Source organism: Suncus etruscus, chromosome 3, assembly GCF_024139225.1.
Source record: "Suncus etruscus isolate mSunEtr1 chromosome 3, mSunEtr1.pri.cur, whole genome shotgun sequence".
Classification (NCBI taxonomy): Eukaryota; Metazoa; Chordata; class Mammalia; order Eulipotyphla; family Soricidae; genus Suncus; species Suncus etruscus.
Genome location: NC_064850.1, coordinates 108,845,685 through 108,917,773, shown reverse-complemented (window position 1 = coordinate 108,917,773; position 72,089 = coordinate 108,845,685). Strand labels below are relative to the sequence as shown.

Sequence of the window (72,089 nt, the reverse complement as noted above, 5' to 3'; positions counted from 1 at the left end):
CTGTGAGGTTAAGTTATATATGTAGGCTCTTTCTGAAGATGGTAGATACAATTTCTATTCTCTTTATTTTATGAAATTATGTTTTATGGCCCAGATGTGGGTATCTTGGAGAATGTTTCATGTATACTGGAGAAGGTGTATTCCACTTTTTGAGGATGAAAAGTCATATTTATATTCATATATATATGTATGTATATGAATATTTAATTTTAGCCTGGTTGATTTATCAAGAGGTGACAAAGTAGTGTCAAAAATTTTAGTTACGGGGCCGGAGAGATAGCATGGAGGTAAGGCAGTTTGCCTTTCATACAGAAGGTCATTGGTTTGAACCCTGGCATCCCATATGGTCCCCCAAGCCTGCCAGGAGCGATTCTGAGCAGAGAGAGCCAGGAGTAACCCCTGAGTGCTGCCGGGTGTGACCCCCCCAAAAAATGTAGTTACTATTGTGTTGATATTATTGTCTTTCTTTCAGTCTGTTAATAGCTGTTTTAAGTATTTTGCTGGCCCCTATTGGGTGCATATATGTTTAGGAGTGTTATTTCTTTATAATGTACATATCTCTTGATTATTAACAAATGATCCTCTTTGACTCTTATAATCTTTTTAAGCCTGAAGTCTATGCCATCTGAATTTGTATGGCCATCCAGCCTTTTTCTTTTCTTTTTTTTTATTTAAAGAAAATTCATCACATAGTTGACATAGTTGATTATAATATATTTGTTTCCAGATAAGTTAAAACAAAGTTATTGGAAAAAATGAAAGAGAAAAAATAGAAAGAAGGAAAAAAGAAAAAGTATAGTAGTAAACTAATTTGTGAAAATTATTATATCACCAATGAAGTTATTAATACAATGGCAGAAGGTTTAGTTTATAACAAAAGTTATATATCCAGTCTGTTAAATTGGGTTGTTCCTTTAGGGATGACAGCATCAAACAAATGAAGTTGTCCAGATATTCAAAGCTATGATACTATGAATTTTAGGGGCATTTACTCAGCTTTGGAGGACCCCCTGGAAGGCCAGGTTCGAACGTGGTGATTGCATTTGTGGGCATGGTTACAGCTGCCAGGCTTTCCAGAAAGAAGGAAGATTGGGGTGGAGGAGGGTAGCCACACTTGCTCCAAAAAAGCCCTGGTGATAACAGCCCAACAACTGATGTACATAAAGTGTAATCAGATCATCCTCCTCGCAGGGAATCAAAGGGTCAGTGATGAAGCAGGCATTTAGGGAAATGGTGTTTCTGAGTGATGGAGCCAGCAAGCATGACTATGGCAGGGTGGGTGGCTTAGCCCACCTTCTCCTCCTGAGATGGTAAGCTTTGTGTGTGGACTGGTGTACCTACAATCTTTCATGGTTCACTTTACATTTCACTCGAGAAAAGAGAGAGTCTATGGAGCTTTTCTGCTTTGCACATGGTGACTACGTTTTTCCCACCCCAGCTTTTTGAAAGGAGTTGTTTGCCTTAAAGATTGTTTTCCAACCTTTAACTTAGAGTCTGTGTTTCTTCTGACTATTCAAATATTTCTTGCAGGCAGTAGAATATTGGATTCAATTTTCTGATGCATTTTGTCACTTTATCTCTAAATTGGTGCATTTAGTCCATTGATATTAAGAGAGATTATTGTCATAAAATGTTGTGTAGAAGTTTGGTATGTTTGTCTTGCCTAAAAGTACCAGCTGCTTTAGTTCTTTTTTTTTTTTTTTTTTGGTTTTTCTGGCCACACCCGTTTGATGCTCAGGGGTTACTCCTGGCTAAGCACTCAGAAATTGCCCCTGGCTTGGGGGGACCATATGGGACTCCAGGGGATCGAACCGAGGTCCTTCCTTGGCTAGCGCTTGCAAGGCAGACACCTTACCTCTAGCGCCACCTCGCCGGCCCCATCTTTTTTTAAATTTCTCTGAGTTTGTAAAATTCCTGATCTGTTTATTCATGAAACTCTGTATTCTTTCTTCAAACCTGAATGAAAGTCTGGCTTGGTGAAGTATTCTTGGTGAGGATTTTATTTTGTTGATTTTCCTCCCCACTATATTCTACCACTGCCTTTGAGCCTTGAGGGTTGCTTGTGATAAATCTGTTGTAAATCATGAGGTGTTTTTATATGTAATTTTCCCTTTTAATCATGCTGCTTTCAGTATTCTGTCTCTACCTATGGTTGACATCATTGTGATTAGGAAGTTCCTTGGGGTGTTTCTATTTGGCTCTCCATTTAGCTAGTACTCTTCTGGCATCCAGGATATGGATGCATGTACTCTTTCACTCTGGGAACTTTAAGCAATGTCTTCAACTGTTGCTTATTCATAGGGACTTTGTTCCTGGCTTTTTGGAACCCTGATTATTCTTATGTTATTTCTGTTTAATTTATCTAAAAATTTCGATTATCTGTTCATTTATTTTGAGTTGTTTTTTTAAATCTTCTGTTGTTTTTTATTATCTTTATTTATTATCATCATCATTATTATTATTTTTTTTTTTGGTTTTTGGGTCACACCTAGAAGAACTCAGGGGGTTACTGCTGGCTCTATGCTCAGAAATCGCTCCTGGCATGCTCAGGGGACCATATGGGATGCTGGGATTCGAACCACCGACCTTCTGCATGCATTTGTAATAAGGAACTTAAACATTTCTTTGGTTCTGAAAAATTCTTTTTTTTTTTTTGGCCACACCCAGTAACGCTCAGGGGTTACTCATGATTATGTGCTCAGAAGTCACTCCTGGCTTGGGGGACCATATAGAGATCGAACCACAGTCCATCCTAGGTTAGCGCTGGCAAGGCAGACACCTTACCTCTAGCGCCACGGCGCCGGTCCCCTGAAAAATTCTTAATGTCTCAATATATGCTACAGATTGAGCTTTGCTCTTCTCTTTCCTTTCCCCTCCCCTTCCCTCCCCTCTCCTCTCCTCTTTCTCTCCTCTCCTCCCTTCTCTCCTCATCCCTTGTCCTCTTCTCACCTCTCTTATTTCCCCTCTCCTCTTCTTCCTCCCCTTTCCTCTCCTTTCTTCTCTATTCCATCCCATTCTTCTTTCCTCTCTTCCCTTCCCTTCTTCCTTCTCTTCCATTCCTCTCCCTCTCTTCTCCTCTCCTTTCCCCACACCTGTGCTCAGAGACTACTTTTGGTTCTGTGCTTAGGGATCTGGGAGGGTGTAGGTGTGAACTGAATCTGGGGAATGAACCTGGGGAATGTAAAACAGGGAATGAACCTGGCCCATGTTTTGCAAAGCGAGCATCTTACCATTGTATCACTTCTTACCCATTGCATCACTCCTTATCCTCTGTATCACTTCTATACTGTATCATTCCAGCCCCTTTGACCTCTTTCAAATTTCAACTGAACCACATTTTAGCTGGGTTGATGGGAAATGCTTTAGGTTTCAGTTCACATAGGTTGCTTTCTCACAAACTGTGGCCCGTAAAATGATTACTTCAGTTCTCTATGGGCATTGAACATATGATAGTTCCCCAATTCTGTTCAGCTATTCACCACCATCATACTAACCTTAACATTTCTATCTGGGTATGGTTTCACTATGAACCACAGGAATTTTTTGTTTTGTTTTGTTTTGGTTTGGTTTTTGGGCCACACCCGGCAATGCTCAGGGGCTACTCCTGGCTGTCTGCTCAGAAATAGCTCCTGGCAGGCATGGGGGACCATATGGGACACCGGGATTTGAACCAACCACCTTTAGTCCTGGATCGGCTGCTTGCAAGGCAAACGCCGCTGTGCTATCTCTCCGGGCCCCTGAACCACAGGATTTAAGCTATGCTGGGCCAGCAAAAGCTCAGGGAATGTCCCATAACACTAGGCTTACTTCTTTGAAGCCTGTCCTTTCTGTCTTACATCATAATTCATCTCTATTCTGTCAATGTTCTGAATTCTAAGCAGATGATTTTTTGCTTTGTCCAGACTCACAGCCTTCATTATCTAGGCCTCTATTTAGTCTGTCTTTAGTCACTGTCCTACCCTTTCTTGGTGTCTTTATTACGTTGGGTTATCTGTTTTGAAGTACTGGAGAAACAGAAAGATTATGTATTGTCATTAACTGTAATTTCAGTATCATCAACAATATTTTGTTGAACTTGCCACTTAATAGGTAAGATTTAGATGACAAATAGAAATAATAATCACCAAATTATTAACAATAAAATTTTAATTAATATAAATATTAATAATTACTAATAATATAATTACTAATATTACTAATAAATATTAGGTAATATTTGTATGAAATAGTTTTTTTAGATTTTACTTTTGTCCTAATTTTTGTCAAGATTAGGATATATTTATTGAGATTTGTGTTATTCAGTACAATATAAAAGTTAAATACATAAAAATATTGGGGGTTCAAATTATTCCCATTATTTGTGTGTGTGTGTGTGTGTGTGTGTGTTTTTTTTTTTTGGTTTTTGGGCCACATCCGGCGATGCTCAGGGGTTACTCCTGGCTGTCTGCTCAGAAATAGTTCCTGGCAGGCACGGGGAACCACATGGGACACCGGGATTCGAACCAACCACCTTTGGTCCTGGATCGACTGCTTGCAAGGCAAACACCGCTGTGCTATCTCTCCGGGCCCTATTCCCATTGTTTTTGAGGGAATAAGTAGAGATTGGTAGACTGTGGATTAGACTGTGGATTAAATATATAGTTTTATAGCCTGCTGTGTTTTTTTTTTTTTTTTTTTTTTTTGTTATTTTTGGTCATACCCAGCAGTGCTCAGGGTTTACTCCTAGCCTCTGTGCTCAGAAATTGCTCCTGGTAGGCTCGGGGGACCATATGGGAAGCTAGGATTTGAACCACCGTCCTTCTGCTTGCAAGGCAAACACCTTACCTCTATGCTCTCTCTCCAGCCCCCTGCTGTTTATTCTTTTCTCATATTTATTATCTTTGTTACTTTAGTTCCTAGTTGATTTTTTTTATTGTATACAGGACAATATATTTAAAAAGTTTTTGTTCCTTTTAAAAAGTTGTAGTTGGCGCGGGGGCTTACCCCCCCCCCCCGCGCGTACTTCATGTATTTCATGTATTCAGAATATTCCTTATTCTTATGTTATGTTTTCCGTATACAGAATGTTTATTTTGTATTCTCCCCTTTCCCACACCCCTACAAAGCTCTTTTTTACTCTTTAACTCTCTAACCCCTTCTCAAACATCACTAACCTAGTTTACTCTTTTTAACTTCAGTAGTGTAGAATCGTAATCACAGTCCAAAGCTGTGCATTGTGTGTGACAACCCCAAACTGTTTCAAGATACATAAAATGGACACGTATTTCTTTAGAATATTTTGTGTTTTTTCTCTGACAGCTATAATTCTTACTAAATGTTGTCTTATACAGTGATGATTCTAACCACTTTTTATCTTCTCTTTTTGAGCTGTTTAACAAGGAATTTTGGTGGAAGAGTCCCCCAGTTTAATGCTTATGATTGAATCATGTCAATGGAATCATTGTAATTGTTCTTATGGCCCCCATATGTGCCAATAACACCATGTGGCATTGCTTCTTATTGGCATAGGCACATTAAAATGGGAAAATAGTATAAATACAAATAAAATCCTATCTAATAGAGATTGGAACACACAAACCTTGTAGTGCAAAGGGACCTTACACCCTGAACATTGACATAACGACCTGGCACAGACCTCAGAAGAAAGGGCATATTCCATTCTCCCCTGAACCAGGAAAGCCATCCACGAAACATCCAGGCTGGTCTATAACATCACCTGGAAGCAATCCTCTACCACGGAAGACCTACACTGCTCAGACTTCGACCTGCTCAAAAGAGACTTCCCTTAACACTGAGAAGACTTAACAACAACAACGACCTGCTTACAGGACAGGGCTCCCTGCATTGCCCTTTGATTGTGAGGTGAAAGGAGAGGATGCTCCACGTCCTGACTTCAATGTAAGATATGCAGATTCCAGGATCTTTAATACAGAAACATGATACCAACAACAGAGACTGTGTGAAAAATAAAAGTGTGTTGGCACTACAGACAATGTATTGGATTGGACGATCTAGCTTGCTTGGAGCCTAGACTTGGTCTTGTGCCAGGAAACTTCAGGGGTCTGGTCTCTTTGTACTTAGGCCAAGGTTATTTCTTTCCATGTCCCTCATATTTTGGTGGGCCTATGCAAACAACAATTGCCACTCTAACACCATTCTTACTGTGCTCCTTTGACTCTAATCCTTAAAAAGAACTCACTTAAAATTTGAGGTTAACTTAAGCTAATATGCATGTATATGGAAATGTAAGAAAATACTATGCCTGTAATGTTTAAGGAGTTACATAAGTTTTATGGCTTTAGATTGCCTTGTGTACTGTTAAGAAATATTATAATGTGTTACAATCTGGGGACTTGAGGGACAAAGTAATTGTACATGGATTCTGTCTTATTTATCTTAATGTTCTTTGGCTGAAATTTCAAAGTTAATATATCAGCAAGGGGACTTCTGAGAATTATGTTATGGGGTGATTGTCCTTCCACTGTAACTTTACCTTGTCCTCTTACTTTGCACCCTTGTTCTCATAATTAAAAAAAAAAAGTTGTAGTTGGTACCAGAGAAACAGCAGTATGGGTAAAGTGCTTGCCTTGTTGTAGCTGACCCAGGCTTGTTGGTTTTTGTGACACAGTTGGTGGTGTGGTGTTTGGTTTACTCCTGGCTCAACACTCAGGAATCATTCCTCCTCTGAGGACCATATGGGATGCTGGGGATCAAACCCAGGTCAGCCACATGCAAGGCATGCGCCCTACACACTGTACTATTGCTCTGTCATGTTAATTCAAGTTTGATCTCCAGCACCATATATGATCCTTAAAGACTCTAAAAGAAAAAGATAGATTTTTTTTTGAAAAATACAACTTAAATATGAGAGAAAAAAACCTAAAGAGTTCCCTAGCTGTCAAAAAAATATAGCAAAATAAGTAATAGTAATAAAATGCTATATTTAAAAGGTGGTATTGGTTAATTTCTACCAAAGGAGTATAAATTTAGGGAATTTTTGTTTCATTTTGGGAGACACACCTGTGCTGAAACTTGGTGGTTCATCCTAGCTTGATGCTCAAGGGTCACTCCTGCTGGTGGCTAGGAACCATGTAGGGCTGAATATATAGCCTAGAATGTGCAGAGCAAGCATGAATGCTCTTAGTGCCTCTCTGGACCATACTGAGAAATTTTACTTATGAATATTAGGTACAAAATTCCAAATAAAGTATTCATTAATAAAATCTAGCATTATGTCAAAAGAAAAATACATCCAAACTAACTTGGCTTGGGGCTAGAGCAATCATACGATGGGTAGGACTCTTGCCTTGCATACAAGTCAACCTGGGTTGATCCTCAGTATCCCATATGGTCCCTCTGAACCCACCAGGAGGAATTCCTGAGTGTGGAGCTAGGAGTAACCTCTAAACACCATTGGGAGAGGCCCCCAAATAAACAAACAAATTAACAAACCAAAAAAAAAAAAAAACCCTAACAACAACCAACTAACTTGGCTTTATCCTAAAAATGCAATATTGTCTTAACACTAAAATTGATTTAATCACCAGTATATATTAACAGAGTAAAGGAGGATATTTGGGGGGCCACACTCAGCTGTGCTCAGGGGTTACTCCTGACTCTGTGCTCAGGAATCACTCCAAGAAGCCTTGGGGGACCATATGGGATGCTGAGGATTAAACCTGGGTTGGCTGTATGCAAGGCATATGCTTTACCTGCTGTGCTATATCGCTCCAGGCCTAAAGAAGAAAATTTACATTATTATTCCAACAGATTTTTAAAAGAGAACAATATAAAATTCAAAGGACAAGAAGATAAAGGTATATCTGTAAGGAATCCCTCCCCCAATGCCCTATGTTAATCTCACTTGATTAACTATCCAAACTTGAAAGAGTCTATGATTTTGAATAAAGAATAAAAAGTGTTGCCTGGGGGAACAGAGAAGGCAGCAAGAAAGCATGGAGAGCAGCAAAAAGGGAGACAGAGGTTCTCCTGAGAGAAAGAGATGAATTAGGCAGACATGGCGCAGAGTCTGCACCTGGCAGAGAAAAAGCCGTGAGGGACTAAAGCAAGTTGACTCTAATAAAACTTTAACTGACAGCCTATGGATCATTTCTCCACTGTTACCCTGCAACCTTCAGACCTTCTGGCCCAGGGGCTACAGGCACCGTGCCAGGCTGGGCTGGGCTAGGGAGGCCTCATCTCATCACGTGGACCCATTAAACTTTATAGGTTAAAACAACAACTGGCTCCCAAACAGGTACACAGGACTTGAGAACCTGAGAAGACTTTAGTGATGGTGAGAGCCTTGACCCTGTAGTTAGTCACAGCATTTTTGAGCTGGACTGAGAATGGAGAGCCCAGAATATTGGCCCATGTGGCATCTGTTCTGAACATGGTGGAGACCCCTTTAGGTGAAGGGGAGAGAGCTGAAAACTTGGAGCACTTCCCCCAAGGACTATGGCCTTCCAAACTGCAAAAACTTCCAGAGGTCACTAACTGAAAAAAAGCCAGAAAGAAAACTCCTTTGGAAAGGGACCAGCAGCAGACAGAGGAGCGGATTCCCTCAATCCAGATTCTGGCCTTGACAGCCTTACACAGAAGGTAAAGATGGAGAGAATTGAGGATCTAAGACCAGCTGAAGACCAATGGAGGAGAAGCTGTTTTCCAGAACGTCCTGTAGCTTAACTTTGGTTCAGGTTAAATCTCTTGACCCTAATTGCATCAGTCATTGTCTTCTTGGCTAAAATGTGTTTTATCTGTATAAATCTTACTGTTTTGTTCTAAGCCCCATTGCAAACAGAAAATTTTGTATCTAACTTTTGTGGTTTAATATATTAGTTTGCATAATTATGGGGAAATGCATAATGTTGTTAGTTTTAACAGTTCTCACCTATAGTGGTGAATGTCTTCCAATTGCTAGATGTTTTATTGTGTATCTTATGTAGCAACTTATTTTCAAACTATTATCAGCAGAAATGTTCTTGTGACTTGGTTTAGAGAAGTTTATGAAGGGAAACTTGGATATTCTCGACTTATTAACAGTGTTTAGTGTAATAGTGCTAGGAATTTTCTTTTTTTTTTTTTTTTTTTTTTTTTGTGGTTTTTGGGTCACACCCGGCAATGCTCAGGGGTTTTTCCTGGCTCTGTGCTCAGAAATTGCTCCTGGCATGCACGGGGGACCATATGGGACGCTGGGATTCGAACCGATGACCTTCTGCATGAAAGGTAAATGCCTTACCTCCACGCTATCTCTCCGGCCCCAAGTGCTAGGAATTTTCAAACGATAAGTATATCTGCAGAAAAGTTCTAATGTTAAAGCTCAAAGTAGTCTAGGAAAAATGTGATATGTATGGGATATAAAGGTGACTTTTTTGAGTAGAATTGTGTATAATTTAAACTTTGATACTTTAGTTTATGATATTAGAGTTCCAGTTTTTGGTGGACAACAGGAAAACAAAAGTTTTGTAACTTTTTCCTCATTTTTTTTGTTTTGTTTTCTAATACAAAGAAGGTGAAAAATGTAATGAACCCCTCCCCCAATGTCCTATGTTAATCTCACCTGAATAGTCAGACCCACCTGCAGTTTTGAATAAAGAATAAAAGGTGTTGCCTGGGGAGAAGGGGGAAGGCAGCTGAAAGGGAGACAGAGAGCTCCTGAGAGAAAGAGAAGAGCATGGAGAGCAGCTGAAAGGGAGACAGAGAGCTCCTGAGAGAAAGAGAAGAGTTAGGCAGACATGGAACAGAGTCTGCACATGGCAGATAGGGCCATAGAGTAGAGCAAGCTGACTCCAGAGAAACTCAAACTGACTGTGAATTAATCTTTCCACCCTTACCCTGAAATCTTCAGACCCACTGGCCAAAGGAGCTACAGGAACCTTGCCAAGGAAGGCCTCACCCAGACACATAAACTTTAGACACTATATTTATATTAAAACAACATATATCAATTTTAAAAAGAGGCCATAATGATAGTATAGCAGGTAGGGTACTTGCTTTGCACTCAGTCTACCCAGTTTCAATCCCTGGCACCCCATACAGAGCACTGTGAGGCATGACCCCTGAGAGCAGAACCAGAAGTAAGCTCTGAGTATAGCTGGGCATGACTCAAAGTCAAAAAGGAAAAAGGATAAAGAAATAAAGCCAGTTTATGAATGCTATGGTTACAAAAGAAATCTACAAAATTTGTGGGTATAGCAAGATAGCTTGATACATGGCAAATAAATAAAAATTGTTTTTCATCTGTAAATATTACACATGTATAAAATATATAGCATTTTCAAATTCTCAAAAGGCTCAAATTACTAGAAATAAATCTCACAAAATATTCTCAAGACCTTTATGTAGGAAACTGAAACTATTATTGTGATAAATTACAAAAGACCTAAATAAATAGAAATGTGTACATTTATGAATTGAAAGAACCAATACTGTGGGGCCGGGAAGGTGGCGCTAGAGGTAAGGTGTCTGCCTTGCAAGCGCTAGCCATGGAAGGACCGCGGTTCGATCCCCCGGCGTCCCATATAGTCCCCCCAAGCCAGGGGCGATTTCTGAGCGCATAGCCAGGAGTAACCCCTGAGCATCAAACGGGTGTGGCTCAAAAAACAAAAAACAAAAAAACAGAAAAACAAACAAAAAAGAACCAATACTGTAATGATTTAAGTAGTTCCCAGATTGATGTTTTGAATGATGACATTGTCTATAAGTGTACGAGTTTGTTTTTAAAACTTCTACATTACTGCAATTTGCCACATTGCAGAACTGAGATGAGCTAAGACTCATTTGAAGAAGAACAAGAAGGAAGAGTGTACCAAAGACGTGAAGGATCTAGACAAAGAAAACTATAAAACCCTGCTCTAAGAAATAAAAGAGGACACTAGGAAATAGAAACACATACCCTGCCCATGGATTGGCAGGATTGACATCATTAAAATGACAATACTCCCCAAAGCATTATACAGATTTAATGCAATCCCTCTAAAGATACCCATGACATTCTTCAAAGAAGTGGATCAAACACTTTTGAAATTCATTTGGAACAATAAACACCCACAAATAGCTAAAGCAATCCTTGGGAAAAGGAATATGGGAGGTATTACTTTCCCCAACTTTAAACTGTATTACAAAGCAATAGTTATCAAACAGCATGGTATTGGAATAAAGACAGACCTTCACATCAGTGGAATAGGCTTGAGTACTCAGAGAATGTTTCCCAAACATACAATCACCTAATTTTTGATAAAGGAGCAAGAAATCCTAAATGGAGCAGGGAAAGCCTCTTCAACAAGTGGTGTTGGCACAACTGGTTAGCCACTTGAAAAAAAGCGAACTCAGACCCCCAGCTAACACCATGTACCAAGGTAAAATCCAAATGAATTAAAGATCTTGATATCAGACCTGAAACCATAAGGTATATAGAACAACACTTAGGTAAAACACTCTATGACTTTGAGACTAAAGGCATCTTCAAGGAGGAAACTGCACTCTCCAAACAAGTGGAAGCAGAGATAAACAGATGGGAATACATTAAGCTGAGAAGCTTCTGCACTACAAAGGAAACAGTGCCCAGGTTACAAGAACCACCCACTGAGTGGAAGAAACTATTCACACAATACCCATCAGATAAGGAACTAATATCCAAAATATACAAGGCACTGACAGAACTTTACAAGAAAAAAAAATCTAATCCATCAAAAAATGAGAAGAAATGGACAGACAATTTGACAAAAAAATACAAATGGCCAATAAGCACATGAAAAAATGCTCCACATCCCATCATTAATCATCAGGGAGAAGCAAATCAAAACAACTATGAGGTACCATCTCACACCACAGAAATTGGCACACATCACAAAGAATGAGAACAAGCAGTGCTGTCAGGGATGTGGAGAAAAAGGAACTCTTATCCACTGCTGGTGGGAATGCCATCTCGTCCAACCTTTATGGAAAGCAATATGGAGATTCCTCCACAAACTAGAAACTGAGCTCCCATATGATCCAGCTATACCACTCCTAGGGATATAACCGAGGAACACAAAAATACAATACAAAAATCCCTTCCTCACACCTATATTCATTGCAGCACTATTTACAATAGCCAGACTCTGGAAACAACCAAGATGCCCTTCAACAGATGAATGGCTAAAGCACTGTGGTACATATACACGATGGAATATTATACAGCTGCCAGGAGAGATGAAGTCATGAAATTTTCCTATACATGGATGTACATGGAATATATTATGCTGAGTGAAATAAGTCAGAGGGAGAGAGATAGACGCAGAATAGTCTCACTCATCTATGGGTTTTAAGAAAAAGGAAAGACATTTTTGCAATAATTTTCAGAGATAAAAGAGAGGAGGGTTGGAAGTTCCAGCTCACTACATGAAGCTCACCACAAAGAGTGATGGGTGCAGTCAGAAGTAACTACATCGAGAATTATCATAATAATGTGAATGAATGAGGAAAGTAGAAAGCCTGTCTAGTGTACAGGCGGGGGTGGGGTGGGGAGGAGGGAGATTTGGGATATTGGTGACAGGAATGTTGCACTGGTAAAGGGGGAGTTCTTTACATGACTAAAACCCAACCACAATCATGTTTGTCATCAAGGTGTTTAAATAAAGATATTAATTTAAAAAAAAGAAGAGTGTGCTTTCTCGGATGCTAAAATAGGCTCTATATTTTATATACCATGCTGCTAATACAACATAGATCTCAAATCAGTATAGAGAGCAAGGGCACACATACCTGGTGTGGACATGATACTATTGTGTTTGATTCTCTCTACTTGCAATGTAAAAAATGGTGCTACTTAAATTTAGTGTGCATATTGGCAAAAAGAAATAAAGCAAAACAAAAACACAAATCCTGTCTGACACCATGTAGTAGACCTAAACATGAGAGGCAAATCAAGAAATGTTTTGGAAAATAATGAGAATATCTTTATGATAATATATGAAAGTATCTCCCCTCCAGTTATATCTGGCAATGCTCAGAGGTTACTACTGGCTCTACACTCAGGACTCAATTCTGGTGGTGGTCAGGGGAGTACATCTGGTGCCCGGGATCAAACCTGGGATGGTCACATGCAAGAAAAATGCACTACTTGCTGTACTATTGCGACACCCATGAGAGTAATTTTTTTAAACAGACCAAAAAATCACTTAAGAAACAGATCAGCAAATTTAAGAACATTATTAGAAGATTCCATTTTGAAAGTGAAGACACAAACCACAAAAGGGAAAGGTTTATGAAACACTTCTTCCACATCCAATTTATAATGAGCCCCTATTCTCTATTCTAATAATCATGCCAATAATCACAATCTGAAGAAAAGAAGGGCAGATGACCAAAGCAGACACGTTACCCATGGGGTTTTCCAAACGATAATATGCAAAGATGTTAAGCCTCCTTGTGTGTCTAGGAAGTGATATGCAGCTCAAGTGAGCTACCTACCACTCCCTTCATACCTGCCAGCAGAGCTGAAATTAGAGTGCTTGCTGATGCAAAGAAGTGACAAGAAAGAAACTCGATAGACAGAAAGAGCCTGCCAAGAATAATTTCTGAGCACAGAGTCATGAATAATCCCTGAGCACTACCGGGTGTGACCCAAACACAAACAAAAATGTTCTGAAGTTGGGGAGATAGCTTAAAGGGCCAGGGCATGTGCTTTGCATGCAGGAACTCTGGGTTCAATCCTCTGGATTTTATGGTCTTAAGCATATGGTCTTAAGCTTCTGAGCACTGTGGCCCCAAACCCAAACAAAACCACAACAAAATGTTGTTCTTGGGATTAAATGAAAGATAAGTTTGTGTACAGTTAACCCAGAAAGCAAATGGAGACAAGAGGTAGGGAATGAGAGTGGAAGTCTAGATTCTGAGCTGGATGGGAGGCTGCCATGACAGACTGTGGGGTAGCCAGCTCCTTCCACAGTCATCAGGACACTCGGCCAGACTTACCTCTGCTTTCTAGATTTACCTCTGCAGGAAAGAAGGTCTAGTTAGTCCTGCACATTTATTGTCTTGCTCACACTGGGGTCACCAGCATCTTTCTGCGTTTGAGAGTTGCAAATCAGAGATGCCAGACAAGATGGAGGAGTATAAATTCTGGATCGAGCTGCTTTCCATGGACAGCTGCTTAGTGCAGTTGGATGGGTTTTTGAGCATTCTAGGCACACCTGGTGTGCTTTGGGTCTTTAGTACTCAGTGGTGTTAAGGACATGCTTCTGGCTGTGTGCTCAGGGACCACTCCTGGTAATACTGAGTGACCCTATAGTGTTCTGGGGCTCGAACACAGTTCAGCCACTTGCAAAGCAAATGCCCTACCCTCTATACCCTCTGACTCTCCTTAAGTGGTATAAATGTGATATGAGTGTGATACTGGGGAATGTACACTTTGTTGTGGTACTCATATTTTGGTTTTGGTGTTTGCATGCTAAGCTGTGGTACTTTTTGGGGTGACACACTTTAGTTGTGGTGCTCACACACACAGTTGCAGAAGTCTATAGGTCCCAGGCTTTGCTATGAGACCAGGGATCATGAAAGGGTCACTAGAATTGCACTTGGCATGGGGGTGATGCTGGGAATTGAACTAGAGTAGGGGTTTCAAGTATGGCAGGCACGAGCTCTAGTGATTTCTAGTCTTAGAGAATTTGTGGATTTTTTGTTGTTTTGGCCTGGAGAGTTGATTTTTTTTAAAATGTATTAGTGACTGGGCCATGGAGGCTTCCATAGCAGAAAAATAGCCCCATGCATTTTTCTCTGGTCCTCATCCCCTGGGAGCTGCACCTGAATGAGTATCCAGTAACAAGAGGGCACTGGGGGAGTTTATGTGTTAAAGATGCGTGTGTTGAGCTGCATAGACATGGATGAGCACACACTTATTAAGGTTGGGAAAACATTTCACATGTTCTAGAAAACTGATGAATAACAGGTATAAAATGAACTATACGATCATAGCTTAAAAATTTCTTTTTGATTTAACAGCTAGATTTCTCAGTCAATGAGAATGCCCTCCTCCAAACCTCCCTTTTCTTTGTTGCTGCTGTTGTAATCAAAGGTCACACATCCAGTCGGGGTGTTTGTATACACCTGGTGTGTGACTGAGGTTACATGCTCAATGCAGACAGCTGAGCTCCAAGGGATCAGACCCAGGTTCTCAATGCAAAGTAGGTGCTTTCAGCACCTGAGCCATCACAAGCCTATGTTGGTTTTCTTCAGCAAATAGCAGTGTAAGTGACAGAAAAATAGTCTTCTGCTATGACTTGACACCCAGTCCTAGTAAAATGTCTTTCCCCAAAGTAGCCAAGCAAAATGAAATTTTAATCCATTTTTTTATTAAGTCTAGAAATAAATTCTGACCCCCTTCAATGGTACTATATTATATTTTTTTTTTAATTTTTTTTTTTTGGTTTTTTTTTTTTTTGGTTTTTTTTTTTTTTTTGGTTTTTGGGCCACACCCGGTGGTGCTCAGGGTTACTCCTGGCTGTCTGCTCAGAAATAGCTCCTGGCAGGCACGGGGGACCATATGGGACACCGGGATTCGAACCAACCACCTTTGGTCCTGGATCGGCTGCTTGCAAGGCAAACGCCGCTGTGCTATCTCTCCGGGCCCACTATATTATATTTTTTAAAAGCTCTAATTATATGTCACAGTATGTAACTTCAGCAGACTCTAGGGATACTGAAAAGTTCAAATTGTTTTATTTAAAAATTCTTATTTTAAATTAAAAATTCTTAAATGTTTTTTGGTTAAGAATTAACCACAAAATGGTTTGGACCAATAGCACAGGAGATATAGTGTTTGCCTTGCTTGTGGCCAATCTTGGTTAGATCCCTGGCATTCTGTATGGTCTCCTGAACCTGCCAGGAGAAATTTCTGAGTGTAGAGCCAGGAGTAATACCTGAGCACAGCTGGTTGTGGCCCAAAAACTTAAAAAAAAAAGAAGAAAAAAAAAAAAAAAAGAAAAAAAAGAAAAGGAAAGGAAAAAAAAGACTAACTGTAAATAAGTACTTTTTCCTTTATTTTGAAAAGTGTAAGTCACAGGATCAGATACTACAGGGATTAAGACACTTGTCTTGTATGCTGCTGGTCACAACTCAATCCTCCGAATGGAATATGGTTCTCTGAGCATTGCCAGCAATGATTCCTGAGCAGAGAGCCAAGAATAAGTCCTGAGCACAGCCAACTGTGACCCAAACACTCCAAATACAATACCATCAAGATATACAATACCATCACTATCATCAATACTGTAAGCTATGACTATACCAATAAATTAATAGGTTTCCCAATTGTAACAGACAATTCATTTTGTTATGTTGGGGTCATGTACTTGTTGATGTGGGGTGAATCAAACTTGGAACTCATCCAAGGTAGGAGCTGTGGCACCAAGCCAGATCTCCGGGCCTGGAGTTCTTTGTGGGACAGGGGCAGGATTTGGTTCACATCCCGTGGAGTTTAGAGTTTATTCCTAGTTCCTGGTGGAACTAGAGGGACCATATATGGTATCAAAGATTGTATCCCAGTCAGCCTTGACCCCCTGTACTATCTCTCAGGCCCTAACACTCTTTCTAAATCCCCATGCATGCATTTCTGTTGTCTTGTTGGTGATTCCTGGCAGCCGTATGTATGCCTGTGTGCATGGCTATGTTGGTATGACTGTGATTTCTGCCTTTGTTAAGTGGTTTCTTGAGGACAGGAATAACCACAGGCCAACAAACGCCATCACTCACATGTGCCTTTTCATTTGTAGGTTGACTTACTGGACAATGCCACATGCTTGGTGGACACTATGGACTTTGGGGGCCATCTTCAGCCTCTTCCAACAAGTGGTCTCTGATCAGACTACCCTGTCTTGTGACCCCAATGGCTTCTGTGACGGCCGCTCCAGAGATTTTCGCAACATTCCCTCAGGGCTCACAGCGGCTGTGAAAAGCCTGGACTTAACTGGCAATAAGATTTCCTCAGTGAGCAAGACTGACCTGCAGGGCTGTGTGAAACTCCAGATTCTGAGGTTGGGGTCTAATGGAATAATCAGCATAGAGGAAGATTCCTTCCATTTCCTGAAGCTTCTTGAACAGTTAGACTTATCCTATAACCAACTGTTGAATTTATCACTCTCCTGGTTTCAGCCCCTGTCTTCCTTGAGATTCCTAGACTTACGGGGAAATCCTTACCAGACACTCGGGCCAATGCCTCTTTTTTCTTCTCTCACTCACTTGCGAATCCTGAGGATTGGGCATCCCTCCACCTTCATCAAGATCCAGGAGAAGGACTTGGCTGGGCTGATGTTTCTTGAGCAACTTGAGATCGAGGCATCTAATCTCCAGGCATACGAGCCCAAGAGCTTGGCATCTGTGCAACAGATCCACCATGTGATCCTGCATCTGAGGCAGCCCTTTCTGCTTTTGGAGATGTTCAAGGACCTTTTGAGCTCAGTGGAATCTTTGGAACTGAGAGGAACAGACTTGAGCGCGTTTCACTGTCCCGACCTGCCTGTCCGGGAAGGTAGTACCGTGATGAAAAAGCTCACCTTTAGAAATGTAGAGGTCACTGATCAAAGTTTCGGTGGGCTGATGAGACTGTTGCATTACGCCTTGGGGGTGCGGGAACTGGAGTTTGACGACTGCACTCTGAATGGGAAGGGGGATTTTAACACCTCAACTCTGCAGGTGAAAGACATCAGGAACCTGGAGACACTGACCATCAGGACCCTCCGCATCCCCCAGTTCTTTTTGTTCTACGACTTGCAGAGTATCTATTCACTCACAGGCAGGGTGAGAAGAATCACCATCGGCAACAGTAAGGTGTTCCTGGTGCCCTGTTCACTTTCCCGGCACTTAACTTCCTTGGAGTACTTGGATCTCAGTGACAATTTAATGGTGGAAGAATATTTGGGCAACTCTGCCTGCGAGGGTGCCTGGCCCTTGCTGCAAACTTTGATTTTAAGGGGCAATCATTTGACTTCCCTAGGAAAGACCGCAGCCATCATGCTGACGCTGAAAAACCTGACCCAGTTGGATATCAGTAAAAATAATTTTCTTTCCATGCCAGAAACATGCCACTGGCCGGCAAAGGTAAATCACCTGAACTTATCCAGTACCAAGATCGGCAGTTTAACCTTCTGCCTCCCACGGACTTTGGAAGTTTTGGATGTCAGCAATAACAACCTCCTTGCCTTTTCTCTGATGCTACCACAGCTCAGAGAACTCTATATCTCCAGAAACAAGCTAAAGACACTCCCTGATGCCACATTTTTACCCGCCTTGCATGTCCTGTACATACGCAGAAATATGATCAGTACTTTCTCCAAGGAGCAGATTGACTCTTTTCCAAAGCTGACGGCCCTGGACGCTGCGGGCAGCAATTTTATTTGCTCCTGCGAGTTCCTGTCCTTCACTCGAGAGCAGCCACAGCTGGCCCGGCTCCTGGTCGACTGGCCTGACAGCTATCTGTGCGACTCTCCCTCCCACGTGCGGGGCCAGCGGGTTCGGGACACGCAGCTCACAGTGTCCGAATGTCATTGGGTGGCTCTGGTGTCCACCGCATGCTGCGTCCTTCTCCTTTTGGTCCTGCTCACCACCGTCCTCTGCCGCCGTCTCCACGGACTGTGGTACCTGAAAATGACCTGGGCCTGGCTGCAGGCCAAGAGGAAGCCCAGGAGGGCACCTCCGAGGGACATCTGCTACGACGCCTTTGTGTCCTACAGTGAGCATGACTCCTACTGGGTGGAGACTGTCATGGTCCAGGAGCTGGAGCATCTGGACCCGCCCTTGAAGCTGTGTCTGCACAAGCGGGACTTCATTCCCGGCAAGTGGATCATCGACAACATCATCGACTGCATCGAGAAGAGCCACAAAACCATCTTCGTGCTCTCGGAAAACTTTGTGAAAAGCGAGTGGTGCAAGTATGAGCTGGATTTCTCCCACTTTCGGCTCTTCGACGAGAACAACGATGCTGCCATCCTTGTGCTTCTGGAGCCCATCGAGAAGAGGGCCATCCCCAAGCGCTTCTGTAAACTGCGCAAGGTCATGAACACCAAGACCTACCTGGAGTGGCCCCAGGACGAAGCTCTGCACCCGGGCTTCTGGGTAAGCCTGAGAGCTGCGCTGAAGTCCTAGTTCCTCCGTGAAGGGCCAGCATTTGTCCGGGCTGGTCTCCTGAAACTCACTGTCCCTATGTCTGACCAACACAGTCACCTGTCAGTTGCACGGACAGTCTGAGGAAGACTCACTAACACCACTAACCATTCCAGCTACATAGAGAGTTCTGTTCTAGAAACACTGCTAGGTGACTGGGAGAAGATCTTTTGGAAGAAACTTTTCTTCAGCAATTAGGAACCAGCAGAAACCAACAGAAGGTTCCAATGGAGCTGTTGGTTAGCTCTCTGCGCATGAAGGAGGGGGAATTTTTGGCCCACTGAGCTATCCCCTCTCCTTGTCCCTGCTCTCCAATGCACCAGCAAAATGTTCGGGGTCACTGCCAGAAGTGTTGCTCTGCCTAGGATGAAAGTGTTCCATGTCCCCATTATACATTCCACACACAGAGAGCAAGTGAGTGTTTCCATGCTGACCAGGGGCCTTCCCAGGTCCGGACTGGTTTTTCCAGTCAGTTACTTGATACAGAGAGGAGGTCCCTAGCACTGGGAAAGCAGTGAGTGACATCCCATGATGAAACTTCTCATGAAACTACATGAGTGGACAGCTAGAAACACTGGGAAGAGTCCTGTCTCTCTACTTGCTTTAGCCTTTTCTTTTCTGGGAAGGGGGTTCTGGGTTCATTCAGGATTGCAGTCCAGGTTCTGGGAGAAGCTCATGTGTCCCTGTCTCTTTCTGTCTCTGTCTCACTTTCTCCCTCTCTCTTCACCGTTTTTCTTCTCCTAGCTCTTAGTTCTCTAAATAAAACATTATTTTTTGGGGGATTGGGCCACATCTAGTGGTGTGCTCAGGAGTTACTCCTGGCTCTACACTCAGAAATCACTTCTAGCAGGCTCGGGGGCCATATAGGATGCTAGGGATCGAACCCAGGTTAACCACATGCAAGACAAATGCCCTACCTGCTATGCTAGGTCTCTGGCCCCTAAATAAAATCATTTTACTTTAAAATAAGAATCTTATTTCTAATTTTAAAGCAATTGTCTCTGATTTCTTTCTCTCTAAAAATGTCAGCTAAATAAACATTTTAACAAGTACCTTTCAAATAAGTTTTGATTTTGGGATTATAGCTGGTGATGCTCAGGGGTTCTACACTCAGAAATCACTGTGACAGGTCTCAGGGGACCATAAAGGATGCCAGAGATTGATTGTGGGTTAACTGTGTAAAATAAGAGCCCTTCCCACTGTACTATCTCTCAGGCTTTCCTAGACATGGATCCTAATAACTTCAATAATATTTGACTTTGCTCTCTCTCTATATATATACATACATACATATAGACATATACATACATACATACATACACACACACACACACACACACACATATATATATATATATATATATATATATATATATATATATATATATATTTGGTTTTTGGGTTTGGGACCACATCAGGGGTTACTCCTAGCTCTGCACTCAGAAATCACCCCTGGCATGTTCAGGGACCATATGGGAATTGAACCTGGTCCATTAGGGTTGGCTGCATGCAAGACAAATGCCCTACTACTGTGCTATCTCTCCAGCCCCTGCAATAATATTTAAATATGGCAGCCTTTGTTGATGTTTACCATTTAAATCTTATGAGCTCTTTAGGGGTTTGGTGTGAAGCTGAAACCCATGTTCTGTGTCTGACTTTCTTCCATCCTCAGTCCCAGCTGGGTTGATGTGGTTATCTGGGTTCTGGGGGACAGAAGGACCTCACTTAGTAGCATTGTCATCTTGGGCCATTCAATCTGACTCCTGATCTTTTCTTGCCCTTAAATAGGGTCTAGACTGAAACTATTGGTACATAAAAAGGCAGATAGACCATTGAGTACCTGTCCTAGGTTAGCTTGTCCTCTGATGGGTGAAATGGGCAGAGAGACCGAGATGACATTCTGAGATGTCTTCATGGCTTGGCAGAGATACATATTCAATGTCAACTACTACAATTATTTTTCAGTAAGTTATTAATTTCCTTACATGGTTGGTTTGGAAAATAGATATTTTTCTATCATAAGTACTGGTAGGGTTATAAAGGAGCTTATATTTGTATAAGGGTCTCACCCAGCAATACTCAAGAGCCTGCAGGGTTCACTCTGGGTAAAGCTCAGGAGCACTGAACACTTCCTGGGCCTAAGAGTTTGAGGAATCAACAGGCTGCAACCTCTGGTGTTCAGAGGCCAGAGTGCCTCAAATTCAGGCCTTAAGCTTGAACTTGTTGTCAGGTACCTTACTTTTGACAGAGACATACCTCAAATAAGTTCATTAAATGCCTAATAGGTCTTAACCCTTGAGAAACTCATCATATTGTCCTTTTTCATATAAAGTGAAGAATGGTATAGAGAAAATAGCAGCCAGTCCAACAAACAGAATGACAGGTCAGAAAAAAGAAACTGGGGCCGGGCGGTGGCGCTAAAGGTAAGGTGTCTGCCTTGCCAGCGCTAGCCTAGGACGGACCGCGGTTCGATCCCCCGGTGTCCCATATGGTCCCCCAAGCCAGGAGCGACTTCTGAGCGCACAGCCAGGAGAGTAACCCCTAGCGTCAAACGGGTGTGGCCCAAAAACCAAAAACCAAAAAAAAAAAAAAAAAAAAAGAAAAAAGAAACTTGAGTAGGTGCCACAGCAACCAAGTAGAAGAATAGACTTTTGCTTTATTTCTTTTTTACATCAAGCACAATGCATTTTTTGTTTGTTTTGTTTTTGAGTCACATCCAGCAATACTAAGGGGTTACTTTTGGATCCACACTCAAGAATTACTCCCTGACAGTGCTTGGGAGCATATGGAATTCTAGGGATCAAATTCAGGTCAAGGCAAACGGCCGCTGTGCTATCTCTCCGGGCCCAAGATTTTTTACATTTTAATGAAAAAAATTTAGATTATCTCGCAGGTTTGAACTTGAGTGTCATTCAGAATTCCATGCAGATATCTATGGTGTATTTTGTTTGTTTTTTTGGGGCCACACCTGGTGATGTTCAGGGGTTACTCCTGGCTATGCACTCAAAAATTGCTCCTGCCTTGGGGGACCATATGGGACACTGGGGGATGGAACTGCGGTCTGTCCTAGGCTAGCGCCGGCAAGGCAGATGCCTTACCACTCTGTGCCACCACTCCGGTCGTCTATGGTATGTTTATTCCAGCGTTCTAAAGGGTTCTCAATGCTATGCTCATACAGCTGGCCTTAAGTTACCAATACATCAGAGATAATTCAAAGGTTCCTTTAACAAGAAGAAAGCTCTGTTTTCATGGGTACTTTAACTCTGATGTCTTTTATTACCCAGCAAATTCTAATATCAAAAACCTTATTTTAATCTAACTCTTATGGGTCTAGTACATTATTACATACTGAATTGCTGAGCTGTTTTATTAAAGGAAAAACATGTGAGAGTTAAATCTTGAGGTCTTTGGAGACAAGCAGCAAAGGGAGACATTACCATTCTCTGCCCCCTCCCCCCCCAGGATTACCCCACCTTTGAGAAGAGAATAAAAATTTGTGTGTGTGTGTGTGTGTGTGTTCAGTCCTCAAGACTATGGGACCCTGGACTCTATTTCTCTTTTTCTTAATCCTTGATGCGTCCCTGTTTTACACCTGTTCACTTGGCCTGACAAATGGCAACCGAATAGGGACATGGAGCAGTAGAAAGTATCTGATGTTGACTGAAATTGGTGAAGCCAAAAAAATTTCAAACCCTAGAACCCATGGAGGGGGATCCACTGCAGGTGAATGAAGTTCCAAAAGAAAAGATGCCAACTCAAAAGATTCAACACTGTGATGGAAAAGACTCATTGAGCATCGCTGCCCACAGGTGGAAAAAGAATTGGTCCAGTCTAGTTTCCTGGTACCATAAAAAGACCTGGGGGTGTGAAAAAGAGCATGAACAGAGCCTGTAGTTATTCCCATGACAGTATGCTTCAAGGGCAGAGAAGCCCTATATCTTTTAGGCTAAGGGAATTCCCTTTCTAATCTCCCCAATATTTACTGTGCCTATGCAAAAAAAAAAAAAAGCACAATTATTTTATTTTATTTTTTTTTGGTTTTTGGGCCACACCCGGCGTTGCTCAGGGGTTACTCCTGGCTGTCTGCTCAGAAATAGCTCCTGGCAGGCACGGGGACCATATGGGACACCAGGATTCGAACCAACCACCTTTGGTCCTGGATCGGCTGCTTGCAAGGCAAACGCCGCTGTGCTATCTCTCTGGGCCCTTTTTTTTTTACTTTTATTTCACGTTTGTGGTCATTGTTTGGTTGTTGTCTTTATTGCTGTGGTGCTCTTTTTGGTAGTCACTGTTTTTTTTTTTGTTTGTTTGTTTATTTCTGTTTTTTTGTATTTTTGTTGTTTTTCTTTTTTTTTTTTTTTTTTTTTTTTTGGTTTTGGGTCACACCCGGCTGCGCTCAGGGGTTACTCCTGGCTGTCTGCTCAGAAATAGCTCCTGGCAGGCACGGGGGACCATATGGGACACCGGGATTCGAACCAACCACCTTTGGTCCTGGATCGGCTGCTTGCAAGGCAAACACCTCTGTGCTATCTCTCCGGGCCCTGTTTTTCTTCTTTTTGTATTTTTGTTATGTTTTTCTTCTTTTTTCCCTTTATTCTTTTAAATGGATATTTATAACCTCAAGATGGACTCCTCCCAGTTTTTGTTTGTTTGTTTTGTGTTTTTTCCCTTTCTTTTCTTTTCTATTCCTTTTTTTTTCCCAAACAGATTCCACATTAACTTGACTTATCTCATTCTGCCTCATAAATTGAGGGAAAAAAATGGATGCTACCAAGACCAAATAGTCGTATGAAAATTGAGTAGAAATAAAAAAAATGATCAGACTTAAACACCAAAATCCAAAGTCAATGACACCAGAATCAATACCCAATCTACATCAAGCTATACACAGAGGGGACCAGTTATGCTAGCAGTAGGGGTGGAGCAAAGGAAGGGATATGGGATGCATGCTGGGAACAGGGGTGGAGGGAGGACAACACTGGTGGTGGGAGTGCCCCTGATTCAATGTCATTATATAACTTAAATATTACTGTGAAAGATTTTTAATTCACTTTGGTCACAATAAAAATCACTAAAAAAAAAGAATTGGTCTAGTCTAATAATCTATAAAACACCAACCACTATGTTTCTAGCTATGATTGCCATTGAACATATTAAGGATGAAACAAATACCCCTACAAACTAAAGCTAATTTTTTGTTTTGTTTTGCTTTTGGGCCACACTCAGTGATGTTCAAGGGTTACTCCTGGCTATGTGCTCAGAAATCACTCCTGGATTGTGGGACCATGTGGGATGTCGGGGGATTGAACTGTGGTCTGTCCTAGGTCAGTGGCGTGCAAGGCAAACACCCTACTGCTTGCGCCACTGCTCTAAACTGAAGCTAATTTAAAATGTGATTGATAAAAAAAAATGTGATTGAAGCAGCCATACCACAGATGCTCCCATGTAAATAAGGGCCCAGCTTCACAGCTTCATGACCAATCTTGGAAGAGTTGCAAGTCAAGGTACTAAACTCCTGGGTACACTGTTCTTCAGCTCAAAAATCTGGGATGCCTTTGGCAGCAAGGTGGCCAAATCCCCATTCTGTCAAAAACCTGGCAGCCTCATCTACACCCCCTAGCTACTGGCATGCACACAAACTAACCTCACTGTTTCACAACTAATCTCTGCAGAGACACCAAAGTGATGAAAATTTCATGTACACCAGTTTTCAGGCTGAAAACTCTGGGTAGGGCAGTCAGCCTCCTCCTAACCCCATACTGTAAGAAGCCCTAGCAACCACACCAACACCTGCTGCTATGTAGACAACAGTCCAGCATCATAGCTTCAACTAATCTCAGAAGTGATGCAGCCAAGCCAAGCCTCTGAAACTCATTAGCCTAGTTCTTTTTTTTTTTTTTTTTTTTTTTTTTTTTTTTTTTTTTTTGGTTTTTTGGGCCACACCCAGTAACTCTCAGGGGTTACTCCTGGCTATGTGCTCAGAAGTTGCTCCTGACTTGGGGGACCATATGGGTCGCTGGGGGATTGAACCGCAGTCCGTCCAAGGCTAGCACAGGCAAGGCAGGCACCTTACCTCTAGCGCCACTGCCCGGCCCCTCATTAGCCTAGTTCTACAGATACATAGTCCTTGGAGCAGATAGCTACACAGACACCTCCAAATTTCACAATACTGATAGCCCAGTAGGAGTACAGAAAATTAGATGGAAAAGTAGCAAGTCAGTAAACAAAACCAATAACACAGAAGGCTCAAATAGTAAACCTTCAGAGAATAACTTTAATGACCTCATTATAACGTATAACATTTTTCACATTCTTTTACTCAAGTATTTTTTGATGAGTCCATTAGCCATTTTGTTGTGACAAACAATATAAAATAAATTATTTTGTGCCTGCTAAGGGGACAGGATCTGGGGGGTGGGATAGGAAACTGGAGACATTGATGGAGAGAAAGTCACACTGGTGGTGGGAATAGGGCTGAAATAATTCAATGCCTGAAACAACTTTATTATGAGTAACTTTGTAAATGACGGCGTTTAAAGTTAAAAAAAATTAGGGTCTGTAATTTACAATGTAATTTACACTTAGTTTTAGGCTTACAGTGTTTCAGCACCAACCCCAGCACCAGTGTCAACTTCCCTTTACCAGTGTCTCCATGTTCCCTCTCACCCTTCAGGCTGCTTCCTCAAAAGGCACATTCTTAGGTTTGATTGCTGTAGTTTGGATTTTATGCTTGCAGTATTATTTCTCTTTGGTTTAAATAAAAGTTGTGAAGAAAAAGTTAAATCACCTAATAAGCTAGATGAGAACCAATCATAATAATGAAGCCTTGAGAAATTTCAAAAAAGGAAAACTTCCAATAGGAAAACTCTGCTCCAACTAGTTGGATGGAATTTATAGTCTAATAAGTAGTTTTGGACAACTGGGGTGCTTCCTTTTGGTTTCATACAAGCTGAATATCTTTGAGAACTGCAGAATATCATGACTACTGGTGCTATGTAGTAGCACTGACAGCTATGGTTGCTGTCCCACAACTGATCAGCATTTCAAAGGAATTGATTTGCAGTGACCAGCATTTCATTCTTGGCTTTACTCTCTCTGATGGGTCTTCTTGAGTTACAAATATGATTTCTTCCTGCTGGAATAATTCATTCTTTCAGCCAATAATTACTGGATGCCATCTCATGCCTGGCATTGCTGTGGGTGAAAGAGATATGCAGGGACCAAAATTCACTGCCCTTAGGGATCATCAGAACAACAAAGAATAACAAATACATTTAGTTCAGATATGAAAAAGTGTTATGAAGACAATCAAAGCATAATGCAGCGAAAGCGCATGTCTCTGTGCATGTGTGTGTGTGTGTGTGTGTGTGTGTGTGTGTGTCTACAGAATGCCTTAGAAACGACAGTAGTGAAACCGTTCAAAGGGGTGAATGCATGGTAGCCCCAGGAAACTGGTTAAGTTGAGGTTATTGAGTACGCTCTGGCCTGGAGGCTTGAGTACAATTTCTCCAATATAGAAGAACTTTATGATACCCTAGTTGCCATATACTGCCAAGCACTAACAGCAGAAAGATCACATTCTTAAATGATAGATGACCTCACATTGGTCTGCTTCATGGAAGACGCTGAACAGATGAGAAGGTATCAGAGCTGGAGGTTGCATTTGAGAAGTCCTTAGCACACCTCTAAAATATCTCCCCGCTTCTTTTCACTTGGATGTTGCTATGGCTGTGATTGTCAGGGGTTTCATGCACAGTTGGTTGCAGTGTTCACTCTCTTGCTTGCAGTGATCACTAGAGATTATACACTTGGCTTTGGTACTGGGGATCCCAGCAGTGCCTACTGGATTGTACTTGGCACATGGATCCAACTCTTAGCCTCGTGCTTGCAAGGCTACCAGGCTGGCATTCTACAACAAAGACTGGGGACTCCCAAGGAAACAGTTTATAGATGAGAGTTATCAGTCAAAGTAGAGGCAGGACATCCTCACTAGGGTATAAGCAATGTGTCGTACGCATGAATTGGAAAATGATTGTAATGGGGTGGGATGCCAAGAATCCTTTATTGTTTATTCCATTGTTCAGCTACTCTTTAAATTCCACATGGACAAATTTCCTTCTGTGGAACACCAAATTTTATTTGGCTCTCCACATTCTTGGAATCATGTCTTACATTTTAAAAAGAATATCAATATTAAACACAGGATTTTTTAAAAATTACAACATGCAATGCATTGTTTCTGAGGGCACTATTCCAGCCCCAATGAACAGTTAATGTCTTGAACTACCCCATCACCACTGGTTGCCAGGCTACCATATAATGAAGCCAATCCAGAATTTGCCCATATAAAATGTGTGTGAGCTCCCAGCTAAATCTCAGTTAAGGAGATTACTTCATAGGCAGCCAAGTAGCAGAAATATTCATAAATATCATTTGCAAATATAACCAATGTAATGAGTGCATATTTTTGGGGGGGGGTTGAACTATACCTGGTGGTATTCAGTACTTGATTCTGGCTGTGTATTCAGGAATCTCTCCTATTGATGCACAAGGGACCATAAGTGGTGCCAGGAATCAAACCCAGATAACTATGCCTCAGCGATCATTTTACTACCCTCACACTATTTCTCTGGCTTGGTATTATTCTTAATATTTTGGTCAATATGTACTCACTAAAAACTACTTTGCAACATTTTTTTATCTTTATTCTTTCTACCACACCTAAATTTACAAACATAAATCAAAGGAGTTTATAGGGGGCTGGAGCGATAATATAGCAAGTATAGTGTTTGCCTTATATGTAGTCAATCAGGTTTGAATCCTGACTTATGGCTCCTCGTGCACCACCAGGAAGTGATTCCTAAGTGCCAGAAGAGTTACCTCTGAGCATTGCTGGGTGTTGCTCAACATTAAAAAAACAAGCCTAAAATGAATTTATAGTACAGACCCAAATAGAAAAAACTAAAAACAAGGATCATATACAAACAAAACAGAAGGAAATAACCACACTAGAAAATCCAGTTTGATGACAGCACTGGCCTGGCTCTAAGACAAAAAAGCCCTTCCTGGCTGCCTCCACCAGGGTTCTGCGGGCCATTGTGAAAAACTGAGCTATTTGGTTTGCTAAGGAATAGGGAGAATGTGAACAAAGGATGTGTTTTCTACAATACTGGCAGTACTGTGATGTACTCAGAAGGCACAGAAGGGCCCCTCTTACAAGAAGATAAAGTACTTGGAGGTGCAAACCAACATCAGTGGCCACATTTCCATCTCACTGGCTTCCTGGAAGGGACAGTAGGGTGCTGGGGGTAGGGAGGTGGGATAAGAGTCTTAGTTATCTCAAGATGGGACAATTGTCTTTCACTGACATGAAGAAACCTGGCTATTCACTCAGGATCCTTTATTGTTTCTGAAAATCCTAGTTACTATTATAAACTGACCAAATGAGATTAGCCTAAGAAAAAGATGAGGCATGATGTGGAATTTTTAAAAAGCCAAAACGGAATGAGGGAAAATCCTCCCTATTTCTGGTACAAATAAAATCTGGAACACAATCAAATTACTACTGCATATTTGAGGCTTTAAATATTCAATTCCACTTTATCCACTCAAACACCCATGCAACCCATCTATTCCTTATCTGTCTATTAACATCTTCCATCTATCTTTCACAATGTCCTGTAACATTCCCACTAAAGTCTTTAGAGTATATAAGTATATAGAATATAATGCTTAGAATGTTTCTATTTTGGCATCTAACTTCCTGGCCAGAATTATAATAGCATAGGCACAGGGTGAAACAAAACAAAACAAAAATTAAATTGTCTTAAAATAGGCAATTAGGTGGTTAGGTAAACAACATTTTTGCTTTGCCAGAAGATCATACAAGAAGAAGTTGGAAAATGTCTCACCATTCTCTTAAAAGAATTAAAAGTAAATCCTACCATTTAAAGAAAAAAAAGGATATGGGTTACTGATCATCCTCTTCAAATCAACCTTTTCTTTGTAATAAGGACAAGTCTGCTTCTTACCCACAATACACCATCCTCGGATGCAGAATTCATGAAACCTTGAGCATCTTGTTAGGAAAGTTTCTAGATCTTAAAGGGCAACGCCTGGTTCAAGGATAGCTTCATGCTGGTTGAAGGAAGTAACCACATGTATAGGGGTGAGGATAGAGATAGAGGATAGAGGATAGGTTAGCTTGTGCTAACCCCAGTGAGGCAAGTTCCCTTTTTCTGGAGATTCTGAAAGATGGTAGAGACCACAGGATAGTGAGTTTAAAGGCAGAGAAATTTTCTAAAGAATTTATTAAGCAATTTGTTCTTATTTTTTTTTTTTTTCTGGTTTACCTTGACTCTCAAATTAAATTAACTCAAATTGGGGCTGGAGAGATAGTACAGGGCTAAGACACTTGATTTGCATGTGGCCAATCCAGTTCAATCCCAAGATCAAATATTGTTCCCTGACAAACATCTGGAGTGGCCACTGAGCAAAGCCATGAGTAGCCCCTGACCACCACTGGGTATGGCTAACTCCCCCAGTTCCTGACCCAAGGGAATTAAATTGCTCAAGGATGTGAAAGTGCTATTCTATGGTAATGTCTTCCTTGAATAAATAACATTCAGCACTTTGCTGCTGGTGCCTTTATCCTGCAGGCATCAGAGCCCAACCCAATTCTACTTCTTGTATATCACTCATTATCTAGTTAGATTTGTATCAGGAGTTTAAATATGCTTAAACTATTTGTGGTCATAAGCATACAAATGTTTCTATCAACTTCAGTTTTTTTCTCTTTTTTTTTTATTGTAGTGCATCTTTTATACTTTTTCTTTTTTTTTTTTTTTAACACCACCCATCACCAGTGCAACATTCCCATCACCAATGTCCCAAGTCTCCCTCCTCCCCACCCGACCCCCGCCTGTACTCTAAACAGGTTCTCAATTTCCCTCATACATTCTCATTATTAGGACAGTTCAAAATGTAGTTATTTATCCAACTAAACTCATCACTCTTTGTGATGAGCTTCCTGAGGTGAGCTGGAACTTCCAGCTCTTTTCTCTTTTGTGTCTGAAAGTTATTATTGCAAGAATGTCTTTCATTTTTCTTAAAACCCATAAATGTGTGAGACCATTCTGCGTTTTTCTCTCTCTCTCTGACTTATTTCACTCAGCATAATAGATTCCGTGTACATCCATGTATAGGAAAATTTCATGACTTCATCTCTCCTGACAGCTGCATAATATTCCATTGTGTATATGTACCACAGTTTCTTTAGCCATTCGTCTGTTGAAGGGCATCTTGGTTGTTTCCAGAGTCTTGCTATGGTAAATAGTGCTGCAATGAATATAGGTGTAAGGAAGGGGTTTTTGTATTGTATTTTTTGTGTTCCTAGGGTATATTCCTAGGAGTGGTATAGCTGGATCGTATGGGAGCTCGATTTCCAGTTTTTGGAGGAATCTCCATATCGCTTTCCATAAAGGTTGAACTAGACGGCATTCCCACCAGCAGTGGATAAGAGTTCCTTTCTCCCCACATCCCCGCCAACACTGTTTATTCTCATTCTTTGTGATGTGTGCCATTCTCTGTGGTGTGAGGTGGTATCTCATCGTTGTTTTGATTTGCATCTCCCTGATGATTAGTGATGTGGAGCACTTTTTCATGTGTCTTTTGGCCATCTGTATTTCTTCTTTGTCAAAGTGTCTGTTCATTTCTTCTCCCCATTTTTGGATGGGATTAGATGTTTTTTTCTTGTAAAGTTCTGTCAGTGCCTTGTATATTTTGGAGATTAGCCCCTTATCTGATGGGTATTGGGTGAATAGTTTCTCCCACTCAGTGGGTGGCTCTTGTATCTTGGGCACTATTTCCTTTGAGGTGCAGAAGCTTCTCAGCTTAATATATTCCCATCTGTTAATTTCTGCTTTCACTTGCTTGGAGAGTGCAGTTTCTTCCTTGAAGATGCCTTTAGCCTCAATGTCCTGGAGTGTTTTACCTACATATTGTTCTATATATCTTATGGTTTTGGGGCTGATATCGAGGTCTTTAATCCATTTGGATTTTACCTTCGTACATGATGTTAGCTGGGGGTCTAAGTTCAATTTTTTGCAAGTGGCTACCCAGTTTTGCCAACACCACTTGTTGAAGAGGCTTTCTTTGTTCCATTTAGGATTTTTTGCTCCTTTATCAAAAATTAGATGATTGTATGTCTGGGGAACATTCTCTGAGTATTCAAGCTTATTCCACTGATCTGAGGGCCTGTCTTTATTCCAATACCATGCTGTTTTGATAACTATTGCTTTGTAGTAAAGTTTAAAGTTGGGGAAAGTAATTCCTCCCATATTCTTTTTCCCAATGATTGCTTTAGCTATTCGAGGGTGTTTATTGTTCCAAATAAATTTCAAAAGTGCCTGGTCCACTTCTTTGAAGAATGTCATGGGTATCTTTAGGGGGATCGCATTAAATCTGTACAGTGCTTTGGGGAGTATTGCCATTTTAATGATGTTAATCCTGCCAATCCATGAGCAGGGTATATGCTTCCATTTCCGCGTGTCCTCTCTTATTTCTTGGAGCAGAGTTTTATAGTTTTCCTTGTATAGGTCCTTCACATTTTTAGTCAAGTTGATTCCAAGATATTTGAGTTTGTGTGACACTATAGTGAATGGAGTTGTTTTCTTAATGTCCATTTCTTCCTTATTAGTATTGGTGTATAGGAAGGCCATTGATTTTTGTGTGTTAATTTTGTAGCCTGCCACCTTGCTATATGAGTCTATTGTTTCTAGAAGCTTTTTGATAGAGTCTTTGGGGTTTTCTAAGTAGAGTATCATGTCATCTGCAAACAGTGAGAGCTTGACTTCTTCCTTTCCTATCTGGATTCCCTTGATATCCTTTCCTTGCCTAATCGCTATAGCGAGTACTTCCAGTGCTATGTTGAATAGGAGTGGTGAGAGAGGACAGCCTTGTCTTGTGCCAGAATTTAGAGGAAAGGCTTTCAGTTTTTCTCCATTGAGGACAATATTTGCCTCTGGCTTGTGGTAGATGGCCTTAACTATATTGAGAAAGGTTCCCTCCATTCCCATCTTGCTGAGAGTTTTGATCAAGAATGGGTGTTGGACCTTGTCAAATGCTTTCTCTGCATCGATTGATATGATCATGTGATTTTTATTTTTCTTGCTGTTGATGTTGTGTATTATGTTGATAGATTTACGGATGTTAAACCAGCCTTGCATTCCTGGAATGAAACCTACTTGATCGTAGTGGATGATCTTCTTAATGAGGCATTGAATCCTATTTGCCAGGATTTTGTTGAAGATCTTTGCATCTGCATTCATCAGCGATATTGGTCTGTAATTTTCTTTTTTCGTAGCATCTCTGTCTGGTTTAGGTATCAAGGTAATGTTGGCTTCATAAAAGCTATTTGGAAGTTTTCCTGTTTTTTCAATTTCATGAAAGAGTCTTGCCAGGATTGGTAGTAGTTCCTCTTGAAACGTTTGAAAGAATTCATTAGTAAATCCATCTGGGCCTGGGCTTTTGTTTTTGGGCAGACATTTGATTACTTTCTTAATTTCCTCAATAGTAATGGGTGTGTTTAGATATGCTACATCCTCTTCATTCAATCGTGGAAGATTATAAGATTCCAAAAATTTATCCATTTCTTCCAGGTTTTCATTTTTAGTGGCATAGAGTTTCTCAAAGTAGTTTCTGATTACCCTTTGAATCTCTACCATATCAGTAGTGATCTCTCCTTTTTCATTCCTAATACGAGTTATCAAGTTTCTCTCTCTTTCTTTCTTTGTTAGTTTTGCCAGTGGTCTATCAATCTTGTTTATTTTTTCAAAGAACCAACTTCTGCTTTCGTTGATCTTTTGGATGGTTTTTCTGGTTTCCACTTCATTGATTTCTGCTCTCAGCTTTGTTATTTCCTTCTGCCTCCCTATTTTTGGATCCTTTTGTTGAGCACTTTCTAATTCTATGAGCTGCGTCATTAAGCTATTCAGGTATGCCCCTTCTTCTTTCCTGATGTGTGCTTGCAAAGCTATAAATTTTCCTCTCAGTACTGCTTTTGCTGTGTCCCATAGATTCTGATAAATTGTGTATCCATTGTCATTTGTTTTCAGGAAGGTTTTGATTTCCTCTTTGATTTCATCTCGGACCCACTGATTATTCAGTATGAGGCTATTTAACTTCCAGGTGTTAAAATTTTTCTTCTGTGTCCCTTTGTAGTTTATATATAATTTCAGGGCTTTGTGGTCAGCAAAGGCAGCCTGCAAAATTTCTATCCTCTTGATATTATGGAGATATGTTTTGTGTGCTAACATGTAGTCTATCCTAGAGAATGTCCCATGTACATTAGAGAAAAATGTGTATCCAGGCCTCTGGGGGTGGAGTGTCCTGTATATATCTACTAGGCCTCTTACTTCCATTTCTCTCCTCAGGTCTAGTATATTCTTGTTGGGTTTCAGTCTGGTTGACCTGTCTAGTGTTGACAATGCCGTGTTGAGGTCTCCCACAATTATTGTGTTGTTATTGATATTATTTTTCAGATTTGTCAACAGTTGTATTAAATATTTTGCTGGCCCCTCATTCGGTGCATATATGTTTAGGAGGGTGATTTCTTCCTGCTGTACATATCCCTTGATTAATACAAAATGTCCATCTTTGTCCCTTACTACTTTCCTAAGTATAAAGTTTGCATCATCTGATATTAATATGGCCACTCCTGCTTTTTTTTGGGTGTTGTTTGCTTGGATGATTTTCCTCCAGCCTTTTATTTTGAGTCTATGTTTGTTCTGACTATTCAGGTGCGTTTCTTGTAGGCAGCAGAAGGTTGGATTGAGTTTTTTGATCCATTTAGCCACTCTGTGTCTCTTAACTGGTGCATTTAGTCCATTGACATTGAGAGAAAGAATTGTCCTGGGAGTTAGTGCCATCTTTATATTAAAGTTTGGTGTGTCTGTTGGTAAGCCTTGTCTTAAAGTATGCCGTTCAGTTTTTCTTTTAAGAATGGTTTTGAGTCTGTGAAGTTTTTGAGCTGTTGTTTGTCTGTGAAACTATGTATTGTTCCTTCAAACCTAAAAGTGAGTTTTGCTGGGTGCAGTATTCTAGGCGAAGCATTTATTTCATTGAGTTTTGTCACTATGTCCCACCACTGCCTTCTGGCCTTGAGTGTTTCTGGTGACAGGTCTGCAGTAAATCTCAAGGATGTTCCCTTAAATGTAATTTCTCTTTTCGATCTTGCTGCTTTCAGAATTCTGTCTCTATCTATGGGATTCGTCATTGTGACTAGGATGTGTCTTGGGGTGTTTTTTCTGGGGTCTCTTTTAGTTGGCACTCTTCGGGCATGCAGGATTTGATCACATGTATTCATTATCTCTGGTAGTTTCTCTTTAATGATGTTCTTGACTGTTGATTCTTCCCGGAGATTTTCTTCCTGAGTCTCTGGGACTCCAATGATTCTTAAGTTGTTTCTGTTGAGCTTATCATAGACTTCTATTTTCATCTGTTCCCATTCTTTGAGTAATTTTTCCATTGTTTGATCATTTGCTTTGAGGCTTTTTTCCAATTTCTTCTGCTGTATGTAATTGTTATGTATCTCATCTTCCAGTGTACTGATTCTATCCTCAGCTGCTGTTAACCTGTGGGAAATCTCAAACATGTTTTTCTTCAATTCATCTACTGAGTTTCTCAGACCTGTTATTTGATCTGAAATTTCCGTTTGGAGTTTTCTCATTTCTATCTTCATATTCTCCTGATTCTTTTTAGTTTTCTCTTCTATACTTTGTTTGAGTTCTTTGAACATGTTCCATATTGCAACTCTAAACTCCTTATCTGAGAGACTGACTAGGTGGTTGATCATGTTCAAGTCATCAGAGTTGCCATCTTCATTCTCTATGTCTGGCACTGGCCCATGTTGTTTCCCCATTGTCACACTAGTACTGCGTGTTTTTCTACGTGTTGTGATTGTATTCATTGGCTAAATGCTGTGCACCGTCGCGAAGGGGAGCGGAGCAACCGTGCTCCTCTGGCTTCTCCCTTTCTGGGCGTGTCGACTCACCTCCACGGAAGGCTCACAGGAAGGCAGGCTGGCAGATGGGCCGCACCCAGGATGAAATCAGGCCAAAAATGCAGGACAGCAGAGTAGAGAGGCAGAACGGTGCTGGCATCTGAGATCCAGCGAAGTTCAGTGGCTCCTCCCTTTCTGGGCGTGTCAACTCACCTCCACGGAAGGCTCATGGGAAGGCAGACTCCCCGGAAAGCTCACAGGAAAGCAGGCTGGCTGATGAGCCGCACCAAGGGTGAAATCAGGCCGAAAATGCAGGACAGCAGAGTAGAGAGGCAGAAGGGTGCTGGCATCTGAGATCCAGCAGAGTTCGGTGGCTCCTCCCTTTCTGGGCGTGTCGGCTCACCTCCAAGGAAGGCTCACGGGAAGGCAGACTCCCCGGAAAGCTCACAGGAAAGCAGGCTGGCTGATGAGCCGCACCAAGGGTGAAATCAGGCCGAAAATGCAGGACAGCAGAGTAGAGAGGCAGAAGGGTGCTGGCATCTGAGATCCAGCAAAGTTCAGTGGCTCCTCCCTTTCTGGGCGTGTCGGCTCACCTCCAAGGAAGGCTCACAGGAAGGCAGACTCCCCGGAAAGCTCACAGGAAAGCAGGCTGGCTGATGAGCCGCACCAAGGGTGAAATCAGACCGAAAATGCAGGACAACAGAGTAGAGAGGCAGAAGGGTGCTCAGTTTTTTTCTCTTTATAAGAAAATTACTGAGGAGGGGCTTGGAGCAATAGTACAATAGGTATGGAGTTTGTCTTGCATGCTGCTGACCTGGGCTTGATCCTTACACCCTTTATGATCCCTGAGCACTACCAGGATTGATTCCTAAGTACATGGTCAGGAGTAAGTTCTGAGTACTGCTAGGTGTGGCCCCAATGAAACAAAATTATTGAAGAACACAACTTTTGTTGTTGTTGTCATTGTATTTTTTGGATGTACCTCAGAGTGCTCAGGACTTACTCCTGGCTCTCAGTCCTGGCATTGATTGGGGGAATCATATGGGATACTGGGGATTGAAATGGGTCAGTGCATTCAACGCAAACACCCAGCCTGTTGTACTACCTCTCTGGTCCTGAGAAACAGCTATTTATGCCTTTGTATGTACTTAGCCTATTGAGTTATGTCTCTGGCCCAAGCCACTTACTTTAAATAGAATATAAGTCTAGTAAACTGCTGCAATACATTTACATTTACAAATCTTTTGTTGGTCCAAATAGTTTGATTTTTTTATCCCAAGAGTTGGGGGAAAATCTTCTGCTTTCTAGAAGCAGAATTCTAACATAGATTTTGGACTCAGATCCTAACTTCCTTCACTAAAATGCATTGGGAACAGTCCTGTATTGTGGTGGTATTGTGTAGTTCAAATTCATTGATTACCTCTTCTTTATTATTATTTTTTCGTCACCTTCAAAATTAGTGTTGAAAAGCTCCCACTCAAAGCCATACTCATTGGCTCTCATCCAGTTAATATGACTTATGCTTGCCTACTCCTCACTCCCATGACTCACACTAAGAGAAGCATTCATAATACTCCTTCACAGCAAACTGGAGGTGACTTGATGTTGGCTTACACAAACTCATACATGCAGCAATGCCAAAGGGTTTAGAGAGAAAATATTTCCACTTATAAATGACAGAGGGGTCTCTGTTCCAATCTTTGAGAAGTAAATCACATCAAAAATGAGGGCCAGACATGGAAAATTTCCACTAAGAATGATAGATTTGGGGAATGGTATCATACTGAAAAACCACCAGAGAATTCCATGGGGGTTATCTTTAAAATGTTAAGGTTTGTAAAAAAAAATGTTAAGGTTTGTATGTTGAAGTAAATGCTTCTATTACATTTCAGACACACTTGGTAGTCTTTCACTGTCAGGATTGCATAAAAGGCTGTTTTCCAGATTAAATAGAATTGAATTATCACCCCCAGAATATCAAGGGTATTACTAATGGAGTTGGCTGGCAAAAGACTGAGGGTTTAGTCACTTGAAAAGTCTACAGCTTTGAGCATATTGAGCATATAATAAAAATTGATGTTGTATTATAAAGATAGATGGTGCCTTTTTGGACAGATAGTCCTGATGATTGGCCAACCCAAGCATGACTTTGTATCTAACTCTGCTTTCTGCACAGCTCTTGATCCCAATAACTTGGCACCATTACATGAAGTTTTCTCACATGTTGAAAAGTTGCTGCTGGGGCTTAAATTTATGTGAACAACTTCCAATTGTGAACCACCAGTGGTACACAACAGCATTTGAAACTTTTTGAAATGGCTGAAGTATTTTTGGTTTTCAGGCCTGTGCTTGCCTTGTCTTTTTTTTTTTTGTGTGTGTGTGTGGGTTTTTTTGGGGGTCACACCCAGCAGTGCTCAGGGGTTTTTCCTGGCTCCGTGCTCAGAAATTGCTCCTGGCAGGCACAGGGGACCATATGGGGCGCCAGGATTCGAACCGATGACCTCCTGCATGAAAGGCAAACGCCTTACCTCCATGCTATCTCTCCAGCTCCTGCTTGCTTTGTCTCTTATGCCTAAAAACTCTACTGTCAGTAGATGGTCATTTGGGGGATGGACCCATATGATCCACAAGCATTTGGATTTCCCCAGCTTTGATCTCTATTTTGTATCTTTGTTCTCCATGTTATCATTTAAAGGGTCCTAATTCTTTGCTTTGTAAAACTGAATCAGAAGGTAGGTTCTCCTCACTTCCATCTGACATGAGGATATTCCTAAAACTACTTCTAAGTCAAGCATGTTTTCTTTTTCTTAGTCCCAGGGGAGTCAGACATGGACTCCACCTGGGAGTCCAGAACACTCCTCTTCCCCTGGACCCTACTCCATGTTCCTTCTTAGCTGTCTGCTCACTAGTGACCAGTTTCCTCCAGGTAGTATCCTGCTGTGTGTGTGTGTGTGTGTGTGTGTGTGTGTGTGTGTGTGTGTGAGAGAGAGAGAGAGAGAGAGAGAGAGAGAGAGAGAGAGAGAGAGAGTTGGGGTTGGGTTGCATTATACTTAGTGATGCACTGGGACTACTCCCTGCTCAGTACTCGAGTGCTGGCTGTACTCAGGGGACCATGATGTGCCGGGGATCAAACCCAGGACTCTTGCATGGAAACCATGTACTCCAGATCTTTAAACTATCTCCCCACACCAATTCATTTTTAGGAGGAAGATTGGAGCCATTTGGGCTATATCTAGCTGTGTTCAGGGATTACTTTTTGTTCTGTGCACATAAATCATTCCTAATAGTGCTCTGGGAACCATATGCAATAACCAGATTTGAACTGTGAGGGCAGAGGGCACAAGCAGTTGGTGTAAATGTGGAAGCATTTCAAATCTGAGGCCAAGGCAGGACACAGGACACAGAATAGAGGGTTCAGGGCTGAAGCCTGGTCTCTCACTCTGTCTTCTATTGTGAGTCACTTGAACTGTAATTTCTCAAAAGCAGATGTAGTTTTTCTTCTGTCCAGATTTAAGTCTGGATTTAAATCTGTTCAGATTTAAGCATACTGGTCTAGCCTTGCATAGCGATCAACACAATTCAGGGGTATGTTACGTGGTCTCCCAAGTGGTAATTGCTGGGTTTGGGGTCTGTCCCAGGGATTCTCTGCCAATATCCCAGCAGTTCTCTGTGAGGGCCAGAGGATGCTGCACTACATGGGCCTGTGGTGTTGACAGTGACCTGGGCCAGCCTGGAAGGTGCTTGAGGGCCTCCTGGGCTGTTCTTGGCAATGTTAGGGTATTTTGGGGTGCTGGGGATTGAACTAGGGGTGGCCGCATGCAAGCCTGTGCCTAATCCCTGTATGATCACTCTAGATCCCTCCCAGGATGATTCTTCATGCAAAGATAACTTAGGGAGCAATTGGACTGGAAGAATCAAACACTGCTTCCTGCTCATGGGAAGTAGAGGCCCCTCCTCCCTGTAGCCCAGTGGTTTCTGACACTTACCCCTATGGTGGAGGCCATGTAATCCGAGCAGATCTCGGCAAAGTCTCTCCCCATGACACCATAATACAGGCTATAGAACAACGACACAATGCCAAAATCCATGGAATGTTGAGCCCGAATTCTGTTGGGACAAGATTGTCAGGAAACCAGGACTCCTGAGGAAGGAGCCTGGAAGAGATCAGATCAATCCTGCCCAAAGAGCTAACAAAGTTTGTAAGGTACCCCCATTTGATATTTTAAAAAAAATTTTGTTTGTTTTTGGGCCACAACTGGCAGTGCTCAGAGATACTCTTGGCTTTGCACTCAGGAATTACTCTTTGTGGTGCTCAAGCGACCATATAGGATGCCATATGTTGAATCCAGGTCAACAGCATGCAAGGCAAGCACCTTACCTGCTATCCTATCACTACAGCCTCTGATTCTTATTTGAATATGAAAGGATGAAAATTTCTCTAAGTTTCCCTAGCCTGATGACCTCAGTGCTCAATGGACAAAATAATTATTGTTTTCATCATCATCATCATCATCATCATCATCATCATCATCATTTTGGTTTGGAGGCCTGCACCTGGTTATGTTCATGGATTACTCCTATCTCTGTGCTCAAGGATCTTAGTTGTGCTCTGGGGATCATATGTGGCTGGGGATTGAAGCCCCATTGACCTGCGCAATGTGGACATGTGCAAAGACTTACCCACAGTAAGTCTTGAGAATCTTGAAACACTTCTTAGGACGCTTAAGTAATGATTCTCTATGCTCCCCAGCTTGTCAAAATCTCCCTGAGGAGATTTCAGAGAGTGTTTGAGAAGCTCTTGTACCTGGGCAGTTCAATGGGCATTAAGAGCCTCTTGCAGTAAAAAGAAAAAGACCTTTGAGTTCAAAATAGAGATAATCAGCTGGAGAGAGTAAAAACTCTCCTGACATGGAGGACCCATCTGGAGTGTCAATGCCAGGGTCTGGGGTGGGTCAAGTTAGGCTCTTTATCTCCACAGGATAAACTTCCTTCCAGGAGATTCTATCATCCTGTTGGGGATGAGAACCCTGGCTCTGTAGCTCAGGTTTCTAGAAGCCATTCAAAGAGTTCATCTCATAGAACAAATATTTGAAATTGATATTACCCTCCCTGCTTTCTGTTTGACAGACTAAAATGTGCTTTCCATGATAAGGATCTGTACTATTAGCTCTGGCCCTTGTCAGAAAATTGCAGGTGCTCCCCCACCGGAGAGTCTGTGAAGAACCTTTAGACTCCAGGAACTGCATTGGCACAGAGACAATCTTTTTCCCCCAGGACTATCTCTCCTCCACCCAGGAGGCTAAATTGTCATCTTAGGGGGTGAGGGTTACCTGTCTCTGCCTTTCAACCTCTGTCATGGATCCAGAGTTCAGAGGAACTTTGATCTGAGAGATACTACAAGGGGGTTCACTTAAGCTATGAGGGGGAGTTCCCTTTTGCTGTGTGGTGCACCTTAATCCCCTTTCCAGGCTGGCCTAATGTCCATGGCTATCACCCTAGTGACTCAATTAAAAATCATAAACAGGGGCCAGTGCAGTGGCGCAAGTGATAAGGCCTTGCCTGCGCTAACATAAAACGGACCTTGGTTCGATCCCTGGCATCCCATATGGTCCCCCAAGCCAGGAGCTATTTCTGAACACATAGCCAGGAATAACCCCCTGAGCATTACCGGGTGTGGGCCCAACCCCTCCCCGAAAAAAAACAAACAAACCAAAAAGTCATAAACAGGACACTCCTCTTCCTTCATTTGTCCTGAGATCTCATTGCTCTTGTTCTAATTTCTTTACACAGTAATAATTTATCTGTTTGTTTTTCAATTACTTCCAACAAAGCTGTTCTGAATACCAGAAAACAAGTTCTAGAGCAGTGAAGGCTGATGAAAATGGAGAATGAACATATATAGAAATTTCAAATATAATCTTTTAGGGCTCACATCCAACAGTGCTTAGTCCATGAATGCAGGCCTGATGCTTTGGGTTTTGGGCCCAAGGGACCATTGAGGTCATCCCAGTGGTGTTCAAAGGGCTGTGATGGAACTCATGGCCTTGTGCAAGCAAACCATATGAGTTACCACTTGTGTTAGCTCCCTGCCCATGTTAACTAAAAGAAAAAAGAATGTGAAAGGGTAAAAAGAATCAGATGAAATAATTGCATCAAAACATCAAAATGCTATCATTTTTAGGTAGTCAAGGCAACATTTACTTTTCATACACCTTTTGCAATTTAGTGTGTATTTCCCACTTTTAGATCCTCCTACTTGTAATATTAAGTCCTCAATAGTCACCCACTGTAGTAGCTCCAGGTGACTTCATAGATGGAAAGAACTGACACTTCAGAATTTTTTGGAAGGGAAATTTCTAGTTTAATAAGGATTATTCTACTATATTTTTGGGAGGGAGATAGAACACTGTGTATCTAAAACTCAACTATGAATTACTTTAGTGCTTTAAGAAAATAAAATAAAAATAATTGCCATACATAGAGGTCAATTGTTAACAATGATTTTTTTTGTAACCTAGCAAGTGTTTAGGGTTACTTCTGGATCTGCACCCAGGAATCACTCATGGTGGGTTCTGGGGACCCATACCCAGGCTTCATAATACATAGAATTTGACAGATGCATGTTCCAAACAAGGGCTTGGAGATACGACTCTACACTGCAGATACGTTAAAAATAAATTGAATCCACTAAATTGAATCCACACATTGTAAACATGATGGTCAAATAACCCACCACACCAAAGGCATAGCTGAGTTTGTAGATTAGAAGAAACCCTTTGTAGACCAATCTACAGAGAGAAGGGTGGGAGATAGAAAGTGATATATTATAATATAGTATTTTGTCTTTTTCAAATCTTACTCCAAGTTAGTTTTATTTCAAATTTTTATTAATATAGTGGGAATTTTGCTGCTGTGGGGGTGTTAGGTCAGGGAAAGGACCACCTTGATAATGATAGAGGGAAGGATCATTCTGGAAAAGGACTGGAAGGAGAGAAAGTGATGTGCATGATACTCTTTCAGTAACTGTATTGTAAACCACAGCGCCTAAAAGGAAAAGTAGAAAAGGTGTTTGACATAAAGGCAGGCGAGGGGGTAGGGCGGTGGGAAGCTAGTGACATTGGTGGAGAGAAAGAGACACTGGTGAACGGATTGGTGTTGGAGCATCCTACACCTGAAACTCAATCATGAAGAACTTTGTAATTCACAGTGATTAAATGAAGACAAAATTAAATCTAAGTATATATTATCAGGTAAACTCAGTGAAGAAGAATGTTAATATAATATTGAAAGCACTATTAAAAAAGCTATATCATATATGCTGTTATTTCAGTGTTTTACATGACAATTATTGCAAGGATGTTGCTCTCCTTGTGAAAATGGTTGCTTTGGCCTAAGAACCCCACCCCTTGGCAGCCCCTACTCATGCCTGCTCTTTTGCTCTTCTCATTTGGCCTCCAAAATATCCCAGACAAAAGAGTTTTGTACAAGGGAGGCTGTGATGGGAAGAGCAGTCCAGGTGGTCACTACCTGCTACTGCTGACTGCAAACCCTTAGTGGGTTTGTGGTTCACAGAACCACCCTTGGCAGGATTATGATATTGCAAGAGCTCTTTAGCTTGATCTCTTTCTACTGTGCTAATAGCCTCAGTGTGTCCCAGGACCCTCCCTATCCAAATATCCTAAAGGCCTTTCTTCAACCCCATAGGGCCTTAGTGAAAGAGAGAATGAGGATGGAAGGCATTTAGAACATTCTGCCACAGTGACTCTCAGGTATTTGCCTGTTCTGTTCTTTTTGGTCCTTTTTAAAGTTGATTTTTCATTTGTTTACAATATTATAGAATTCAGGGTATAGCTTTCGCTATATATAAAAAGTTCACATCACCGCATCAAATTACTTATTGCTCCCAGTTTATGGAAACTGCCAGAGTTTTCACTGAGCTGAAAAATTGGCTTGTTTTGTTTGGGCAGTTAGTCTACTTTGTTTATTCATATTCCACATATGACTAAAGCCATCTGATAGTTTTCTCATATCTTGGTCCAGTGAGATAGTTCAATAGGCTGGGGCACAGGCTTTACCTAAAGAAAGTCTTAGATTTAAATCTCAACCTCAGCTTTACATAGTACCACAAATTGCCAGGAGCAACAATAAGCACTAAGCCAGGAAAAGCCTTGAATGCAGTCCTTGCATGTAGTCCCAAAACCAAACAAAAACCCATAACAATTATTTTTTACATCTTATTCCATTTAGCATAAACACTTAAAGTTAAGTCCATTTTGTCTCAAATGGCATCATTTTATCTAATAGGATTTTTATTTTATTTTTATTTAATAGGATAAATTCTACCACAGATTCATTACCTAGTCATCTGTGAATGGGTATTTTGGTTGATTTTATATTTTGTGAATTAATGTGAATTAATGCTGCAATAGGGGTAAAACAACAGTTTTGAATTAATGTTTTTATGTCTCTCAGATAAGTTCCTAAAAGTGTTTTTGGATCATATGGAATTACTATTTTTATTTATTTTTCCTTATTTGGGAGCTTGTTTGGGTTACATTAAGTGATGCTCAAGGCTTATCCTGGCTCTGTGTTCAGGGATCACTCTTGGTGTTCAGGGACCATAGGCAGTGCCAGGGATTAAAATCAGGGTTGGCCACAGCAGAGCAAATACCTTAACCCTGTGCCTTATCTCCATGGCATATCTATGTTTTCTGAGGAGCCCCATACTGCTTTCTGTAGTGGTAGCACCAATGCACATCCCCACCAAAGAGATTCCTGAACTCTTTTTTCTTCTTGTCCTGGCCAACCTTTGGTTTCAAGCTGTGGCTTCACGAAATATCCAGCTGCTCTGCCCTGAGAAACTCTGCAACATCACCAGTTGTTAATCATGACACCTCTAGGACTGGCGCATGCTGCCAGCTTCCCTAATTTGAAATAAGGATCTTGTTTGATTAGGATAAATAGAGGGGTCCTTCCAGTCATATGATAAGTAAGTCAAGATCCATAATCCCTTCCTTACACCTACATTCATTGCAGCACTATTTACCATAGCAAGACTCTGGAAACAACCAAGATGCCCTTCAACAGACGAATGGCTAAAGAAACTGTGGTACATATACACAATGGAATATTATGCAGCTGTCAGGAGAATGAAGTCATGAAATTTTTCTATACATGGATGTACATGGAATCTATTATGCTGAGTGAAATAAGCCAGAGAGAGAGAGAGAAATTCAGAATGGTGTCACTCATCTATGGGTTTTAAGAAAAATGAAAGACATTCTTGCAATAATAATTTTCAGACACAAAAGAGAAAAAAGCTGGAAGTTACAGCTCACCTCATGACGCTCACCACAAAGAGTGATGAGTTTAGAGAAATAACTACATTTTGAACTATCCTAATAATGAGAATGTATGAGGGAAATAGAAAGCCTGTCTAGAGTACAGATAGGGGTTGGGTGAGGAGGAGGGAGATTTGGGACATTGGTAATGGGAATGTTGCACTGGTGATGGGTGGTGTTCTTTACATGAGTGAAACCCAAACACAATCATGTATGTAATCAAGGTGTTTAAATAAAAAATATAAAAAAATTAAAAAAAAGAGCTTTAGAGGTTCTTACTTCTTAGACACAGTCACTGCATTGTTCTGACTGCTTTAACCAAGGGTTGTTCATCAATGCCTCTCTTGTGGGTCTCTTCAAATGGCAGCTATAGCTGCTCTGGGTTGTTGTGGGCATCTTGGTTCTCTGAAGATGCTAAGGTTAGGATCTGTGCAGGCAGGAGACATGGGTGTTTGGGGCCCGAGAGGCAGAGAACATGGGTCCTGGCTATTGAGCTATGAGCCATGAAGTTTAATGAAGCAGTACATGGCTATTTCCTGTCACAAGCTCCTTGGCACCAAATGAACAGACAGACACAGAAACATAATGCTTGACTTGAGTTAGATTTTGAAAAGCAGATGAAAAGAGATACATTTTGATTCCTCTAAAGCTTAGCTCACTTTCACAAGCCTTAAATAATTCACATTATTTTTAAGGAGATAGCATGTTCATGCCCATTGAAGATGGGAAATTTGGTTCTGCACAGGCTGGCGCAGGCCTCATACTAATCAGAATAGAAGATTTCAGGCCACCTAAAGCTCTTCCTCATGTGAGATTTGATTTAAATAACCATAAACCTAAATTCATTGCATTTCAATCTTTAGCACTCATTTTTCTCACTGTATATACTGTCTTCTTTTTTCAATTAGAAGGAAAAGTTGCTATTTGTCTCCTCCACTTTTTTTTGTTTTGTGGCCACACCCAGTAACGCTCAGGGGTTACTCCTGGCTATGTGCTCAGAAATTGCTCCTGGTTTGGTGGACCTTATGGGACTCCGGGGGTTAAACCACGGTCCTTCCTAGACTAGTGTGGGCAAGGCAGATGCCTTACTGCTTGTGCTACCACTCCAGCCTCATGTCTCCTCCACTTTTTAAAGTATGAAAAGCCAAACATTCAAATGATTAATTATTAAAATATTTCACAGGAGGGGCCGGAGAGATAGCATGGAGGTAGGGTGTTTGCCTTGCATGCAGAAGGCCGGTGGTTCAAATCGCGGCATCCCACATGGTTCCCCTGAGCCTGCCAGGAACGATTTCTGAGCGCAGCCGGGTGTGACCCAAAAACTAAAACTGAAACTAAAAATAAAATATTTCATAGAAGCTTAACTTATTCTCCAATAAAGATTTTAAAAAATATTCTTATCTTTTTGTCTTTTCAGACTTTACACATTTTTTCTTTATTTCATCAGATTGATCTGGATAGGACGGTTCACAGAATCATCTAGTTCACAAAACAAGGGGCAAGTTAATAGCACGTGATGTGATTGTAAGCACTTTACAGATTATCTGAAAGTTAATAAAAAACATAGAGACTAACAGCGGTATTTAAAACAATCATTGGGAGATTAAAGCCTCATTTGCTTTGAAAGTAGTAAGTTGTGTGAGTTAATAATTATTAGCCTCCTCCCCTCCTCCTCCTTCTTTCTTCTTCCTCTTCTTCCTTTTCCTCTTCTTCCTCTTCTTTCTTCTTCTTCCTTCTTCCTCTTCTTTCTTCTTCCTTCTTCTTCCTTCTTCATTGTCTTCTTCCTCTTCTTCCTTCTTCCTTCTTTCTTTTTCCTTCTTCCTCTTCTTTCTTCTTCCTTCTTTCTCTTCTTCCTTCTTCCTCTTCTTTCTTCTTCTCTTTCCTCCTCCTTCTTCTCCTCCTTCTCTTCCTCCTCCTTCTTCTCCTTCTCTTCCTCCTCCTCCTCCTTCTCCTTTGCCTCTTCCTCCTCCTTCCTCTTCTTCTTCCTCTTCTTCTTCTTCTTCTTCTTCTTCTTCTTCTTCTTCTTCTTCTTCTTCTTCTTCTTCTTCTTCTTCTTCTTCTTCTTCTTCCTTCTCTTCCTCCTCTCCACCTTCTTCTTCCTCCTCCACCATCTTCCTCCTCCTCCTCCTCCTTTTTTTGGGCCACACCACGTGACACTCAGGGGTTACTCCTGGCTATGTGCTCAGAAACCGCTCCTGCCTTGTGGGACCATATGGGACGCTGGGGGAATTGAACCGAAGTCCGTCCTGGGTCAGCTGCGTGTAAGGCAAACATCTTACCACTGTGCCATCATTCCGGCCTCTGGAATATACTTCTAAAGTTAAATGAAGTTATTGGGAAGGGCGGGTAATTCATACAGTGTTCAGGCATCCCAGGACCCTTTCTTGGCAATGCAGTGCTAGAAGTTACGTGGACCACTCCAGGGTGGCATTAAAGGGGACTTTCAGAGAGAGAGAGAACCTGGCAATACTTGGGACAGGGCTGGTTTAGTGGGAGAGAGATTCATGGTCAGTTCATGAAGTCTTTCATGATGTGCAAAGATGTGTTATTTTTTTTAGGGGGGACATCCATTTGATGGTCAGGGGTTACTCCTGGCTATGTGCCCAAAAATTGCTCCTAGCTTGGGGGAACCATATGGGACACCAGAGGATCGAACTGCGGTCCATCAGCTAGGGCTTGCAAGGCAGACGCCTTACCTTTAGTGCCACCACTCTGGTCCAGATGTGTCATTTTTGCATTAAAAATTTTTATTTACTCCCTCCCCTTTATCTTCTGATAAAGGTAGCAGCTAAGAAAAAAAGGTCAGGAATATATTTTGGGATTCTTTAATAAGAACTAGGTTCTAGTACTCTTTTGGGGGATCACATGAAACAGTGCTCAGGGCTTATGTCTCTGCTTAGGGATCATTCCTGGCAGTACTTAGGGGTGGTGTCAGGGTTAGTTGCTTAGAAGGCAAGTGCCCTATCCAATGTAATATTTCTCAGCCCTTAGTTCTTTTTTTATGGTAAATGATATATTTAGATTTTTAAAGTAATTTCTTCTGATACTAAAGAAGAAAACGGACTAGAACTTTACCTTTTGAAATCTGATCACCCACTATTTGTGTTTCCATTTATCTGTTGTAAGACTTTGACTCAATGGGGCTGGAGAGATAGCACAGTGGTAAGGCATTGCCTTGCATTTGGCCAACCCAGGAAAAACACAGTTCAATTTCTGGCATCCCATATGTCCCCCCAAGCTTGCCAGGAATGATTTCTGAGCCCAGAGCCAGGAGTAACCCCTGAGCATTGCTGGGTGTGACCCCAAAACCAATCAATCAATAAATTGCTTTAAAATTATTTAAAAAAAAAAGAATTTGACTCAAGCTGGAAAGATAGTACAGGTGTCAAAGTACTTGCTAGCACCCAGCCCACCATAGTTCAATCCCCAGCATCTCATATAGGCCCCTTGAGTTTTGCCAGGAGTGATCCCTGAGTGCAGAGCCTCAGTCCTGGGAACAGCGAGGTGTGTCCACAAACTCCACCCAAAAACACCCCACTTGACTCCCCCAAGAGCATAAAAAGAATGGATAAAATTAAGAATTTGATTTCTGGGGCTGGAGTGATAGCACAGTGGTAGGGTATTTGTCTTGCATGCAGCCAACCTGGAACGAACCTGGGTTCTATCCCAGCATCCCAGATGGTCCCCCCAGCCTGTCAGAAGTGATTTCTGAGTGTAAAACCAGGAGTAACACCTGAGCACCAACAAATGTGGCCCCCACCAAAAAAAGATTTTGATTCCTCTCTATACATTTCCCCAATAAATACTGAATTAAAATAAAAACTATGGTGGTAGGAATGTTGCATTGGTGAAGGGGATGTCCTTTTTCTTTTTAATAACTGGAAACCCACTATGAACATGTTTGTAATCATGATGCTTAAATAAAGATATTAATTAAAAATGAAGTAAAAACCAAAGAATCAAATTCATTTTAATTTAGTAAAATTGCTATTTTGCTCTATTTTTATTTTTGATTATGAAACAGAATATTTAAGATTATTTAATTTCATCAATTTTGTGGTTTACAATCTGATCATTAGAAATAATGATTGGGCTGTATTTTTTTTTTTTTTTTTTTTTGGTTTTTGGGTCTCACCCGGCAGTGCTCAGGAGTTATTCCTGGCTCCATGCTCAGAAGTCGCTCCTGGCGAGCACGGGGGACCATATGGGACGCCGGGATTCGAACCGATGACCTTTTGCATGAGAGGCAAACGCCTTACCTCCCGGTAGCTCGCCGTGATCGTATAGTGGTTAGTACTCTGCGTTGTGGGCTGTATTTTTTTATAAAACTAGTTTTTTCCTGTGAATCTAAATGTACCACCCATTTCTAGAAGATCACAAATTATTGTCCATTGTGCCTAGACATAATAGCAAAGAACAGTGGTTAAATATATAAATATACTATTTCTAAAAATATATATGTCTTGGAGATCAGAAATAAAAGGAAATTAAAAAAAACTATAGTGCACTATTCATGCAATTTCTTTCTTTCTTTCTTTCTTTCTTTCTTTCTTTTCTTTCTTTCTTTCTTTCTTTTCTTTCTTCTTTCTTTCTTTCTTTCTTTTCTTTCTTTTCTTTCTTTCTTTCTTTCTTTCTTTTCTTTCTTCTTTCTTTCTTTCTTTCTTTCTTCTTTCTTTCTTTCTTTCTTTCTTTCTTCTTCTTTCTTTCTTCTTCTTCTTCCTTCCTTCCTTCCTTCCTTCCTTCCTTCCTTCCTTCCTTCCTTCCTTCCTTCCTTCCTTCCTTCCTTCCTTCCTTCCTTTCCTTCTTCCTTCTTTCCTTCTTTCCTTCTTTCTTTCTTTCTTTCTTTCTTTCTTTCTTTCTTTCTTTCTTTCTTTCTTTCTTTCTTTCTTTCTTTCTTTCTTTCTTTCTTTCTTTCTTTCTTTCTTTCTTTCTTTCTTTCTTTCTTTCTTCTTTCTTTCTTTCTTTCTTTCTTTCTTTCTTTCTTTCTTCTTTCTTCTTTCTTTCTTTCTTCTTCTTTCTTCTTCTTCCTTCTTCTTTCCTTCTTCCTTCCTTCCTTCCTTCCTCCTTCCTTCCTTCCTTCCTTCCTTCCTTCCTTCCTTCCTTCCTTCCTTCCTTCCTCCTTCCTTCCTTCCTTCCTTCCTTCCTTCCTTCTTCTTCTTCTTCTTCTTTCTCTTTCTTTCTTTCTTTCTTTCTTTTCTTTCTTTCTTTCTTTCTTTCTTTCTTCTTTCTTTCTTTCTTTCTTTCTTTCTTTCTTTCTTTTTTCTTTCTTTTTCTTTCTTCTTTCTTTCTTTCTTCTTTCTTTCTTTCTTTTTTCTTTCTTTCTTTCTTTCTTCTTTCTTTCTTTCTTTCTTTCTTTTTCTTCTTTCTTTCTTTCTTTCTTTCTTTTCTTTCTTTATCTTTTTTTCTTTCTTTCTTCTTTTTCTTTTGGTTTTTGGGCCACACCCGGCGATGCTCAGGGGTTACTCTTGGCTGTCTGCTCAGAAATAGCTCCTGACAGGCACAGGGGACCATATGGGACACCGGGATTCGAACCAACCACCTTTGGTCCTGGATTGGCTGCTTGCAAGGCAAACGCTGCTGTGCTATCTCTCCGGGCCCAACAATTCCTTAATTTCTTAGCTATCTACCCAGCAACCTATTTTATTAATATGTAAGGGAAAAGATGTGACATTTGCATTAGAAATTCAACAATTGCATGAGAAGTCATTTGGGGGATATGGATCATATTTCTTGCAATTTAAAAGATATTTTATTATTAAGAAAAACCTTTTTTGGGGGGCCATACCCAGTGACACTTGGCCTACTCCTGGCTATGCGCTCAGAAATCACTCCTTTCTTGGGGGACCATATGGGACACCAGAGATTGAACCCAGGTCCGTCTGGGCCAGTCACTTGCAAGGCAAATGCCCTACCACTGTGTTATCACTCTGGCCCCCAAAAGATATTTTAGCAGTTTCCAGAGTCATTAAAAATTTTCATTTTTTGTAGTAGCTGTCACATAAGAAACATAGGAACATTGAGCCTCATAAATAAATACAAGAAGCAAGGGAAATTGAGTTGCATGCTTGCGAGGGGGGAAGCCTGACAGCTGAAACACATTAGTGATGCCCGTGGGGTCACCTTCTGGGCATGCGCCTCTGTAACACATATGCATTGCTGGCATAGGGCAAGTACCACATCTGGATCCCATCACTACCTTCTCCCCACCCCCATGTCAGGGCAGGGAGGAATTTCCTGATGAGTCTGGACGCTGCCCAAAAAGGCACCATGTTTTATTTTTGCAGCCATACACAGAAAGAAATGGCAGGCAAGGCATTACAAATTAAGACCAAACAAGATGCTTTTTAGTTGTCTATATAGAATAAATGGATCTTACAATATGAAAGAAGAGAGAGGAAAGTTTGTGATGTTCCTTTGTGCTGAAAATCCCAAACCATTTGCAATTCTGTACACACACACACACACACACACACACACACACACACACACACACACACACGCACGCGCGGTAGGAGTTAGTATAGAGGAAAAGCAGGAAGCTGAAAATTATCATGTGAATAAATAAATGACTCCTGAAAAGTTTTGCTACTTTTATTCCAAAAGCAGAGAAGGGATTTGTGGACCAAAATGTAGTAGACTTTCAAGTGATGACTGGTAGACTGTCCAGGGGTCCTCAAACTTTTTAAACAGGGGGCCAGTTCACTGTCCCTCAGACCATTGGAGGGTCAGACTATAGAAAAAAAAAAAACAAAAAAACAAAAAAACAACAACTATGAACAAATTGCTATGCACACTGCATATATCTTACTTTGAAGTGAAGAAACAAAACAGGAACAAATACAATATGTGGCCTGCCATAGTTTGAGTATCACTGCGTAGACTTTCAAAATATAATAGACCTTTAAGTAGACTGTAGAAATGAGTGTCTGAAGGACTCTTAGAAAATTCCTTGACCCGTGTTCCTATTTCTATCTGCCATCCGTTCAGACTGTTAAACTCTCCTAAAGGAGAGTCCTGAGCACCGCTAGGAGTGATCCCTGAATGCAGAGACAAAAGTATGGCTAAGCACTGCTAGGTAACTAAAAAAAAAAGTATTAAAAAGAATTTTTTTTTGTTATTGTTGTTGCTGTATTTCTTTCTTTCTTTTTTTTATTGTGACCAAAGTGCATTACAAATCTTTCACTGCATCATTTATGGTACATAGTGACAATGAATAAGGGGCATTCCCACCTCCAGTGCTGTCCTCCCTCCACCCCTGTTCCCAGCATGTATCCCATATCTCCCTCCTTTACCCCCCAAAATGCTAGTGCAACTGGTCTCCACTTTACAGCTTGTTGTAGATTGAGCATCCATTCCACTGTCATTGGAGATAAAGAGGATAAGAAAAAAGGGAGAAAAAAATTTGGTAACAACTACCAAAAAAAGAAAGAGGAGAGAAAAAAAAAGAAAGAAAGAAAAATGGAAGAAAAAAGAAAAAAAATGCACCCGGCAAATAAAAATAAAAATAAATCACCAAATAATAACCACAAGAGTGAAAAAGAAAGAGAAAAGTGGAAGAAAAAAGAGAAGGAAAATAAAGTCAAAAACTAACAAATCAAACCAAAACAAGAAAAAGTAGGGGTGCTGGAGTGGCAGGGTTTGGCGTTCTCCCCACTTTTTTTTTTTTTTTTTGCATAGGCACAGTAAGCATTGGGGAAGAAAGGGAATTCCCGTGGCTTAAGAGATTCAGGGTTTCTCCATCCTTGAAGCATACCATCATGGGATCAACCCCTGGGTCCATATGTACTCATTACCCCATCCCAAAGGCTTTTTTGTGGTGCCAGGAAACTTTCTTCTCTTTCTCTTTTCTACTAAAATGCAAGGTAGGGATTCTAAATCACTGCACTATTCCTCTTGTCTTTTCTTTTTAAAAATAGAGGCCACCCCCATGATGCTTGGTGGCCCAGGGATTGTCTCCTTCCCCTGTTAGAAGGATGAAGGATTTTTGTTTTGTTTTGTTTTGTTTTGGGTCACACCTGGCAGCGCTCAGGGATTACTCCTGGCTCTACACTCAGAAAGCCTCCTGGCAGGCTCAGGGGTCCATATGGGATGCCAGGATTTGAACCACCGTCCTTCTGCGTCTAAGGCAAACACCCTACTACTGTGCTATCTCTCTGGCCCCAGCATGAAGGTTTTTATTGAAATTTCACTGAGAACCTAGTGAGGTTTCTGGAAACAAATGCTTCCATAAGATGGAAGTGTCCAGCTGGAAATATGACTCAGTTCACACGTGTGAGGCCTAGGTTGAACCCAAGACCACAAGATGATGGGTGTTGCAAAGTCTGTGGTCAAGAGGTTTTCTCTCTCATGTGAGTCTAAGCTCTGCTCCAAGTAGTTCTTCAATGTTGAGTATTTCTACCTGTTTGTGGATTCTGTCCCTGTCTTGGCAGTCATTGCCAGACTGGGCTGGCAATTTTCCCAGTAATTTCACTGGTAGATCTGAGGAATTTTATTGATATTTAGCTTGGCTTTAAAAATATTATTATTATAAGCTGTTTAGTGAATTGAAACCAGAAGTCCTTGTTTTGACAATGTTATCACTTGAAAGAAAGACCAGGAAGTTGAGGCTCACTGGTTCAATGAGTCCCAGAGTCCTTGGTTTTATTTTCCAGCCTTCTCTGGTGATGCTCAAAGGCTACAATCTGCTCTACTCTCAGGTTTGCAGTGCTCGAGGGGCCATGCAGTACCAGGGATTGAATTTGAATCTTCCACATGCAAAATCTGAACTTGAGCTCAAAATATTGAACTCTCTCTCCAGCCTTAGCAGAGTCATCTGATTCCCTAGCAGTTCTTTATTTCTCCATCCTCCTGCTTTATCTAACAAAGCTCTCAGAGTCAATGGGGAAAATGCCCAGAAAAAGCAAGGGCTCTAGGCTGGAGCAATAGTACAATGGGTAGGACATTTGCCTTACACTCATCCTATTCAGATTTATTCCCAGGCATCCCATAGTCGTCTGAGCCACTAGGAGTGAATGTAGAGCCAGTAGTAACAACCGAGCATTGTACAGTGGGGCGGGAGGTAGCTCAGTGTTCGAGCTCAATTCTCCCATGGGTGAGGATCTGGGTCCAATCCCCAGCACTGCAAGAAAAAAAAAAAAAAGGATTAAAAAAGCAACACACCAAAGTGTCCTAATTGAATTGTAGATTAATCACTGAATATTCACATTTGCTCTAGGAAAGAGTTAAAGAAAGGAGTCTTTCATTAGGAAACTCTTGATGATTTGGAGTAATTATTGTATAATTACTACATTAATGTATCTATAGAATGTAATATTCTGGAGAGATGGATTCTTGCTAGAATAATTAGCAGAAAAGGAGCACTAAGTCCTGGAATTGTGTGGAGTTCTCTGCTGTTGCTGTTTGTTAGCTTTTGTTGCTGTTGTTGTTTGCACTACTGGGGATGAAACCCAAACAGCATACATACAAAGTGTCAGATACTTCTTTCTCTTCCTTCCTTTGAAGGAGCTTTACTTTGCTTGGGAGGAGAGTCACACGGGCAGTACTCTGCACTCAGGTGGCAATAATGGTAGTACTTGGAGAACCATATATGGGGCTGGTGATCAAGCCAGGATCAACACAACTCCTGTACTATTAGTCCAGCCTTGGGAGCTTTGAGCTTTAATGAGGTAAAATGAAGCCTTCTGGGAGATGCCTAGTTTAGACTAATCGGAGTCCTAATAAGACAAACTCAACTCCAGACCCATGAGCGGAGTCAGGGAAGGTGGCCAGGGAGAGCGGCCTCAGGAGAACCAAAACCTACAACAACTTGACAAATTTATAGACTCATCAACTCTGAGGAAATGAACTTCGGTTGCTAAGTGTGTTGTTATGGCTGCACTAGTAGATTAATGCAGGTTTCCAGGAGGGGTTCCAGGCAGCCTCTTACATGATTTTAAGATACAACCAAGATTGAGAATTACTGGGCTCGAAGAAGCAAGTTCAGAATCAGGACCAGGGAAAGGGGGAATACAACAAACACTGTCAATCACTGTAAATACTGAATTCGACTGGGGAGGCAACGTAAAAGGATGGATGCAGACTTTTGTAAAGGTTTCCAACGTTCCATTTCTGGCACTGCTTGGTCTCCAAAGCACTGCATTGAGCTGGGGAGGAGCTCATAACACCGCTGGGTGTGGCTCCACAGATGAAAAATAAGTTACCATTAACACCTCTTTTGGCTCTATTCATCAGAAACTTCTCAAAGTTTTCCCATGAGAAGAGTAGTATATGTATTTAGTGTATCAATCAGAAAATGCTGCAAGGGTAATTTTCTGGGCCTCAAGATTGTGGCGTTTCAAATTCCTTTTCTTACTGAGGTCTGTTCCCAGTTTGACTGAAAAGGACCCGGTAGCTCAGTGACAGGCCCATCCAAATTTCAGGAGCGCCCCCTGCTGGAGAATGTGCGGAAATGAAACCACAGATCCTGGTGACTATTTCTGCTTGAGTTCAGCTTTTTTGAAATGTTGGATTTCAGTCATAATCAGAACATCCACCATCAATGCCCCCGCCCTCCTTCCCAATCCCTGCCTATATTCGAGACAGGCATTCTACTTCTCTCATTCAAGATTGTCATGATAGTTGTTAGTATAATTATTTCTCTAACTGCACTCACCACTAGAATGTTAGAATTGGACGATAATGTCTAAAAAATTTCCTTAATTTATAAACCAAGAAGCTGAAGTCTATATGAAGTAAAAAATAGAAACAGAACTACAAGGCTATTAGCGTCTGTGTTAGAAGTTGAGAATGATTTTAGCTCATAAAATACAGTAGTTCTGCTAAAGAAATAGAAATCAAGAAAAATTAAAAAGGGTACAAGAACTTGATATTATTTTTGCATCTCCAAATATAAAATACTGATCTAAACATTTATATGATAATACTTTCCACATAGGCCATTGAATAGAAGAGCAGAATGATCATCAGAGTAGTCTATGTGCATATATTTCATTTAAAATGAAACATGCCTTATAAAATTCATCTATTTTTATATAAACAAAAGACATTTCTGAAATAAGTGAAATTTAGTATTTTTGTAATATGTAATGGGGCATGCAAATGTAATGAGTACTTCCTATTTTGATTAGGAAAACAATCAGAACTGATGTTCATTATGCAAAAGAAAAAAATGGGTACTTGCCATGTTCGTTTCATTTCCTTCTAGGACCTAGTGGTTCAGCAGTACGTACCAGAGCATAGTATGTAATGGAAGCCAGATGTATCTTATTCCTAATATAAATACTAAGTTGATGCTATTGTGAGGGACAGAAACCCAGCTCAGAGGAACCTCAGAGCACAGTGTATAGCAGAAGTGATCCATGTGGCTTTGATCTATATTATCTCTGAGGATACATAGCTTTGCTGACTGGGCTTCTCCTTCCCTGAAAACTGACACATCTGATCATGATTGTGATTTCTCATACTGTTAGATGCAAATCTAGTTTTTCAGTCTAATAACTATAAAAATAAATTTGAATTACTTACTTCCACTCCTCATCTGCAGAAAGTCTTATGTGAGAAATGAAAAAGAGGGAGAAAAAAAAAGTCTTTCTCAAAATGTCTTTATTTTTTTTAGCTTTACAGTACATAAAAACCCAGCCCACAAGAAACAGTGACACATTTTTCTCAGTGTGGGGGAAAATTTAGGATAAAATCCCTGATAAAATTGGGGCTGGAGCAGTGGTGCAGCGGTAGGGCATTTGCCTTGCATGCAGCTGACCAGGATGGATGGTAGTTTGATCCCCCAGCATCCCATATGGTCCACCAAGCCAGGAGCAATTTCTGAGCTCATAACCAAGAGTAACCCCTGAGTGTCACCGGATGTGGCCCAAAAACCAAAAAAAAACAAACCAAAACAAAAAAACAAACCCCTCAAAACTTGCCAATGGAATTATGACTCAAACACACACACACACACACACACACACACACACACACACACACACACATATTGTGGCTAGATCACTATTTATAAATGAAGCCTCTCTTGGGTCACATGACCAGACCATTGTTTTGTGTCCATCGGGTTTAAACGATATCATTGAGGGTCTGCAGATAAAATACAGGGAAGTTCAATTCCCAGCAATGCATATAATCCCCTGAACATCCCTAGGGGTCACATCTGAGGAGTGTCTCAGAGTACTGCTAAGTGGGGTCCCACAGCCCCACTCGACTATGCCAGTGACTCTTGTGTCCAGGTTCCAGGTTTCAAAGATGGGAGTAGTTAGTCCTGTTGGATACTGGAGTGATTGACAGAAAAGCCTTGTTTCAGGGAAGGCAGGAATTTAGGTTTGTCACTGCAGGGTGAGCTGGGAGTCAGGGACCATCCAAAGAAATGAGGTTTTCCCTGCCTGCCCTGCGTGCTATCAGTGCACTGCATTGGGTCATTTAAAACAGTGCAGCCAGGGATTGGAAAGAGCATTCTTTAATTTTCCTGGAGTATGCAAACTGCTGAAAACTCTAGGGTGTAAAAAAAAGCATCCCCAAATATGCCTTTTGGAGGTGGTTGAAATAAATTTTTAATTCACAGCAAGGTTTCAACTCTGGATGGAGGTGGCCTTAAAAAGACACAGCATGAGAAAGAGGAGCCCTCTCAGACTGGTCTTTCCTGCACGATATATCTCAAGATCTTGAACTCTGTAGAAGAGTGTACAGTTGTTATCTGTACCCTTATTTTATTGTGATTTCTTTTGTGTTGCTCTAACTAGCCTTTCCCTCTGTCCTTTGGAATTTATCTCAACTAAAATTTTGTTTGTTTTGGTGTACTGTGGGGGGAATAAAAATGTCACTGTTTGTGACAGTCCTTATTCTAGGGGTACAAATTTATACTTTATTAGGATAATCTACCACACAGCGACTCACCAGCAAATCAGCAATATCCCTACACCAAGTCGACCTATTCCCTTCCACCTTCCTTCTCCTTCCTCCCATTCTGAGAACCTCCCTTCTGTGCTCAGATACCAGATTTGCTTTAATTGAACTTTGCTCAGTTCCTCCCTTTGACTTTTTATATCCTGCCGACCTGGGTTTAATCCTTGGTATCACATATGGTCCCCCAATCACCTCTAGAAGTGACCCCTGAGCATAGAGTAAGCCCTGAGCACAGCCAGTTATATTTCCCTCCCAAACAAACAAAAACACCAAATAAATTATTACCAGAAATGGGATGGCTCTAAGTTTAACATCAAGATATTAATTTTTTAATATATTAATTTTTATCATTATGGTTCCTCCCTTTCCCTGGGAAATGAGGACTGTTTGCTATCCTTGGCCAAAAGAAGTTTTAACTTTTATTTGCAGAATTTTTTTCAGCTACTTGGCCAGAGCAATAGCACAGTGGGAAAGATAGTTGCCTTGCACAAGAAATTAATTATACTAATAAAAATATTCTGGAGGGGCTGGAGAGATAGTACAATGGGTAGGACATTTGCCTTGCACATGGCCAGCCTGGGTTCTATTCCTGGCACCCCATGTGGTCCCTTGAGCCCTCCCAGAATGACTCCTGAGTGCAGAACCAGGAGGGTGTGACACACTCACACACAAACAATGTGTTGGAATGGATATTTTTGACATAGTATGTTATTAAGTAATTTTATAATGTTTCTCAAGTAGTTTTTAATAGGAATGGTGATTTCTTAGTAATGGATGTGATCCCAGTAGAATTGAACACGCTATTGGCTTCTGTTTTTAGTTGGCTTTTAGAAATTTAGTTACAGGCTGCAGTTTCAAGGTAAGAAAGACTAGGCCCAAAGAGACAGCTGATTCCTGGAACCAGGCTAAACTTAATTGATTCCTGGAACCAGGCTGTAAACCATAAGGACATTCCAATGCTAGGACATCTTGCATTCCATCCTAGAGACACCTTGGAGGGACAGGAGGAAGGTGGAACCAAACTGACATTCCAACATGGGGACACCTTGGTCCCCGCAGATGGCAGATGGCCCTTGAAGATTAGGGAGGAATAATTGCATACACAGTCACTAAAAAAGAGTATAACACATAGATGGCACAATAGGTATAGAATAAGGGTAAAATCTAGTGTAATGCTATTCTCACTTCAGTCACTGGTTTGCTTGAAGTATGATATAATAAACAAGGTTCCCTTCTCCTAATTGTTCTGGTCACTATGCTGTCAAGGGAATGGGTTCTTTACCCTGTAGATTAGGAGACCACCTGAAGGGTCCAACCGATATCTCTGCATGCCATCAGTCTAGGAGCTGGGGGTAAATGATGTCGGGACTGAACAGACAGAAAATTGTGCCTTTTCTGTGAAAAGTTATTGGATGGTTTAAACTGTATGAACCTATGAAATGCTTTGACCTGTGTGCTCATTATCATATGAATTCCCTTAAATGCTTGTGAATTTGGATGCTCAGGGTCTCACTGCAGACCAAATTCCTGGCTTTTTGTGATGCCCCAGAGCTCTGGAATAAACCCCACTTTGCTTTTGCATTCTCTGAAGGTATGTTTCGAGATCTTTATTGAGGCAATGGGCTTTTCCCAGACCCTGGGCTTCCTGGACCCTGGGCTTCCCCCTTGGGCCCTGAGCTGTCCCAGACCTTGGGCCTCCCCAGGCCCTAGGCTTTTTGGTCTCCTTTTAACAAAAGAAACAAAATGAAATCTTTTCAGCTACCATTTCAACTTTCTGTGCTTTCTTGGTCTTCAATAGAATAATATACCATCCATCATTAAAATTGACATGGAATCTGGTGAATAAATGTATTTATCCTTAACATATCATTAATAGAAGAAAAAGGAATCTTTATTCTCAACTTAATTGTAAGCTCAGCTCTCTATTTTAAGTTGATTTTAAAAATAAACACTGTAGGGCCCGGAGAGATAGCACAGCAGCATTTGCCTTGCAAGCAACCAATCCAAGACCAAAGGTGGTTGGTTCTAATCCTGGTGTCCCATATGGTCCCCCGTGCCTGCCAGGAGCAATTTCTGAGCAGACAGCCAGGAGTCACCCCTGAGCAATGCTGGGTGTGACCCAAAAACCAAAAAAATAAAAATAAAAATAAAAAAAAATAAAATAAACACTGTAAACCCAAAGATCTTGAACAGCAAAAGGCAGGAGTTGCAGAGTTTATAAAAATAAGCAAACATGAAGTCTTATAGGTGATTAAAAATTCAGGGAGTCTTGTGAGTTATCAGTTTTATTGAGATAATTGATTCTTGGATTGAATCTCTTCCTACAAAAGTCTCTTGGGGTATCTTATTTAGATCAACAATAATCCACTGATCCATATAGGAGAAACTATAAACTGTCTTCCCCCATTCCTCCCTTCCTTTCTTCCCTCCCTCCCTCCCACCCTTCCTTCCTTTCTTCCTCCCTCCTTCCCTTTCTTCCTTTCTTCCTTCCTTCCTCCTTCCTCCCTCCCTCCCTCCTTCCCTCCCTCCCTTCCTTTCTTCTCCTCCTCCCTCCCTCCCTCTCCCTTCCTCCCTTCCTCCCTTTCTCCCTTCCTTCCTCCCTCCCTCCCTCCCTCCCTCCCCTCCCTTCCTTCCTCCCTCCCTCTCCCTTCCTCCCTTTCTCCCTTCCTCCCTCCCTCTCCCTTCCTCCCTTTCTCCCTTCCTCCCTCCCTCTCCCTTCTTCCCTTTCTCCCTTCCTCCCTCCCTCCCTTCCTTTCCTTCCTTCCTTCCTTCCTTCCTTCCTTCCTTCCTTCCTTCCTTCCTTCCTTCCTTCCTTCCTTCCTTCCTTCCTTCCTTCCTCCTTCCTTCTCCTTCCTTCCTTCCTTCCTTCTCCTTCCTTCCTTCCTTCCTTCCTTCCTTCCTTCTCCTTCCTTCCTTCCTTCCTTCCTTCCTTCCTTCCTTCTTCCTTCCTTCCTTCCTTCCTTCCTTCCTTCCTTCCTTCCTCCTTCCTTCCTTCCTTCCTTCCTCCCTCCCTCCCTCCTTCCCTCCCCTCCCTCCTCCCTCCCTCCCTCCCTTCCTTCCTTCCTTCCTTCCTTCCTTCCTTCCTTCCTTCCTTCCTTCCTTCCTTCCTTCCTTCCTTCCTTCCTTCCTTCCTTCCTTCCTTCCTTCTTCCTTCCTTCCTTCCTTCCACATTCAGTATTCCTGGCTCTGCACTCAGGGATCACTCCTGGCAGGGGGTTCAGGGGACCATAGGAGGTGCAGAGGATTGACCCTGGCCAGGTTGGCCATGTTCAAGGCAAGAGCCTTAACTGCTGTCCTAATTCTCCAGTCCCAACCAATGTTAATTTTCTAATAAAGAAACAAAATGAACACTGGTTAGTGATGGACTTCTGGTCACCTAAAGAGCTGGTAAAAAGAGTTTTATGCTGGGTGAGACCAGGGGGTTGCATGGTCTGACTCCAGAGTTAACAAATACCCCAAATTACAGTCAGCAGAGATATGCCCATTAGTCAAAGAAGGGGGCTCAGGTACCAATCTGACCAGAGGGTTGTCACCAAGCTTTGTTCCTAGACTTATGTGTTCAGATGCTATGACTGCCATGATAGTTACCAGGGACCGTTTGGTCTGATTGCCCAGGGGTTGTGAGCCATATAGTTAAGTTGACAACATCCCCTGTTGCTTCATTCATCTTACTGGGTGGACTCCAGCAAGCTTGGCCATCATGCAAAAACTGCCAAAGCTCTGGTTAGCTGTGTCATCCAGGACCCAGTTATTCTTCTAAATGAACCTCTCCTGTCTCTGACAACAGCATAGTTTATTACTGAACCAGGTTGCCCTGTGTCAGAGAAATCCTTGGTAGAATCCTGGACAGCCCAGATTCTTCCCAATTCTCAGACTTATTTACGCCATTAGGAAAGAAAACAGAGGAGGGACAGTCTAGTGAAATATCAGGTTTGTGTAACTTTTTTAATTCATCTTCCCTTTGTTGGGGTGGAAAGGTGTCACCTTGAAAAAAGCACAGGGACAACAGAATAGAAAAGAGGGGTTTTCTTCACTCATGAAGCTCAAAGACAAAAATATTCAACACCATCCAAAAATGGGAAGAAGAGATAAACTAAAAAAGAGATAGACAGTCAATATGATATGAGAACGTGCTCATTATCAATTATGATTAGGAAAAATGCAGATCAAAAAAGTAAGGAGATATGATTTTACATTTGTGAGAATGGGGTTATCAAAAGACCAGAAACAGAAGACAGAACAGAAGGTAGGGTATTTGCCTTGCATGCTGCTAACCTGGGTTTGATCCTTGAATACTTATATGGTCCCCTGAACCTGCCAGGAGTGATTCCTGAGTCAGTCAGGCGTTAGCCATGAGCAATGCTGAATGTGGCTCAGTGACCACCCCCATAAAATACCCTACAAAACTTATTTTTTTGGTTTGTTCTTTAAACCCACGATCTTCCTTGAATACATATCTAGCTTGTTTGTCTCAATGTTTCTTTGCTTATTCCACTCTAGTGAAACATTTTCTCATAAACATGGATTTCTTTCTCTTCTCTCACATCTTTCAACAAAATTTGAACTAAAACTATCTTGCTTCACCAAAATAGAATAAGATAAAATGTGTGGCAACGGCCAGTGTTGGTTTGGGTTATTGTGAGAAAGGAATGCTCATCCACTATTGGTGGGAATGTCATCCTGTTCATCCTCTAGGGAAAACAACATGGAGGTCTCTATAAAAGAGAGTAGTAATAAAGCCAGTAGAAATCTATCACCAAAACTCAAAACATTAATTCGAAAAGACAAACATACTTATAATCAGTGAAGCACTTAGTCTAATAGTTTAAATGTGCAAACAACCCAAATGCTCAAGTACAGATGAATGGATCAAATTGTAGTACACATGTACACACACACACACACAAACACACAAAATGGAATAATGGCGTACTATGCAATTATACAACAAGTCAAAATTACACAATTTTCTGTGATATGGTGACATGTGTAAGATGACACCAACCTATCAACCCAAGCAAAGGTGTTCCCCCAACTTTCTTCTTCCCTAAACCTCTTTCTTTGGCATGTAAAAGCCCACTGAATAATGATTCTCTGTCTCTGTCTCTCTACCAATCTTCCCCCTCCTAGTTTTGGGAATTGGCTTTAATATAGAAAGGGAACTTCTGGCTTTGGGTGAGGCAGAGAGCATGAGGTAAAAGACCATGGACCTTCCTGACTGATTGGTATGTATTATTTCTTCATTGTTACCCTGCTTCTTCAGACCTGTTGGCTTAAGGGGTTAGAAACACAGTGTGTGGGGTGATCTCATAACTTGCAAATTTTTATTTTACAGATATGAATAAAACATATTTTGTGGAGTAAAGTCAGTCAGAAGAAAAGGGACAGATACAGAACAATCTCTAGCATATGTGGAATATAAATATGCAAAGTAAGGGCCAAAGGGCCAAAGACAACAGAACTGGGGAACTAGCCTTGGTGCCTTTTTTTTTTTTTTTTTTTTTTTGGTTTTTGGGTCACACCTGGCAGTGCTCAGGGGTTATTCCTGGCTCCAGGCTCAGAAATTGCTCCTGGCAGGCACAGGGGACCATATGGGGCGCCAGGATTCGAACCGATGACCTCCTGCATGAAAGGCAAACGCCTTACCTCCATGCTATCTCTCCGGCCCCTCCTTGGTGCCTTGATGATGGAGAGAAACTGGTACACTGGCAATGGGTGTAGTGTTAGAACCATGTACACATGAAAGCATCATTTACAGTATTGAAAAGCACAGTACCTTAGTAAAGAAAAAAAAAACTGAGAATAAAAAGATAGTAATAGAAAGTGCACAAATAAAAAAAAGATAGGCCATATTGGCAATGAAACACTTTGGTGGTAGGAGGGATGAGTGTTGTATATGTAGAGGTGTGGAGTTAATCCCCTGAAATTCTAGAATATTATTTATTTTAGAATTTGAAATAATGCTAAAATTTATCTGGAAGGATAAGCACTTAAGTACAGCCAGGAAAATCCAATAGAAAGAGAAGAAAGCTATGGGTTGGCCTTTCAGACACTGAAACCCATAGTTGAGCCACAGGAATTAGTAGAAAGCAGTTCTGGCCTCGAAACAGGAAGAGATAAGTGACCAGACCATGGAGTCTAGGAACAAACCCAAATACATATGACTGATGAGTCACTTCTAATAGTGAGGAGAAGTGGATTATTCAATAAATGGTGCTGAGACAATTGGCTAGACATTTGGAAAAAATTGCCAAGCTGGATCCATACCTAACTCTACTTCAAAATGAATTCCAGATGCCTCAAAGATTTACATGTAAAAGATTCCTTTCAATGCTCAAAGAAAATAATGGTAAACATTTGTATAAATGTATATAAAGGTGGTGGCATTTCTAACTATGATGGAGTCCAAAAATGATAGATTTGTAAAACAAAAGGCAGATTTTGAACACATAAATGTTAAGTAGTACTCTGAGGCTGGGAGATGATGCCAATCCCCAGCATTGCATGGTCCTATGAGCACCCACTAAAGCATAGCCCTGAGTATCAGGTTAGAAGAAGGTCCTCAGGTCGACTAGGTGTGGCCTTCAAACCAGCCCCCCTAAAATAAAAGCCAAGTTTAATGTAATCATTTGTTATTGAAGGTACAGGGAAAATTATAACACCTGAATAGGAAATACAATATATGAAAAGGAATACAGCATGTGAGAAGTAAAAATAAGACACCAGGGATAAATAGTGCTCCAACTCATATCACACTGTACTGCTTCCCATTTTCCACTCTCCCTGCAGGAAGACCCATCTGTTAGAAAAATCTTGCTAAAATGAGTAGCCAAAACCCAACTGGAAACTCAAACTACAGTTTTGCATTGCTGAATGTCTGGGCAACACATGCCACCAACAGGACAGTGGTCAGATTCAGCTGCCCGTTCACCCCAGGGGAACAGGCTCCACCATCCAGGTTATATAATCACATTCCATGATGTTTGCGTAATGACGAAGCCACTTAATGAAGAATGTCTCAGAACATAACACCAGTCATTCATATCCTAATACCATGAACTACAGTGTCCTAATGTGCCCAGGATATAAGAACTTTAGGTTTAGAGTAATGTGGAACTCACATCACAGGGACAGGACAAGAGTCTTGTGGACAGAGGAAGTGGCAGTAGGGGATTGTGCATAGTTTCCCCTAAAAAAGAGAAATATTTGAAGGCAGAGAAAGAGCCAAAGGAGGTAATTACCTCCTTCCCTCTGTCCCTCCGTCCCTCCTTCCTTCCTCCCTCCCTCCCTCCTTTCTTCCCTTCCTCCCTCCCTTCCTCCCTCCCTTCCTCCCTCTCTTCCTCCCTCCCTTCCTCCCTCCCTTCCTCCCTCTCTTCCTCCCTCTCTTCCTCCCTACCTTCTCTCTCTCTCTCTCTCTCTCTCTCTCTCTCTCTCTCTCTCTCTCTCTCTCCCTTCCCTCCCTCCTCCAACCCTCCCTTCCTTCCCTCTTCCCTTTTTCCCCACCTCTTCCACTTGGTAATTTATGATGCCTTCTCAGAGAAGCTAGGTTTACAAGGGCTATACCTGATGCTGCTTAGGAGACCTTATGGCGCTGGGGATTGTATCCAGGCCTTGAGCATGCCCACCAGGCACCCCAGTGGTGAGTCACCTCCCCAAAACCTGGTTTTGCTTTCCTGGTGCCTGGTTTTGCTGTGGTGATCAGTGATTGCCTACTTGCTTGCTGTGGTCTCAAATGTTTTCAGCAGTTGTATACTTGCCCTATGTCCATGTCACAGTTGGGTGCCTGTATACTCTCGGCTGGCTGAGGTGCTCACAGGGTTGGTGCCTTTTTATTTGTGTACTTGCCAGAGGTTCCAGATCTCTGTGATGCTGAAACACACCTGGCCATGATGTAGCCGGATACAGAGACACTGACAGGGGTCACAGACAGCAGAAGAGTGCTCTGTGCATTTGTTGACACTGGGAATTTGAACTCACGATCATATGATTGAAGGAAGATAATCTCAGTCCCTGTGCTGTTCTTGGGGCCTCTAGTGGCTTTTCTTTTTTTCTTTCATTTATTTTAGACACAATAAAACATTTATTTTATTTATTTTTAATATATAAAATCTTTATTTAAGCACCATAATTACAAGCATGATTGTAATTGGGTTTCAGTCATAAACAGAACAACCCCCTTCATCACCAGCGCAACATTCCCACCACCAATGCCCCCCTCCCTCCTTCCCAACCCTTGCCTGTATTTGAGACAGACATTCTACTTCTCTCACTCATTAAGATGGTCATGATAGTTGTTAGTGTAATTATTTCCCTAACTGCAACACTACTCTTTGTGGTGAGCTTCATATTGTGAGCCAATCCTTCTGGCCCTCATCTCTATTGTTTCTGGGAATTATTACAATAATGTCCTTAATTTTTCTTAAAACCCATAGATCAGAGAGAGATTATTGTACCTATCTCTCTCCCTCTGACTTACTTCACTCAGCATAATAGATTCCATGTACATCCACATATAGGAAAATTTCATGACTTCATCTTTCCTGATGGCTTCATAATATTCCATTGTGTATATGTACCACAGTTTCATTAGCAATTCATCTGTTGAAGGGCATCTTGGTTGTTTCCAGAGTCTGGCTATTGCAAATAGTGCTACAATGAATATAGGTGTGAAGAATGGATTTTCATTTATTTATTTTTGTTCTTTTGTTTTTTTGGTCATACCTGGCAGCACTCAGGGGTTACTCCTGGCTCTATGCTCAGAAATCGCTCCTGGCAGGCTCCGGGGACCATATGGAATGCTGGGATTCGAACCACTATTCTTCTGCATGCAAGGCAAACATCCTACCTCCATGCTATCTCTCTGGCATCCAAATTCACAAACATTTAAGGGAATTTATATGATAATGAGCACACAGGTCAAAGCATTTCATAGGTTCATACAGTTTAAACCATCCAATAACTTTTCACAGAAAACACACAATTTTCTGTCTGTTCAGTCCCGACATCATTTACCCCCAGCTCCTAGACTGATGGCATGCAGAGATATTGGTTGGACCCTTCAGGTGGTCTCCTAATCTACAGGGTAAAGAACCCTTTCGTTCCCTTGACAGCATAGTGACCGGGACAATTAGGGGAAGGGAACATTCCCACCAGCACTGATTGTTCTTGGTCTTTGTGATGTGTGCCAGTCTCTGTGGTGTGAGACAGTACCTCATTGTAGTTTTGATTTGCTTCTCTCTGATGATTAGTGATATGGAGCATTTTTTTTATGTGCCTTTTGGCCATTTGTATTTCTTCCTTGAGGAAGTGTCTGTTCATTTCTCCTCCTCACTTTTTGATGGTGTTAGATGATTTTTTCTTGTAAAGTTCTGTCAGTGCCTTGTATATTTGGGAGATTAGCCCCTTATCTGATGGGTATTGGGTGAATAGTTTCTCCCATTCAGTGGGTGGCTCTTACATCCTAGGCACTATTTCCTTTGAGGTGCAGAAGCTTCTCAGCTTAATATAGTCCCATCTGTTTACCTCTGCTTCCATTTGTTTGGAGAGTGCTGTTTCCTCCTTGAAGATGGAGAGGCGGCTTTTCTAACAGGCTCCCAGATAACACCTCACTTCTGGTTCCTGAAACACATGGCCTTACTATGGGGCATTTGAAGAGAAAATCCGAATATTTCTCCCAAAGAAGTGTTAACAGAAAGCCCACGTCTCCATGGGGTAGAGGGCAAGGCAGTGATGTTAGCCTTTTATTCCCCTTTCTAATTGTGTTAAAACTATAGTGTTGTGGCCCGAGTTATATAGCACAGTGGGTAGGGTGTTTGCCTTGCATGCAGCTGATCTGGGTTTGATTCCGGTATCCCATATGATCCCCTGAGCCTGCCAGGAGTGACTTCTGAGTGCAGAGTAGGAGTAACTCCTGAGCGCTGCTGGGCATAACCAAAAACCAAAACCAAAACAAACAAAAAAATAAAGATTAATGTTGATATTTAGTTTTTATGAAGTTACTACACTGTCACCACTAAAGAGCCCAAGACCCTCCCCCATTGTCCCTATGTCACTTTGTCTGCCTCTCTTCTCCCCTCCTTAACTGAGATAAAAACTAAACCAAAAAATTACAGTTTACAGCAGGTAGGTTGGGGTGGTTGGTTGTTTTGGTTTGTTTGGAGCCATATCAGAGGTTACTCTTGGCCCTGCACTCACGAATTACTCCTGGTGATGCTTGGGGACCATATAGGATCTGAGGGTCAGCTGCATGCATAGTGAATGCTCACTCCCTGTAATGTTAATGGTTTAGCTTTTTTTTTCTTCAAGGTTTTTAATCAGGGGCTTGTCATCATTGGATATGATTTATCCCTTTGCGTTTTCTTTCTATATAAAATTCCTGTGCTTTTCCTTTCTCCCTCCGACTTATTCTCCTTAATACCACTCTTTCCAGTTCCAGGCGGCAGCAAGCTGCAAGATCTCATCTTTTCTTTTTTGTTTTGTTTTGTTTTTGGGCCACACCCGTTTGATGCTCAGGGGTTACTCCTGGCTAAGCGCTCAGAAATTGCCCCTGGCTTGGGGGGATCATATGGGACGCCGGGGGATCGAACCGCGGTCTTTCCTTGGCTAGAGCATGCAAGGCAGAAACCTTACCTCTAGCGCCACCTCATCTGCCCCAAGATCTCATCTTTTCCATTGTGAACACACAGCAGGAACGGTGTCATGGCCAATCTTCCCTGCAGAATTTCCTGCAAAATTTCCACCCAAAGGGCTTAGGGGTTGAAAGAGTTGGAAAGTGTTGGCTTCCTGGCAACACCTCATTTTAATTATTTAATTAATTGTTTTTTGGGGGGCCCCGAATTGCAGTGCTCAGGGCCTTACTACTGCCTCTGTACTCAGCAGGACTCAGGGGACCATATGGGGTACAGAGGATTGAACCCAGGTGAGCTGCGTGCAAGGCAAACCAGCTGTATTATCCCTTTGAGCCCACCGCACCCATATTCGAGGAAAAACCTCACTTTTCCAAATAGTGGTGCCCACGCCGCCGCCTCCTAGCATTCTCCTGTCCCACCACAAACCATCCTAATGTGTAGGTTTCTCCGGAATCCTAGTGAGGGTCCCTTCACTGGGACCCTTCCCACAGTCACCCCCCCCTAAATTAGTGCTTTTTTGTTTTTAGAAGGTCACACCCGGGGGCGCTGGAATTGCTCCTGGCCCCGCTTAGGAAGCGGCTCCCTTCGCTTCGCCGTCTGGCGACTGCGGGGTGCGCAGGGACTGACAATGCCCGCGGGTTGCGGGCACGAAACTCTGGGCATCCTGAGGGGGTTGCAGGCTCAAAACCAGAATCCAGCCAGACTCCCCCACCCACCGCCCCGAATCTCCCCACCTGCCTGGGCCTGCGAGCCTACTGCAGAAGAGAGGACCTAGAAGGACCTGAGAGGGTCGGGGTGCAAAGGGACCAGGGGTGCCGGGCACAGCGGTGCCGAGAGCCTGACAAGGTGGGCGGGGAGAGGAGAGAAGGGAGAGGGACTGGGTGAGGTGGAAAGAGGCTTCGGGTTCCCCCTGGAGTGCAAGGGGCAGCTGAGAGCATCTTGCCAAGGACCCCGCGGGGTGCGGCCGACTTACGCACCGCTCGGTGCGGGGCCTGGCTCGGGTCTCCCCGCCGGTACCTGCTCGTGCTGCGCGGGCGCCTCCTGCACTGGCACCACCGCCCTGCGCGCGCCCCCGGTGCCGAGTGGAATCAGGGGCGCGGCGGGGGGTCTGGCAGATCCGCTAAACGGGGCGTCCCTCGCCTCACGAAGCCGAGCCTGGCTTGCGGCCCCTCCCCGGCGGTGCAGTCCTTGAGCCCAGAGCACGGCCGAGAGCCCCCCGCCCATGGTCCCGGGGTGCTGGTTTCCCCAGGCATAGCAGGAGGACGGACCGAGTTGGGCTACCCAAGGGGCCCGGAGCAAGAGGCTGAACCGAGAGGGGGGCACCAGTCCCTGGGAGATTCGAGTCCAGGTCAGCTTCCCCCACCCCACCCCGCTTCTTCCTTCTATTGTCTGTATTTTAATTAATAAAGCTGCCCCCCCCAAATAAAGCCACACTTGAATCCTGCAGAGAAACTCCAGTTCTGCCACCAGGAAGAGCACTGACCACGGAAGGAGGGTCCCTGAGCCCCGCCCCAAGTAAGCACCTTTTTCCTGGCTATCAGCCACAACTCCCCTCTGTCCTCTCACTTCAAGGGGGGCAACTTATTAAAAAATATTTTAATTAAATTTTTTGCTATTTTTTTGGGGGTCACACTATGAATTAGTGAGCGTGTCACTAAGTTTTGGTATATACACACGGTTGAATACAATAAACCTCTAAGAATCGAATCATGACATCTGCCACAGCATGGATGAAATTGAAGCATACGGTGCTATATGAAGCCAGAAGGAAAGGGTCATACAGAACAGTCTGTCATATATAGGACACAGGATACATATCAAGGTAGCAACAGAGGCCAAAGGCAGCACAAGAGAACAGACAATTGTTTTAATTGTGAACAACTTAATTGGGAAGAGAGGAAGTATTGAGGTCCTTGGGAAGGAGAGGTGGGTACACTAGTGTGGATGTGTTATTGGAATTATGGCCATAAAAAGGTGACATTAACATTACTGGAGTGACTTCAGAGTTGGTACAGCAGGTAGGGCCCTTGCCTATCACACAGCTGGCTCTGTTTAATGCCTATTGTCCCATAGGGTTTCTGAGGCTGCTAGGGATGATTCCTGAATACAGAGCCAGGAGTGAGCATCACAGGGTGTGGCCCCAAAACCAACCAACCAACCAAAAAATAATGCAATAAGCTACAGAAAATGAATATTTTTTTAATAAACAAATGGGACTACACCAAAATAAAAAGTTCTAGTATGATAAAAGAAACTAAAACTAGGTGCTGGAGCAATAGCAGAGTAGTAGGGCATTTGTTTGCCTTGCATGTAGCTTCCCCAGGTTCTATTCCTGTCTTCCCATATGGTCCCCCAAGTACCACCAGGAGTGATTCCTGAGCACAGAGCCAGGAGTAACTTCTGATTGCCTCCAGGTATAGAGCCCCCAAAGAAACTTGAGCTAAAATAAAGACATCTAAGTAAATGCAAGAAAATATTTGCACACAATACAAAATGGGTTGAAGATGGGCTGAGAGTCAGATAATCCAAGATCTAGAAAGCTCACAAAGCTTCATATAAAAAATTTCAATAATTCCATTCAAAAATAGGGAAAGGAGATAAACAGATTTACTCCAAAGAAGACATCTGACTAGCTAGTAGGTCAATGAAAAAATGTTCTTTGTCACATAATATTAGGAAATATTAGGAAATAAATCTAAGTGAGAATGGCATATAAAAAACGTTGGGGCTAGTGCAATAATATAGTAAATAGGACACTTGCCTTGCACCTGGTTGACACAGGCTCCAACTCTGACAACCCTCCAAGGCTATCAAAGGCTATCAGGAGTAATTGCTAGGAGCAGAGCCAGGAGTAACCCCTGAGCCTGGCACATATAACTTCTAAAATGTCCTGCAATAACCAGTGTAGCAGGAATATGGTGAGAAAGGAACACTTTCTTCCTTCTGTTGGTGGGAATATTGTCTGGTTCAAACTCTATGAGAAGCAATATAAAAACTTCTAAAAATACTAAGAACTAGACTCCCATAAAATTTAGTGATACCAATTTTTGACACCTACCCCCCAAAGAACAAAAACATGATTTGAAAGAATATATGCACATCTCTACTTATAGCAGCTATTGTACTTAGTACAATAGCCAAACTATGGAAACAACTCAAATGTCCAACAGAGGATGAATGGATAAAGATGTGGTATGGTCACATAATGAAATACTCTGCAACTGTAAGAAAGATAAAATCATGCAACTTACCGTAACTTAGATAAAACAAGAAGGTATCATTTCAGTGAAGTCAGTCAGAAGGAGGACAGTTCCAGAGATCTCTCTCATATGCAGAATATAGTGATAAACAACCAGAGAAGAACAAAAGGCAAAATAACTGAAAATGGGGCCCCAGAACTGAGTTGGAGATGTATGAATGAAAGGGTTCTATGAGACTTTGGTCTAAGCTGGTGGTGAGTGTGGAGTTGGAAGAATGCATGCATGAAATTATCATTAACAGTATTGGAAGTCATAAATATAGATAGGTAAATAAAAAAGACAAGACATAACAAATGCAAGTGAGGGAGTGGAGAAAAAATGAGTTATGTGAGAATGTAAGTTGGTACATTTTCTCTCTCTCTCTCTCTCTCTCTTGGGTCACAATCGGCAGGGCTCAGGGGTTCTTTCTGGCTCTAGGCTCAGAAATCGCTCCTGGCAGGAGCAGGGGACTATGGGATGCCGGGATTCTAACCAATGACCTTCTGCATGAAAGGTAAACGCCTTACCTCCATGCTATCTCTCCAGCCCCCAACAAGGAGCCTTCTAACCTCCCTGACCATTCATTCTTTTCCTTGGTTAAGGGAATTGCCTTAAGTAGCTGGTGCCACCTAGTGTTTAGATCTGAGTATATACTTTCTAGCTAAATTCTTGCGAAGTGTGCAGCATGTGGAAAACTATGGCTCTAAGGCAGTGTTTCTCAATTATTTTCTGTCATGCCCTCTAAGAAAAAGAAAACATTTTCGCGCCCCCCACCGCTAGACTGTAAATAGTATCTTTCCAGCTCTTTTTTTTTTTTTTGGGTCACACCCAGCAG

General features: G+C 41.8%; 2 protein-coding genes across 2 annotated transcripts; one reads left to right on the top strand and one right to left on the bottom strand.

The window, feature by feature from the left end:
• Window positions 1-16,756: 16,756 nt before the first annotated feature.
• Window positions 16,757-19,226, top strand: TLR2 (toll like receptor 2). Its single transcript, XM_049769597.1, has one exon. The coding sequence runs from the start codon at window positions 16,768-16,770 to the stop codon at window positions 19,117-19,119; it is 2,352 nt and encodes a 783-aa protein (XP_049625554.1). The 5' UTR covers window positions 16,757-16,767; the 3' UTR covers window positions 19,120-19,226.
• An 8,159-nt stretch (window positions 19,227-27,385) lies between these two features.
• Window positions 27,386-69,239, bottom strand: RNF175 (ring finger protein 175). Its single transcript, XM_049770864.1, is given in 10 exon segments — window positions 27,386-27,429; window positions 27,432-27,505; window positions 29,105-29,237; window positions 38,450-38,459; window positions 39,124-39,244; window positions 40,370-40,377; window positions 41,826-41,925; window positions 68,553-68,679; window positions 68,772-68,853; window positions 69,033-69,239. Coding segments are annotated over 10 exon segments (906 nt in total).
• Window positions 69,240-72,089: the final 2,850 nt, after the last annotated feature.

Coding starts and splice junctions, on each gene's coding strand:
- TLR2 (XM_049769597.1), top strand. CDS start 16,768: ATGCCACATGCTTGGTGGACACTATGGACTTTGGGGGCCATCTTCAGC.